The sequence below is a fragment of the Strongylocentrotus purpuratus genome, unplaced genomic scaffold (genome assembly GCF_000002235.5).
Source record: "Strongylocentrotus purpuratus isolate Spur 01 unplaced genomic scaffold, Spur_5.0 spur5_scaffold_18, whole genome shotgun sequence".
Classification (NCBI taxonomy): domain Eukaryota; kingdom Metazoa; phylum Echinodermata; class Echinoidea; order Camarodonta; family Strongylocentrotidae; genus Strongylocentrotus; species Strongylocentrotus purpuratus.
Window position 1 is genome coordinate 20194923 of NW_022145603.1, and position 60948 is coordinate 20255870.

Below are 60948 nucleotides of genomic sequence, written 5' to 3' on the forward strand. Positions count from 1 at the left end.
CTTCCAAAAACCTCTTCATATTAATATGTCATGTATTCCAATCGTAAATTGGCAGACCAGTATAGATAATACGGAGTTCATATACATCAGCTGATATTACTTTTTTTTCTGTGATACTCACATCCACTCCAAACGCTTTACTTTGGAGTGTGAATGTCCCTTCAAAACAGACTCGAATATTCATAGACCTTTAAAGACTCCCCTGCGCATGCGCATAATCATGATTACAATCTCCTATATCCAACACAGCTTATCAATCAAGTTTGTGTTTAGCAAATATAACGATACTAAACTCCTAACCTTTGATACATGGACATTGTTCAGTCACTTGGCAATAATTATTTTGAGATTGGGCCAAGTTACTTCAGTTTCGCTTCGATTCATGAGCACACGAGCTTTCATAATTGATACATGATCAGAATAACACCGTCGCTAGTCAAATTTTGTTGAGATTAATCAGTACACCACGGTACATGATATAAACAGGATAGTTCTGTATAACATATACGGATGCAGAGTTTCAAGAATATTTTGGAGTGAAAATTCATGGATTCAACATAGCAGGAAGAGGAAGGAACTTGGTCTCAGATTAATAAGCCCACCGCTGCCGCATACATGATGTTAGGAAAGCAAAGAGAATAATTTGGGGTAACAAACTGATCTGTTGAACGTATCCGTCACCTTGTGCAGGGTTTTTGAGGCGAGTACAGATTAGTATGATTAATCCATGGACCATGTTTAATCGCGCCTTGTATACTACTGTGGAATCGGATTATACATCAGTTTTACTTGTAACAGAAAGAGTTTCCTTGTAGAGAGGAATAGCCAATAATTAACCAAACATGTTTTTTTAATTTCATTTTTGCAAGAAATATTTACATTAAGGGAGAGGGAGGGAGAGGCGTAAGAAATCATGTAGCAAAGCCGTGGAAGGAAATAATTATAATATACTTGATGTGTTAAAAAAAAATTAATAAATCATTTACTATATTCATAAACATATAACAATGCCATTTATTTCATGACCGTAATAATACGTTCATTAATATTTGTTATAGCCTTATTTCTTTGACTCTCAGTGTAATTTAGTTCAGTGATAAGCCTCACACTCGTGATAAAGGAACTATATATATATATATATATATACACCGCCTCTCCTATATTTTTAATCAAAAACACTTCCCCTTCCTCCTCTTGGCACTGACTATAGAGTGTGTATTATATTACCTATTTATATCCTGTAAAAATGTTCACCTTTGTGCTGTATACGTTGATCAAGCAGCATGCCAGTCAAGTGACTGACGCATATTCCATTCGCCTTTGTGTCATATCGCTTTATAAGTTTCGTAATCCTTACGTGGTATTCCCCGTAGCAATATGCATGTTGATATTATCATACAGGATGTGAAGGTATTTAATGTTGCGCATTTTCATGACCAGCGTCTCCTTTCCAGTCTCGCAATGCAGAAAGGTACTACTAGCTGTTCTTCGTGGATTTAATTCGTAATGGAGAGAGAATCCGGCTTCGCTACCAAACGAATTTATCATCGATTTCGCTAAAGTTAGATATAATTTAAATCGACTCTATATTCCTACTGATTTTAACTAGAGTTAACGTACACTTGTGACTTTCAAGGTCTTCTGTTGTGACTTGGACAGTAGGGTGTAAAACCGTGCCAATTTTTTTCTGAAGAACCCGACACCGTTGTACGTATACGATGCCAATAAGTGAAGCCAATACATTTTTGTTCTTGTCATTTTAATAGGAGGGTCAAACTTCAGTTTGTATTTGTGTTTGTTTCTTCGTTCTTTTTTCACTTCGGTTTTATGCTTTGCTTTTATTGGTGTGTCTCCCCTTGTTATCTTTTATTACCTTTTCAACCTTTTCTCCAACCTGAATATATTGTTCACATTCTGTTTGAGTGGTTAAAAGGAGCAACACTGGACGAATGGTGAAGGACAAATTTTGAAAGAGGAAAGAAGAAGGTCTGTATATGGATTAACTGACGTCACAATGCAATGTGCTGCGGAGGAAAGTTTCTATCGTGATTTCTCCCTCTTCTTTTTTTGTCTTCTTCTTCTGTTTCTTCTTTTACTTTTGCCTTTTCAACTTTGATACTAAATAATAATGTTGTGTCAATTATTTACAGAGTTTTTCTGGACAGAGATCATAACTGGACAAATTTGTGAACAATTTTCTGAAGGATATTTTGATCGAACGATACAAGACGACGAGGAGGAGGAGGCCTCAGTATGGATAAACTGACGTCACAATACAACGCGTTAGCGAGGAAGGTTTTGATCGCGGCGGAGTCGGGTGAATCGGAGAAGTTTAAAGGGTTGTTCAAAGGACGACAACCCGAGGAGGTCACTGAGGCTTTGAATGATGTGTCACAGGAAAGATATAATGATGTCCTTGGGAATGTAAGTATTATACATTCCAAAACATTGTGATTTTTTTAAAATCTAGTAATATTGTTTCAGCTATTTCTAGTAAAACTGTCCCCACCTAATTAACGTGTAGTAGTACTAGTAGTAGTAGTAGAAGTAGTAGTAGTAGTAGTAGTAGTAGTAGTAGTAGTAGTAGTAGTAGTAGTAGTACTAGTAGTAGTAGTAGTAGTAGTAGTAGTAGAAGTAGTAGGAGCAGTAGTAGACTTGTCAGCTAACTTGTTTAGCATAAGTACCCGGATCCAGTAACCAAATGTTAACTTGGGGGCAACTGGCTTAGGAGATAAACAGACAATAGCAATTCTAGAGTGCGCTTTGGGGCGTCCAGCCCCCAACCCCTAAAAATCAGTATTCTGAGTGAGTTTCAGCGAGGCGCATGAAGTCACTTAATCAAGAACCCCATAGCCCCCCCCCCCCCCATTATTCTTGTAGAACCACACTTTCCGACAGCCGACAGGAAGGTCCTGCCACGAGAACCACAATGGCAGTCTCGTCCTTATATTTCAGGAAAATGTGGTCGACGTGTTTGCTGGTATTATTTTCTTTGTTTTACATATAGTACACGGTGATCAACATCTTATCCTGAAAACAGACACAATGGCTATGATTATTAGCTGAAGCCTTACATTATACTGATATATGATTAATGGGTACATTTTCATGGCATTGTAATGTGAAAACAATCCCTGAAGAATCTGAAAACATATCTATAATGTAGCGAATATCAACAACAGTGACCATGTCTTTAATATAATTAAATTAATAATATTACAACTGCTCACCATGATTTGCTTTAATCTTACTACCATCAGCACTTTTCATTTTTCACAAGCCAATAGCAACATATTTTGGTCCGGAATACAAAAACGATGGGTTATTTAGTTGTTTTCATGAAACGGAAATAATCCTAATCAAATAGCCATGCTTCATTTGCCATCTAGGCCTGATCCTAATTTCCCCTTAAATCACTAGAACGGGATAAACAGGACAAACAAAATCACTCGGTTATGAGTAAATTGGTGTAGACGAGTAGTGTGAACAATCTGTTTTCTCTATAAGTATCAGAGTGAAGGTAAGAGCACCGAAATGTGACGTCATACTGGCCACGTTGTTACTGGTTCCAAAAAACTTTCTACTTAATGATGGTGTGTAAATCACACAATTGCAATTGCACCTGCTCCGGTCCGTTGCTTGAATGATTTCTCGGTGCACCTCATGCGCAGACTATGTCGTTTGGAGCCAGAAACCTCGACGACGAGTGAATACGACGTCAACACTTCGGTACTCTATAGACTTAACCTTATGTGTATAAACAATTTGGTCTCTGCATGCTAATAAGGCAATAGTGTCAATATACAACAATGCATTCGGAGTTACAAGGAGATGCCGAAATATTGTGGCATGTCTTTATATAAGCCTATATCTAATATAAGTGAACTTCTTTTTCATTATAATGTTTTATTATAGCCCATTTATCAAAATAATTATTAAGAAATCAAACGTAGGTATCAGTTTCAGGATAGGGCATCGACTCTATTATCATTAGCTGACCAACTTTTATGAACTGTTGAGTCTGCGCACAATTAGTGTTCGACAACGTAAACAAAAAGAAAATGGGCCATTTCGATCTGCCCCATTACAGGACACATTGACCCCTTATTTATGAACTTCTTTTGACTATAAAATAATGCATATATCTGTGAAAGGGAGAAAGACATATAGAGTCATAAAACTGTTATTGTGTATGAACCTCACTGACTTTTGTTCAAGTATTTGTTGTAAGAAATTATGAGCGATGGGTATGCAAAGATTACGAGTGTTTTGAGGTAGCCAAGATATGCCATGAGTTCAACTATTGTTCGGTGGCCGCGCGTTGACTCTTGAACGTTTGTGACTCAGTGGTTCCTTTATTCCTGAATCCTAACTAAAAGTTTGTGTTTTGACAACACGGACAATAATATCAAATAGAACAATCAGAGATGGAGCTATACGTGAGCAATACTCACCATATGAACCTGTGTACAAATGACTGAGATATATATTTTTTTTATTTGAAAGGGAGGTGACTCTTCGAACTTGATTTTGTTTCTTGTTTATTTGAGAAACAGAGGGGGATGGGAGCGAGAGAGATGGCGAGAGAGAGAGAGAGAGAGAGAGCGTTTATCGGTTCTAGCGTCCATTTACTTACAGTAGGCAAGGAAAATCTGAAATAATGTCAAAGTACATTCGATGAGAAAAAAGTCATCTGAAAACAGTCAGAGTTGGTTTTCGAATTTCCGAGTACTATAAGTAATCATTTTCGACGTCGGTTCGGAATCGGTTTGGCAGAGTGACTGCGGTATGAGCAAAAGTGTGTATATCCTTGTGATTGTGTGCATAGTATGTGGATATAGCGGTTACATAAGAATGGTTAATCATTGATAGATGTGGTATAAAAAAGGAAGGCGATTAGACTTCAGTTCGTTGTCTACTGGCACATAACCAAAGTGGTACGTCGTAAATCCTTTGACATGGAAATACCACAGCGTGATGACGTTCCATCCTGTGTCATAATAATAAACCTCTTCCATGAAATGATTGTCAAATATTGTTTGTTCTTGATAGGTATAGAGTTCATATCTTGTCAGAACTGTATTTATCAAACTCTCTGACTCTAAAAATAGATCACTAAAGTTCTGAGAAGATATAAACTTATATAAATATTGTATATACAATATGCAGGCGACTGTTTACTTCAATTAAGTTAACTTCCTCAATAAGCAATTACACAAAATGTAGAGATAATCCGATATTAAATTGAGTATGGATACGGTGTAGAACAAAAAAACACGCTGGTAAAATAAAGGACCTGCGGCTAAAAAGTATAAATATTTATAATAAGGGGCATGTGGAGAAATGAAAGAGAAATCAAGCGAGGGGAAAATAAAGATTAACAGAGAGAGAGAAAGGGATAGGGAAGAAAGAATAGAAAAAAATAAATATATGTCGACATTATTTACGTGTCAATCAGTACTAAACAAAAATATTGCCTTTTTTAACAGGTAACAAGGAGCTCCATATGAACCTATTATATATGAGTCTATTAGACCTTTGCCCTTCGCGCGGCTTCGTTATAGATTCAAGGGCAAAATTATATGCCATTCGTTGTGTGTAACAAGGTCTGCATTATGAGACTACAGTAGGCTCTTTACTTGAGTTGCTCATAGTTTGACCATCGACGCAGCCAGGAACTGATAGATCTATAGGTTCTACTGACTGTTCTAGGAATTGTGATAAAGTGTCAAATTAGAGTCTGTTCTTCCAGACTAGCATTGTTAGGGAACTCATACGAAACCATATTTTGTAATTATGGAATTTATCTCGCATTAAAGCTCTCTTTTGGATTGGTTTCTACGTAAAGTGATTTCCGAAGGAGGAAATAGAGCTTCTTAAAACCTTATATCCTGTCACGTTGGTATTTATGTCCAGCGGAAATCCCTCAATAACACATATCGAATGTCAACAATTATTTCCTCTTCTTTGCTCAAAGGTGTTTAAATACTCATTGTTTATTGAATGCATATGATAATACGTTTTAATACGTTTAATAATTTTCGTATCAACTTATAAATTTCCTTCTCTATAATGTGTGCATTTTCATATTAACTGATCACTCTTTATTTTTACCCAATATTATTTTAGAATACCTCTTGTTTATCCGTAGAAAAAAATATTGTCTTATTATTATTATCATCATTGTTATTGTTACTACTACTACTACTACTACTACTACTACTACTACTACTACAACAACTACTACTACTACTACTACTACTACTACTTCTACTAATACTACTATTACTACGACGACGACTACTACTACTACTACTACTACTACTACTACTACTACTACAACTACTACTACTACTACTACTACTAATAATAATAATAATAAGAATAATACTGTTACTACTACTACTACTTCTACTACTACTATTTTTATGACATCATAATCAGTATTGCCATTGCTACGAAGATATGATACAATATTTTAATCCATGTTGTTCTTTCTGTCTCTCTTTTTGTCAGGTTCGTTTCACCCCTCTCATCGCCGGTGCTTGGCATGGGCACAGCGATGTTATAGATGAACTCCTGGACGAGTACAAGGTAAATTTATTACAAATAAATCGTATCAGGATGGTTATCCTAGGGGGTAGTTTTGTGGGGGTACTTGTCCGGGGTTAGTTGTCCGGGGGAATTGTTCTAGAGGGTGGTTGTCCTAGAGGTAGTTGTCCGGGGGTAGTTGTCCGAGGGGAAGGTTGTTCTACCTGGTAGTAAGCTGGGGGGGGGGGGGGGAGTAATCATCCTAGGGGTTAGTTGCCCTAGGGGGGGTACTTGTCGTAGAGGGTGGTTATCTAGCTAGGGGTGGTTATCCGGAGGGTGGTTGGTCAGGAGGTAGGTGTCCTAGAACCAGTGGCGGATCCAGGGGGCCCGGACCTCCGGGTCTTCAGGCCTTTTCCCCTGGGAAAAAACCCAGATAAATCCACGTAAATTTCATCTTTCTTTGGAGACGGGCCCCCTCCTCTGGTGCTCGGGGGGGGGGGGGTGCGATTTTCCCATTTTCTAGGGCAAAAATAAATAAATAGTGTCAGAAGGGGGTCAAAGTCCTCAGTCTGACATCCCCAAAGAGAGAGAGAAACAAAATCGAACATTAAAGGGAAAGGGAACTGTAATTCGCCCTAAATCACGGACGTGCCAAAAGAAGATGGTTATCCGGACCTCGACCACCCCCCTCTCCCGCCCTATCAAATATATATACGCCCTTGGTCATCATCCCTCATCCTCCCTCATCTTCCATTCATTTCGCTTGTTTACTTTTGGTTATTAGTCAATAAGGTTTTCGTTTATTCTACCCCAGTATCTAAAAATGTTTCTATTGATAACATTCACTGATTTCAGGTTGACGTTAATCAGATTGGTAATATCTCTGTGGAAGGAAAGAAACATGAGATCACCGCTCTTTGTGCCGCCATCCGACAAGAGAACTTTGAGATGGCTACCCACCTGCTCGAGCGGGGCGCCAACATCAACCACTGTTCACCTCTATCCGTGGCCTGCTACCGCGGTGATTTCACAGCGATGCGGTTCTTGGTGAAGAAGGGCGCGAACGTCAACGCCCCGGTCAACAAAGAGGGCGTCACACCCTTAATGGTGGCGTGTGAGCGCTATTCGCTGTACGTTGTACGCCTGTTGTTAAACAACACGGCCGATCCGAGGTTAGAGGACATGGATGGGAACTCCGCACTGCATAGGCTAGCGTTGAAGCAACGGATGTATGTCCTTAAGAACGGACCGCTTCCTCAGATCATCGACACGCTTGTAGAGTCGGGAGCCAAGATGTCACTCAACCAGGCGGGGCAGACACCGCTCGCCGCTGCCTGCGCATCGGGAAATGTTGAAGTTGCGCGGGCTATCATGTGCCTGCCAGAGGTACGTCCCGAGGAACAACTCACAGCGCAGGAAAAACTGAGGAAGAAGCTTGAAAGTGATGTCATAGAACGAACCGGTTCGGATGAGGCTTCTGATGGAGACAAAACGCGGAAGAAAACGTCTTGGACCCAAAAGTTCACAAATCCAAACGAAATTAGGAAGCTGAAATGGTCTCTGAAGAAATCTAAGAAAACAGTTGCGGACAAAATTGAGGAGATTGCAGAGAATGACACCTTGGAAACCGTTGAAGAGATCGCAAGCCCGTGATGACCTCTTTTAGAATTTCTTTGAAAGGTAAATGATTTGGCTGGTCTTTCCTAGTTTGCGTAAACGCTAATACGATGTGAAAGCCTTTTGTACTTACCCCAAAGCTCTTCCGCGAAGCACACAGGGTATGAAGTTCTTCCGAGTGCAGCTTCATAAATGAGCTGGTGATGGGAATATTTCTACGAGATACAGTACAACGGACGTCATATCATAACTACCCATGTGCTTTGTACTAGAAAAAGATGTAATTATTTTGAAATAATATATACTCGAGAATTCATCCAATACCATGAAAGTTTCACCTTTGGTACATGTTTAATTTCATTATTCGGACCAGGCGCGTACGCAGGGGGGAGGGAGGAGGGGGGGGGGGTTAACCCCCCCCCCCCTCCCCCTTGGTATTTAAATGTGTGTATTTTTGAGGAAAACCCTTCTACCCCCCCCCCCCCCCCCCCTTTGAGTTTTTTTTTTTGTTTAATTTAAAAAAAAATAAAGAAATAAAAAAATTATTCCCATGGCTGACCTAAAGTGTCCTCTTACCCCCCCCCCCCACCCCTCCTGCGGCTGGCTGAGTCGTTGCGAAATTTTAGGGACCAAAAAAGAAAAGAAAATGTCCTCTTACCCCCCCCCCCCCCCCCCCCCCCACCCTCTTATTTAGCGGCTGGCTGAGTCGTTGCGAAATTTTCGGCCCGATTTCAAAATGTTAACCCCCTCCCCCCCTTGAAAAAAATCCTGCGTACGCCACTGATTTGGACATATGCATCAAGTTTCATACAGATCTTCTTTTAACATCCTTTGCCATCCAGAACTTTATATAAAGCGAAGGCGTCGAATTTGTTATAGTTTGTTTTACTCGTTTAGAAGTTTTGGTGGATATGGTCGCAAATTCATAATGTGGTATTTGTTTTATATGCATGCCATATTTTCAATATTAACTCAATATAATCATGACTTTAAAATTGATTTTGTTAGTATTTTGTTATTATGTTAGTTCCATTTACCGATGTCTCTACCGATCCGTCCTAAATTCACCATAATCCTTGTGATAGCATTATTTTCTGTCTTAAAAAAACATATCGTGTCATAAATCTTCACTGTAGATATATGATTTGTCCTATGTATTCACATAAACCACTGTATCCCATTTACTTTTTACACATCAATCTCACCTTTTCTCACTTTTTCTAAGCTTATTTGCAGGCAAAAGTTTAAACCTTTGAACGTTTTATGTTTTTGCTTGATGGAAAACGTGTTTCCTCCGAGCATATATGGGTCCATTATACAACACTCCACCCACACTCAAAATGATCCAGCGGGACATGTTTCTATTTTATTTCGTAATCATAAACTGGGATATTCAGCCACCGTGGTCAAATCCATGGACATATCCTTTCTGTCAAAATAACCGTGAACACTTGGGCCTTGTCTTATAAACAATTGCGATTGCCCACAACTAATTTGCGATTGATATAAAAACTTTTTTTGTGTGATACTATAATATTTCTTAATAATAAATTATATTTTTATTATAATAAAGGCGAAGCCCCATAAAAAGAGTCGAGAAAATGGTTTATAGTTCATTCTTTGGCCCTTGTTTTAATTTGTCGTAGATTACGTTAGCGCATCAACAATTATTTACATTCATATGGCAAACAAACAAAATAAAATCAATTTTTAGCTACGAGTTATCATTATGCTTATACCTTGCATTACATATCTATTAAATGAAAACAAGTTTAGGTGACAGATTTAATTTTTTCGTCATAATCCTGTCTGGAGCGAGGAGGGTGTTAACTTATTAGCTTTAACACAGAGTTAACGCCCTTCTGGCTCTAAAACTCAAATGATATTCCTAAGAATTACCACTTCTTGCACCACATTGGTAGTTGAGTGATTGCAATAGTATATTTTACCGAAAGATTTAGTGTTTGATTATGAAGAGTGCATGGTTTATTAACAATAATAGTAAAATATTATAATGATAATACTACTAATAAAAAAAATGAATAAATAATAATGACAATAATAATAAATACAATTGTTTACTAATATTGAGAAGAAAAGCAATAATGACGTTATTATCAATAATAATAATAAAAATAATATTAATAATAATAATAATAATAATAATAATAATAATAATAATAAAAATCATGACAATAATAATAATAATAATCATAAAAAACAAAGAAATAAACAGAATTGATATTAGTCTCCACAATTTTCGTCCCATACAAATGGTCGTTCAAAGCCGGAAAGAAGTAATTATTTATTTTCATGCCACTTTGATGAAACACTAAATGGCAAAGACTAGAAATTTGAGCTCTGAAGAAGACAAAAAAAAGATAGCATTATTATGTGTTCATAACTTCATTTCAACAGAATTTGGCGCATGATCTTGACATGTTAAAATCTGACAAATATCTCCCCATTACATCTACCATATTCATGTTTGATATAAGTTCATGTGCTTTAATCTGGGAATTTTTAGAGCCAGAATCGCACTCATTATAATAAGCAAAGAAACAATAATCAGTTTTTATATTCAGTCAATATGCAATTTTCATTTGTTTTTGGTATCTCATTGACAAAAGCATGACGGTGGGAGACGAGAGATTGCATAGCATATACCAATATATTCGTGCAGAGCATAACTATAGATATATATTTATGACACTACAGAATAGCCCACCTATCATATATTTTGCACAAGCTATAATACTACAACATCATCTTATTTAGATCATTACATATTGTACTTGGTGCAAACTCAACTCTTTTTGTTTCTGTACAGTCGCAATCACACAATGCTTTACGTTTCTTGTACAGACATGAGACGTTTTTGCAACAAGAGTATAGACTGAACATATGATAAAATTATGAAATATTAGTAACAATAAAGGCCATTCACATATTATTATCAATCTTGAATACACTTTGCCATTGATCATTGACGGTGAAAAGCTTACTTCTTCAAGACACAGTAGCTATTTAGAAGGATTGTTACATTTACCTACTACTAAACGACATGGCACTATAATATTTACCGGTTGGTTCCTTTCAGGTATGACGCGGTAAAGCCGCTGCGGTTTTTTATGATGACGTAAACACCATCACATTTCTGTATCCTTTAACGCAAAGCTCCATGAATACGCGCAGGAACTTCATTATGCAGTTGTCATTAATTGCCATGAACAGCACACACACAAAAAGCGGTTATTTCCCTGTGCCGCGGATTACCGCGTCGAATCTGAACGAACCTTGAATCATCGGGTGTATTTCACAAAATTGTAAGTGAGCTCAATACCTAAATGGCAATTGCTAGCATACATTTATTCAATGAAATACATTGTGTATGTCATTATACAATTTCTGTCAGTTATGATTCTTAAGTCCACGACATTATCACTGAATAGCAGCAATCAATATTCAGTATAGTTCCAAAGCAATATTAAGCATCATATAAAGTTTACTGTTGATAAACCATCACATTCTGAAATACGATACTAGGATATTTTATATTGAACATCATTTTACGGGGCATGTTCATGCAAAACTGGCATAATGTAAATCAGGCTACATGCCGCATTCACATTTGAATTCACATTTTATCAATATTTGAATGTCACTAACGTTACGTCAAGTCGCAACACGGAATTCAATACAAAATGTTAGGCCTACACTTGCAGTACCACTTCAGCCGTGTTCACAAGCGTCTACAGTACCTGACTTAGCATGGCAGACTGGTGACAAATCTATCTCCCAACCCATATGCGTGTGACACACACACTTCTAAGCGTAAGGGGTCGGATACCAGTCTGAAGGCATGGAAAGGTTACGGTAGATGAGTTTGAACACAGCCCAATACATCATACATTAACAATACAAGCCTTAGGCTCAGCGCAGGCGGAAAACACTAAACCACCAAAACACATGAAAAATAAACATTAACAATGAAAATGTACAGGATAATTATATATCTTTTCTCTTTAAAATACAATTCCCCTCTCTTCAATGCAACTTCGAGAGAAGTACGAACAATATAACTAGTACATATTAGTGCATGACTTAAATATAATTTGAAGGTACTGAATAACTATCATTGGCACATAAAGAAAAATACGTTCTCAATATTTGACATTAAGTCGGTCAAGTAATCTTCATCTGCGATAGTTTCACACATAATAAAGTCTTTTTATGTACTACCTCTGCTTTTCGATTTTCACTCTCATGTCTCGTAAATGACTAGGACTTAATAACTTTTTATGGAAAACAAAACACACGTCATTCCCTCCATAACATGAATAAATATGATGATACACGGACGATATTGTCACGGAAAATCAATAATTTAGTGACGAAACCGTCATACTTGTTCAACATGCAGATATACAGACGAGTAACACATTACATGTCATTTAGACGTGCCCTCGATCATAAAAGTGGACACAAGGGAGTGGTTTAGAAATGGGTATTCTGGGTAACAAAAGAGGGTAGATCTGGGTTTCCAAGGGTAAAAGAGGCGATATCTTATATAACACGATCACAAATATATTGGAAAATCAACTTAAGGCAATTACAATAGCCACTCTCATCACCCTTTATAGCCCCACTGTCCTAGTTGTAGCTACTTGCTCCCTCTATATAGCAAACCTCCCAAATCGGTGCCTGTTGGTCCCCATGATCCTCTTTTTCTTATGTTAGTTGAGAGCTGAGTTAATGAGATAGCCACCTGTCAGTGACCTCGCTGTGTGGTCTAATTCCTTCTGGCCCATTAGTATTGACGGTCTTTAAAACGTGCAAACATTAAAATGTCAGATTACGTAAACCGAACATGATTCCTACGAGATATACAATTGGGTATTGAAATTGCCTTTGAGTTGATTTTTCGAAGGTAGTTGCGATTGTGTTTACTGGTGATATTCGCTATAAAAGCAAAGTTTATTATTATAACAGAAAGAGATACATCTAGTGAGTTCCAGTATTTGGCGAGAGAATTATACAACTGTATATTGTGCAGGGACATGATTGTTAGCCCGACAGGGACAATAAGGTAGAAAATGAATTGGAGCTGCTAAAAGTAACAGATCTTCATCCAAAAACGTAAGAAGAGAAAAGGGATTTGTTCAAAGAAGGGGTACTAGATAGGGGAGAAACCTAGCTAACGTTTTTTTAAAGATAAGTTGAGTTCTGTTCATGCTATTGCATTGTGACAGAAACGGTGTTGAAGCGATTGCAGGCATGGATAAAAGTGGTCGATTCTGTAACGGGCGTCTTGGTTCTACGAATGGGTACAACGAAGCTACTCGTGAAGTACAAGGGATGGCAGGACAGGAACAGAGGGGTGACAAGTTAATCCCATGTGCTAGCAGTAACTAGAGGATCCTTGTAGCCGTTAGGATACATTTCTTCGGGGTAAAGGAACCGGGCCACCTTGTTCCGTAGGAGTTTGATGAAGGAACGCGGTAGGATGGACCTCGATTCTTCTAGTCTGTAATTGTCGTATATCTCAGGATGTGCTATAATTTCTAGTAACGCTGCTAGGACCTCTTTATTCTACAAAGCAAAACAAAAATGAAAGAGTAAAATAATTTTGATTGAGATGTAAACTGTAATGACTTGTGACCAATGAGCATAGGAAAGCTTAGGGCAGATGTGCGACTGCGGGGAGGAGGAACAGACGTTGAAAGACCTCTCCTCCCACAACCACGTACCCTCACATACCTAGAGTGTTTCAAGGCCATGGCCAGTTGCATAAATCTTACCATTGATGGTCACTTTGCCATCAATGGCAACTACAATGGTAACAGGACTGAACAGCCAATCCAAACCAAGGTTTCCATGGTAGTTACTATTGATGGCAAAGTTACCATCAATGGTAAATTTTGTGCAACGGGGCCCTGATCCTGCGTCCTGACCCGGGCTTGTGTAGTGACTCAAGAAAAAGATGAATGTGCACAACGCCTAAAAATGTACTATTCAACATTTTTATAGTAAAATTTCTCATATCTAAAATTTATGAAAAGTGTTTTTAATGAATCAGGTGATTTCACGTTCAAGGACTTTAAAAGAGACAAAATCGAACCTAACGTTTAATTCCGTTCCAAAAGAATCACCTACATAATATTGTAAATTCACGTTTTCTGTTAAATATTGGGTCATTAGGTTATCAGAACATGTACCCTTCAAAGCAACATAAAGATTTGTTGTTTTTAGTTAGGCTTAGAGTTTTTTTATTCTCCAAGTTTAAACATTATTATTTGGCATGAAGGCCATTGTAATCATAAGCTAGACGTATTGCTCAAATTAAATACTATCTTTCACCAAATGCAATAACAAAATGGAAAAATTAGTCACATACAAATTACAAAGATAGTCATATCACAATGATACAAACCTTCAGAATTTCTTGATGGTACTCGGATTCGTATAGTCTTCCATCACCTACAATGTCTTTCATTAGATCTTCATATGTTTCTAAAACAAAAGGACAATGATAGTTATTAATACTAATAACAGGGAGTTGTGCGTGTAGAAAGGATGCACGAATTAGTACTAAGCATTATACATATTTGGCTGCGTTCATGCTTAAATTTTGAAGGCAGAATGAGCGATCTGAAACGCTCATCGTAAACGCTCATCGTGATCGCAGTTCCACGATGTACTGTTCATGCTTACTTCTCTGGCTCCCCCAGGCAATTCTCCGTGTGTGGCCTTAATTGGTCTTCCAGCTGGATTCGCAAACCTTCACTGTGCATGCTAGTAGACCCACTAGAGGTCAGTGCGTTGACCCCATTTAAACGCGTTTACAAATTGTAAACGCATCTTTTTGTGAGTTTACGATCGGCGATCGTGATCGCCGTTTTTCGGTGATTCTACAAAAGTGAGCATGAACGCAATCGTGTTTTAAACTAAACGCGTAACAGATGCCTGATTCTGGCCGTCAAAATCAAGCATGAACGCGCCCTTTGTCTTGTACAATATTTTCAATCAGAAGTCTGGAGGTATTTATGAAATTTTGGCGGCAAACTTCCTAACATTACTGTTTTAATTCAACTGTCCGGATACATAACCTGTCGGAATTCACAAAGGAGATTTGTCGCCAAACCTAGGATTATGTGCGTCATATGACGCGTTTTGATGCGTTTCAGACCAGGGTTTGTCTGAACCTTGTCTGAACCTTGGTCTGAAACGCATCGAAACGCGTCATATGACGCACATAAAGCTAGGTTTGTCGACAAACCTTCTTTGTGAATTCGGGTCACAACGTCTTGGTATATAACTTACCATCATACATTGAGTAGTGTATTCTAAAGCCTTTAGCTGCATGTGCAGCATCTGTTGTGAACCGTATCCACACTCTCTTTGACTGTGCAAGGAACGCTATGGGCCGCGTCACGTTCTCACATGTTTCAAAAGACGTTGTGGAGTACGGCGACGCTGTAAAAAAAAGAAGATGAGTTTATAGGCATTGGTACTAATACATTGGGTAATGCTTGTTTAGCTATGTTGCGGTAAAACTTCTCGCCAATCAGATCGTTTGGAGCATGCGCGCAGCCAAAATTAAATCTTACTCGACTTAAAAATTAATTCCAGTAGACTTAAATTTGAAGTATTTCTTTTTTGGGGATTATAAGTTTGAAGAGTTATGATAGCCATGTCTTAAAGTTTTAAAAATATCTCGGACTTAAAATATAAATCCGACGGACTAACAATTAAAAAGACAGTAGCCATTTTCATTTTACAATCCCCTTTTAGTCCAATGTCACTCTCGCATTGCGCATCGATTAAGACCTCGCATTCAAAGGGCATGATTGATTCACACGAAAGCTTAAAAATGCCGATGAGACGACGAGATGATTTAGGACAAGTAGACGAAAAGAATAGTTTAAAAAACAGGTTGTTTGGCACTTATTTCAGAAGAGAAGACGAGGTGACGTATTTTTCTACCTCTGCGGGTCGACTTGTTTGAGACAAGAAGACGAGAAGACGAGCTCTTGGAACTCGGAACATCAATTTTGTGGGGACAAGAGGATGGGATGGATTATTAAAACTCACAAGTCGTCTTGTTTAGGACGAAGAACACGAAATGGCGGAATGTTCAAACTCAGCAAGTATTCTCGTCTTTTAATTCATTTTCTTGTCTCAAATCATCTCGTCATCTCGTAGGAAACTATAAGCTTCCGTAGATTCATAAGACAATGGCACACACATTTCAAAACTTTTACCTGTTTTTCTAATGACCACGATGTCCCCACATTGATCCTCCTTGCGCAGAAAGATCTCTGAAACTACAAAGATGACCTTCCGACCTCTGGGTGGTTTGATATGCCATGTGCAGTCCACATTAGCGGGATAATCACCGGGAAAGTTCGGCGTTTCGATGTACCCTACGTACTGACCGATCTGAGCTCTGCATGTTGTGTCTGGATAAAGGAAAAGACAGGGATGAATTTCATCTTCGAAGTGGTCCTACGTTTCGATAGTTCACCACGATGCGGTCAAAAATTAGTAAACATCATATCCCACATTCTATGAATCTTGCAACATGATTGGCCGAAAGTGAGGTCACATGACGAATGATAGAGTGCATACCTTTGCGGTCGTTGTGATAGTAAATACAATCACACATTTGTGATATACTTTCTGCTTTATTATTTGTGAGAATACCATATTTGTGTATGTCTCTTATGCATTTACCTCGGGCTGCGTTTAAATGTCGGAGTTTGAGTGCAAGATATCTTTGGGTTCTAGGCCATTTGCGATAAAATAGTTTTTTCTGCTGGCGGGCGGGTATAATAATAATAATAATTTATTTTTAAAGGGCTTGACACTGGAAAGTCTCTATGCGCTTCAAAAATATGATACTTTATAAAGAAAGTTTATTGTTCTGCTGTAAAAAATCATTATACTAGTAAAGAAAAGAGAAACTTAACGGCAAAGCAGTTAATTACAAAAAGTGATTATGGTACAAATTACAGTATATTGCATTGTTTTACTTAAGAAGCAAGAACATTTGTTAAGAATGAATAGAAAACTACATTATGTTTAGCATACAATTGCTACAAATAATAGTTCAAACGTCTTACTCATTTAAAGTACATCAAAATGAAAAGACTTACAATATCAAACTATATACAGCGAATCAATATAACTAAGTAAATTCTTAGATAAGTAGGTTTCGGGTGCAGACTTGAAGGTATGTCAGGTTGGTTGCAGTACAGATGGCGGGACATGGAGGGGGAGAGCAGTGTCATTGATTGGGAGAGTTTGACCAACCCGGTTCGAGTTGGACACAATATTGCGACTTCTGCTTTGTTGGGCAAGCACAAAACAAGAGAATATACGCCACGTTGTGACGCAGTGAACCGGAGTTGGCCAAACTCTGTGTATAGATGGCTCTGGGGGAGAGAGTTCCAGAGGATGGGGATCGATTTCGTCAGGTGTGACTGGAGTCCCGAACGTACCTTTGCATTGATCTCCGTCTGCTACTCCATTTTCATCTGTGGTGGTGTTGCCAGGACAACGGATGCAGTAGTTCATAGCAGGGTGTGGCTGATACCAGCCCCTTGGGCATCTCTCGCAGGAGTGGGTGGTGACGTTATAATACGTGCCGGGTCCACAATGTTCTGCGGAAAATAAATATGGTTTGGAGTGATTTTCTTGACACGTAGAGGGTAGTCACATCTTTATTTGATATCTTTAAGCAATAATGATAATAATGATAATAATCATATTAAGGCATTTATATTGCGCTTTCTACCTTGAACTTCTATTCAGAGACGCACAAAGAAAAATAGGTAAGGAATAAGAGTCCAAAATCTCTGAAATTTTGTCTGCCATGAGTAAAGTGTGTTACTCGTCACATTTATGTATGTTACTACATATAGAGTTCAGCAAATACGTGCAGGACGCATTTTCCATTTATTAACAAGTTAAAAGAACAGCGGTGGGGTTTTCTTCTTTTTTGGCGGTTTACCCCATGTTTGTCTTCATCTGCTCGAGTTTGCCAAATAACCCTCTATTTTCAGACTCTTTTCAGACTCGGGATATTATCCCGAAGCTCGAAACTGCGTCTTCACCAGACCGATATACGCTCATCACAAACTAGCTCGGACGGGCGCAAATTAGCCTACTATTTCCCAAATAGCGGGATATTTAGGAAACAAGACCGAGATATCTCGGGATATATTTATATCAACTGTAGGCTGATGAAGACACAAATTAGATGGATAAGTTGCGATAGGGATAGTTAAAATAGCGGGTTATTTGGCAAACTCGAGCTGATATGACCTTCATGGTTAATTTTCTTACCTTTCGCTAGGCAGTCTGCGAATGAAGTCGAACCATGTGATCTAGTGAGCAAGCCACCTTTGCATGGTAGACAGTGTGTGCGGCCAGACTCGGGCTGGTAGGACCCGACCGGACAGGAATCACATGGTTGAAAACCATCTACAGAGTATTCACCGGGACGACATTGTCCTAAGATGTGAAGATGTGCGGATTCGAAGATAAAAAAAAAAGATTTGAAGAGTTCAGGTGTGTAGATTTAAAGGTTTAACATTGTGAAGATTGGGAGATTGGAAAGTTTGAAGGCTTGAAGATTTCAAGTTTTCAGGATCGGAAGAACGGAGGGTTTAAAGATTGAAAGATTTTTCGATTTCAGATTTTCGGATGTATGGACAGAAGATTTCCACAATTTCAATTTTTTTTCTCCATTTTCATTCAAACATACTAAACATACATCATTAATGTCTTACTTAAGAAGTGAAATGCGAATTGATACTAACGGATCATATAAAGACGGTGATATATATACGATGAAAATAGATGGAGGCGTTAAAAGGGAAAGGCGAATGGTAGACAATTTTACAGCATACTACGATTCATCTTACCTCCGCATTCTGTTATATGACGTGCCCCAGTCACGTCATACTGTTGATCCTGTTGTGGGCACCTTCGGCATTCTAACTGCCCCTCTTCATCCTGGTAAGAGCCCGCTTCACAGGGGAGGCAGCCCCCACTGCTAGCATGGTAGTAGGTACCCATGCTGCACGCCACTGTATGAAAACAGTATAATAATATTATTAATAATAATAACAATACTAATACTAATAACATGTCTTCGTTACCCAGGGAAGCCTTATCCGCATTTAATGCCGTTCTCCCTTAAGGCCCTGTAACCATATGACCATAGTAGTAAAGATTGTGGGGTAAATAATTGTGACTTTATACTTTGTATAAAGAGGGGAATGTCTGGTTCAGGTATGAGGCTTGCAAATACCTTAGAAAGTCGCTTTTATTATTTTTAGTTCGCTTACTTGATGTGAAGTTCATTTTCAAATGCGATTGCAAATTCTTCCAAAATCGAATCGCGGTCATACCGTATAGTGTGCGACGGATTTTAGAGTTTAAATTTTGAATTCCTTTTGCACAAGATTAAAAACGAACGTTCTTTGTGAAAGTATCTTTGGGGCTGCGTCTCACGAAACCGTCATAAGTACAAGTTTACCGACATCCGATTGAAACGCGTGTTAAACTTAATGCAAGCATTTCAATGGGATTTCGGTGAACTTGTACTTATGACGGTTTCGTGAGACGCTGCCCTGTTTCTTCCACTCACTTACCGCATCGTCCAGCATCTATCATGACATGGCCGAGTGGACAGCTTGCTTCGGAGACGTCAGTCACGTTGAGGTTCCGGCTCATCTCGTACTCGTTGCCGTCGATCTGGACGACGAAGTGGTCTCTCTCGATGGCCTTCCGCAACTTCGTGATCAGCCGTTTCATCTTCCGCTCCGACTTCTTCCGCACGCATTCCAGATCACATCGAGCTGGAAGAGTCACAATAAAATTCGTAAGTATTACAAGATGATGAAGCGAATCATAATCAAATGATTGGTTGAGAGCGTAGACGTGAAAAGGCATTCATTTTGCCCAACACGTAATTTCACTAATGACCGGTCATTAACACATCATCTTATAAAACATCATCCTATAAAACAAATAATACACATCATTTTGTTCAGGCATTTAATAGTAATATTACCTACACTCCGTGCCTTCGAAACGGTCCAAGCACCCTCGGCTATCGCATCGAGCCTGTTAGACTGTTCCAAAGGTACCTTGTGTGGGAAGTCTTACTAATGCCCTCCACTTTCGTTTATTATTTGTTTAAGAGTGGGTTCTTGTATAGCGCTCATGTCTGTCAGGATTGCCACTCCTGGCGCTCCACAATCATACACACGAATAATGTGATATTAATCAAAGTAACAGTAGTCCCGATTTCTACCTCAGTCACACCGCCAAACGATTCCCAACTCGACTCCAAACTGACCGAGTTTTCACCAATAGCGGTAGTTAATAATGTTGGCAGGTTTGTTGACGGTCTGGTGTCGATCTTGTCAGTGTGACCTGGTTGATATATTAATGCTGAACTGGCGAATATGAAGGGGGTATGGCATAATTTGACCCCAAGTATCTGGACTAAAATTATATCTGAATAATAACTGTTTTTTTCTATGAAGTTTCTCTCTCTCTCTCACTCTCACGAGCTTTACTCCCAACTACAATGTTTTAACTTAGATCAACTTTGACGCCAGGTTTGATGTTATTCCTTCTATATCTCTGCACCTAGGAACCAAACTTATGCCACCACTTCATCCCTCGCCATTTCTCTTTCTCACACCCACACCAACCAACACTACATTCTCTCATCCTCTCTCCGCCATCCCTTCTGAACTCCTAAATAAGCCTTATGAAAGTGAAAATGATCCTTACATGTCACTCCATTGAGTCGGGCTTTAATGACGATCTCGACATAAGCCGTGATCAATGATCCGCTTCCCGCAACATCTGTGATCGAAGACGACGACGACGACAACCGACCCGCCTGTCGTTTTCTCCTGGCGACGGGTTGTTGGTCACAGCTTAGATTGAGGAAACTCACCTCGCAATCTCGTCGACATCCTCCGGCTATAGGAGGTCAAAGGTCATAGGTTATATTAAACTAACAATACCGTCAAGAAAATTAAGTTATTCGTATTTCAGTCACAACGCCAGATCGATTACAAACCGACTCCAAATCAACCGATTTTTGTCCTTTCGTTTTTGCTTGGTCTGTTGTCTTGTTCGTGTGTGACTGGGGCATTTAATACACGTTTAAACCATTCCAGCGGGGAAGCCAAACGATGCCTAAAGTGCGTGCCCCATCCCAATATCTGGAGCCCTTACAGAATATATTTGAATTAGTGCAAACAAATAATACTATTCTTAATCTGGATATGTTTCGTAATGCATGAAATTATCGAGGTTCAATATTCCAAAAACAGTTTTATCTTTTTTATCAGTCCCTTTGCTCTGTCTCACAGTACAATGTTCATGTATATCCGAAAAGTCCAGGGCCCTCTCCCCCTCCTCCCCCGAATCAGAATCAGTGCTACGCTTCTTTTTCATTCATACCAATAGTCTTAACTAAAGAATGATTCTCAAACAGTGACAACACTATTCATCTATAACGTGGTAGAAAAAAAAGAAACAGAACGATGGCTGATATAATTTGTATACATGTGAATTATTGAAACATAATATACCCTTCTCCAGAAAAACAGAGATTAGGGAGACTGATTTGTTTTTACAAATTGGAATTAAACAATACAAATATATATTTATAGCTAGTTAGTAATAGAATATGCAGTACGGTTGCATTCGGAAGGAGAAAGTGCATGAGGAATATACTTATTTGAAATTTTAAAAGGCACACACTTTATAGTGAATATCTAAGCAGCTACTACTATTACTGGTGTAGAAAACAGATGAAGGCAAATTTACGACAGCATACTTTCAAATACAAGATTTTAGTTTAGAACATCTATGCTCACCAATTTCAATGCTTTGTAGGAAACAACAAGACATGCCTAATGGTAATGAATAAAAAGAGTTCTCATAGAAACAATAGAAATGTACTTGAAATAAACTTCTTAAAAAAATAGATGCAAGCCGTATCACCATAGCATAAGAATACCTTTTGGAACTAAGACAAACAAATATTTGATAGAAAAATCTTGTCACATTCTGTTTTCATGCAAGAGAGGACATTACAGGTCGGGGATGATATTTGAATTTTGACATGTAAGAGTGGAGAAAGTTAGAGCGGTATTAGTGCATTGCAGCGAGTGTTATAAAGCAACATGCACATACTTATTGAGGGAAAAGAGGAGATTGTAAAGAACAACATTCTATTACAAGGGCGCTTTTGGAGTATATTTTCTTTTATATCCCCATTATTTTTTTTAAATCTAATTCCATTTAATACTTTGATTGCATTTTGTTGGTTTGATAACTGATGTAATAGCTTTACTCCCATAACTGTGGTATCACGAGAGTTCAGGTTTTAGATCGGCCACATGTTCAAAACGCTACTATAAATCACTCAATGTTCCCTAGCAAAAACCTTTAAAAGCGCCCTCTCTTGAAAGGGAAGGGATAGGGACGGTGCTTTAACCAGGTGTCAAGAAATAGGACAATAATATTCGGGGGGAAATCAGGTCACAAACGTTCACGTTACAGGGAAAACAATAAACATGGAACTCACGGTATGGCGTTTGACCCGACCCGACCCTGTTGACACACCACTTCCGGGGCATGGGAGGGAGGTGTCATGGTACTTCTTGGAATAAGGGCGCATTAATAAGGGCTTTAAATCCTATTTAACTGTGACCATAGGTTCCCTGAAGAAAGGATTTGTCAGAACTTTATCTGATCGTGGGAGCTATGGTGCAAGGCCTTTAACTTTCAACGTGCACTTAAAAAAAAGTAATTCAAGAAGCATGATGTTGTGGCGAATTTCATTGAATTGTCTTTCAACAGCGAAAAAGCTTCAAATAAAATTGGCGGTTAACCTATGAATGCATCACCAATAATGTGCCAAGCCAAGTTTCATTCACAAATGTAAATGTGTGTGTGTTTGGTGAAGATGTGCGCATTACAAAATGTTTCGTGAATGAGTGATGCGTTGCATTCTATTTATTTCTGGTGCCAATGTATTTGTGAATGTCATAGGTAAAGAAAAAAAGATGGAAGCGTTTTAGGTGGAGCTTTGGCTGGCAGTGGTTGCGGTGCAGAAACGGTCTTTTACCGTCACTGGCGAGGGATGTAGAATTGAAGCCGCGGCTCTCCCATGCCGCCGATGAGGGAGCTGGTGGGTCAGCAGGGTCAAAGGTCGACTCAGTGTTAGACTCTTCGGACAGCCCATCCGTACCTGATAACTTCTGATTGATGGTCTTGGAGAGTTGGCGTGTGACCCGCCTCTGAAGTTCGCAACGGCTGGTGGAGAAGAATAAGCGTGCCTTCCGACTTACCATTGGAACATCGACAGAAGCTGAAACGGAAGAAAACACAAATATGTAAATTACAATTACAGAACAATTCCATGCAGAGTTTGGTTCAGAGAGACTGCGTTAAGTAATAGTTCTTAATAAGTAACCCTCGGCAGGAATCGTATTGAAGTTGTCCAATGATAGTAACAATATTTAAAATTTCATTTAACAAATCACTGAATCATGGAATGCGTTAAAAGTAAAGTATTTTAAAGTTTCATCAGCGCCTTCGACTCAGAATCTACATAATGGCCCTTGATAAACTTCCTATATAACTTTCCATAATTGATAGGATTTTATTAAGGATGATAGAATGGGCTAAAGTGTGCCCAGTCCCCGAAAGGAGTCCCCTATCTTACCAGAACAGCTGGGAAGTGTATCGTTAGTGGCGCCATGCGTCCATTCGAAATGCGTACTCTCGCCGCACTGGTAGTTGAAGGTTCCCTGTCCCGAAGCCGTGAAGTGCGAGTTGGACTCGCATAGGAGAGAACACACCTCGTCCGTACCTTCCGTTTCGCACTGGAGGATGGCACGGGCAGGTGTCCGTAGCGGAAGACATCTTATGGCTGCTTGAGCGATGATAAAGGCAGATTAAGATACAAAAAGTCATAGGGTGGTATTCTCGAAAGTGGACTAACTTTAGTTCATGGTTTATCCTCCGACTAAGTATGGAATGCCAAGTGTCTATATGAATATGTTTTTAAATAATTTAATCTGTCACTAAATTAAAACAAAATGTAATAACATAATTAATGAACAACAATATAACTAAGAAATAATTATGTTATCATGGTAATTTAGGGACATATCAAATTATTCAAAAATATATTAATATGGACACTTGGCATTCCATACTTAGTCGAGGATTAAACCGTGGACTAAAGTTAGTCCGCTTTCGGGAATACCACCAACAGATATTGGAACAGAAGTGGAAGGCACAGGCAGATAGTGGTCATACCGAAATACAGACTAGGAGTATCTTTTAATTTTACAAGGGGCCATAGCTCATTCGAAATCTTCCAAGAAATTTTCTAAGAATTGCAAGTCCCATTATCCCTCTTTGTCACCTCTCGCAACAAAATTCTAAGTCATTACATAACGTATTATTCCTCTCTACTTAACCCTAGATATCTCAAGATCTAAATCGGATAGGAATAGTTCTTTCCGTAATTTTGTACTTGAGCTATACAAAAAAAAACAGTATACAAGTCTAAATAAATTCTTGGTGAACTGTTTCTCAACATAACATTTACGGTTTAGTATCACTTCTACTTTTACTCTAACACTTTATTAACTGGTATAAATGACTGTATCCCATACAATTTGGCAAAACAGGATCAGGAGAAGAAAAGGAGAGGGCAAGCGATACCTATGCAATCCTTTTTGTTTGGATGGAGCTTGAAACCTTCTCTGCAGTAGCATTCATAGCTCCCCTGTGTGTTATGGCAGCCATGTTGGCATCCACCGTTGTTGATGGAGCATTCGTCAACGTCTACATGAAGAGGTCAATGAAAATAATAGTAAGAAATATTGTTTTCAAATGACGCAATATGATAATAAAAACAAGTTCAACTACGCCCGAGCGTGACGATTAACATTGGCTGTCATCGTGGCTATAGACTATTAATCCACCCTTGTGTCCAGAAGAAAGAACGTGTGGTTTCGGCTGTATTAAAACAGACGGTAATAACACCACCCCAGAGGTTGCAAACGGTCTCCACCATCTCAGATCGAGACGCAAACAATAGGTACTGACACAACCCTTTGACGCAAAAGAGTCACATCTTTGTGTCCGAAAACATTGAAACTTAATCAAGCAAGGAATATATATAGAATGTTTGTGCGACTCCTAGGCCCTGTTTTCAAAAACAAATGCTAAATTTCTATGACACATTTGCTCTCAACCAATCAAATGCCATGAATTTAGAAGTTTATAACCGTTAATGTAACTGGTTATTGATAACAAAAGTTTTGTGAAACACAGCCGTAGTGACAGTGTGTAGCCATCATCATATTTATTGATCGCTGAATACTTTGACAGGACTTCCTTTGAATGTTATGAATCAACTGGCTTAATGCGTAAAAGAATCACAATATCGTGTGTAACTGGCGTATTGGGTGTATTTCATCTGATCGATGTTGGCCATGGATTTAGAGGGTGAACAATCTTACAGGAATAACTTAAGGGACACCATGACGTGGATACCTACCTCCGCAATGCGTTATGCCATAGGCTTGGAATCCAGCATCGCAAAGACACCTGAAGCTCCCGGGCAGGTTAACGCATGTATGATCACAGGTATCATTCATCGCACATTCATTTACATCTAGAAGACACGTCAGAGAAAAAGAAATCAATCGTTCATTATGTCAAGAAAAAAACCTTCAATGTACAGTCAAACCTGTCTACAGCGACAGCCGACCACCCAAGGGAAACACAAGTGGCCTTTGTAGACAGGTTCATTTAGTACATGATTCAATGAGAAAACATTTTCAAAGGAAAAAACAAATATGGCCTTTGTAGACAGGTGGTCTTTGTAGACAGGTGGTCACTAAAGCAGGTTTTACTGTATTTGAAAGAAGCCATCCTCGATTTCATTTGATTAATTTCTTATTCATTCCATAAAATATCAACAATTTTAAGTAACATAACAAAAATAAAATACTAAAATGTACTTTCTAACAATTAATCATATAAAGGCAAATATACATAGAAATTATTATCAAAGAAAAAAGTGTCAGGTATCAAATTTCGCCGACCGATTGTCAAAGATTACTTGTTATACTTGAAGAAGTTGTTCTTCGCAATTGCTCAGTATACATAAACAAATAATAACATGTTAGGGTCTATGATTTAACTTTACCTTCACATGTATGTCCTTCTGATGTCAGCTTGTAGCCTCTGGGGCAGGTACATTCGTAGGTTCCTAATCGATTCGTACACATATGAGAGCAACCGCCATTATCCACTATGCACTCGTCTCGATCTAAAAAGAAAGCAATATTTCCGTTTTTAAAAAAATTGGAAATTAACGATTTCTGAATAAGAATCACAGAAAGGCGTATCGTTCTAAGAGAAATAAAAGTTCGGATTGAAGAACTGTGGAAATTCGTCTCGATCTATGAATAAATTAAAGTCATGAGCTCAAAGATTTTGAACTGTGGTGAGGGATACCTACAAGGGTTGAACTCAGGAGAGGCATTCTCACAGTGGAAACTGTTGCAAAGTACACTACTTGCAGTAATTTGAAACCGGCAAGGCATATTAAAAGTGGGGCATATTAAAAGTGGGGCACGATGGGGAACTGTTGTATTTGAGGCATACTCACAGTCATTGGCAGCGAGTTTTACTACTCATAGTGGACTAGCTGCTGCTAGGTACTGTGATGATGGACTCATAGTTCAATGGACACTGTGGCGAAGCCTACTTACCATTGCATGTCCGCCCATCTGCCAGCAGATCGAACCCTTCCGGACAGCTGCACTGGACACCTGTAGGAGTGTCCTCACACTCTCTGTCGCACCCACCGTTATTCAGCCCACACGTCTCTGCGAACAAAATGGCATTCATTGAATCGTAGCTGGAGATACTCCCCAGTCTGAGACAGGGCCATCTATACACAGAGTTTGGCCAACCCTGTTCGAGTTGGACACAATATGACGGCCACTGCTTTGTTGGGCAAGCACAAAACAAAAGAATGTACGCCATGTTGTGACCCAGTGAAACCAAGTTGGCCAAACTCGGTGTATAAATGGCTCTGGTCTGAGGCATTATCCTCTTCAAGCGATGGCAATCAGAGGTGAATATTTTCTTGCCAATAACAAAAATCCTTCAATCTTTTTAAACTTAAATGCATTTTTCATTCGATTATTAATCGATGTTTTACCGCACTTACCCTACTTTACCCATAACCCTTTTGGGGATAGGATTTATTTTTATAGCTAAATTGATCACATGTTGTTTTTCAAAGTAATGTCTCACTGTTATTGCAAAATTGATAAAATGAAATGAGGTGTCTCCGAAAAGAATATACATGGGCGAAAATGTCATCGAAATTTTGAAACCGAAGCCAATTTTCATCAAAAATCTGAGATTTCTTATCTTTCAACGTGTTGCAATGTAATGATTTTCAAGTTTATTTTCCTTTTTAAATTCCTGATATGAAACGAAATGTAGTCATGAAACAAAAGTGAATGCAATCGGCGCAGAAATGTTTGCTATTTCTCTTTTCTACGCAGGCATCTGACATATGTTATGGGGCTCTGAATCAAAAGTTATTGAGTCAAATAACAAAATGAGGAATGATTGCCCCCCAAAAAAATTGAAGAAACTTCGAGAGTAATCGCAGCTCTCATTTGGTCTGTGTTTGAAAGATTGCATTACTGGAATTGGCTCGTATGAAATAATGACAGAATATTTCTTATTTGCAATAAAGCATGTAAATGTTTAATCTGCAGATCAGTTGACTGTGGAAATCATCATTCAATAAATGCAAACGTAAAACATAAATTAACTTCGACCATGCATTCTTCTCTTTGGACAAATATAACTTTAAAGACTCACATATAAATTAAATATTTGAGTAACTTTTACTTCCAAAACATCTTCCTTGTTTGTTGTGAAAGTATCAAGAAGTTTTGAAAGTTATATTTCAATGGCGGGACACCCAACAAAATGAGCAATGTCAAATCAGGGAGACGCCCAAACTTATGAATGACATTAAATAAACTAGCTGTAAAGGGCTATAATTCCTCGACTCTAAGGCCCGTATTCTAATAACATTTAAACCCGACAGTGGGCTTAAGCTAATCTTCAACAACAGGCTCGACAAAGTCTGATGTCTAAGTTTCCCTTCCGTTCAACGCGACTCCAGACCTAGCGTCGGGTTTAAATGAACTACCGGAATACGGACGCAAGAGTACAAAAAGGCAAAGATAACATAATGATACAAGTTTTACAACTTAACATTGAACATACACATAAATCAATGTGTCAAAGCAAAGTTCTACACATTTAAGCTCTCGTACCTATCCCTGATAATGATGCCCCATTGTGCCTCGGACCGAGAACCTCATCTGCGCGAAGCGCTGAAAAAGACCGGTTTTTAATCACGTCATTTGCATATGAAAGTTTAGCTCTATTCCAACCCACAACACAAAATCCCGACGCACAGGCTTTCGAACTATTTTAAGGATCGCGCTACCTGAAATTGTTTTTCTTAAATGGCTCTGCTATGTATGTACCATAATAACTCGGCCTGTGGTTGTTTTGCGGAGTTTTACGACTTTAGTCATAGGTTAGTTATGGAGATGCACCTGGCGTCGATATTTTGTGCAAAGGGTTTGGATGAATTTACAAAATATGTATGAAAACAGAACATTCCAAAATCTAGGCAAATTATTATCAGGAAATAGTTTTTGTAGACATAAAGTTTTGAACATTTCAGCAAGAACACCTTTCGTTCCATACTTTTCACAAGCATTTGGAATGTTCTTAGAAGTGAAAATGGAATAAATTTCATATGCATAATGTCACATGATTTGCAAATCAATGTTTTCACGTGACTTCCACGTGACTGCCGCGTGGAAATCACGTGAAAACCATGTGACAAACGCGTGATATGTACCTGAAGTGGAGGAATAGTCGTCCGGATCGTCGTACGCCTCTCCATGCGATAGCATTAGGTTGAGAAAGATACGAGAAAGTGTCGGTAAACATCTTCATCATGGACGTTGTTTGGATTTTGACGAATCAGAATAGAGTTACGTCATGGATGCGCGCGCATCTGAAAGTTAAACCTCCGCTATCCAACTTCGCAAACATATCCCTTTGCAAATATCATTTTATCATAGCTGAATTTGAAACGACACTTCATATCTATATGAATATTTTTATCATTTTCAAAGTTGGTACGAAATTTTCTCCCATTCCACACTTACTGTGGTCACTACCAACTAAAACACGTATAATAACATATAATTACAGGTTATTTGCTATGGGGCTCTATCAAATATTTATCATTTAAGTATCGTCTATCTACTGAAGCAAACTAAACTAGGCCCTATGCGACAAAATAGCAAAATAATAACTAGCATTGGGAGATTTTTAACTTTGCAGATGCACGCACATCCAACATGGATCTACGTCTAACAGATACGAAGCAAAATCTGATAAATTTTGGTGTTAGTTTTTATCTCAAATAAAAAAGAATGTCTGCATTAATACTCAGACATTCCGAAAACGAAAGGTACAGTTTCTGATCAATTTTCATATTTTAGACATTCGGAAAAGAGTAATGCATATTTTCTCAGCGATGTCCATTGTCTTTTTCACATATTTCAAAAGACATATTGGACATTTTCCTGTGCATTTTTAAGAACATGTTTGCGATCTAAATCATCATGAAGTTGGTTATAAATGATCAAATACGGATACTTTAACAAATCAAACATGGTTTTCATATAAGGGGTAAACTGGGGCATGATGTGGCTCTATTGTAATCGCTAAAAGAGTATCTGATGCTAAAAGAAATAAAATATTAATCATGCAGTAGACTAAGGTTATTGGCTAGATATGAATTGACCTGCATGCAGATAGACTGTGAATAAGTAGGATTGCCATCAGAATGTGTAAGATTAATTTTAGAAATTAGAATTCCAACTGAACAGTTGTTAAAAACCGTTCAATAAGCCTTTGTATATAATATTAACATGTGTCCATAGCCTACATTTATGCTGAATCGTATGGGAATCGTTGAGAAGGGTGTATGAGGAGAAGATCGTTTTGTACATTCAACAGGGCGAATTGTGGGATGCATCTTGATTGAAGGGTCTGACATAGCAAGGAGATTAGACGGTGAATTTAAATGAGCTTTAAATGCAAAACTAGTCATTAACGGAATGAACGAAACGAATTATCCATTTTGAAAAATATGATGGTGTGAATAAGTTACTGCAAGCAAAAATGGTGTGAATAGCTTAAATGTGTGAACAGATGAGTTAGTTTCCCTACTCGAAAGATGGTTTGAATACATTATTTTTTGAAAGGGAAAGTGTGAATGGTTCATCCATGCGAATGATTGGTTTGAACGAATAATAAGTTAAACAGGATTTGTAAATGACATTTCTTCGAGAAATGGATGGCGAATTTTTTTAACAATGTTTCCAGTTTTACGAATCGGAGATGCATGACTGCTCCACGTGTTATCAGTGTATGTGATATGATGAAGTTTTGAAAAATCCCTAAAAGCCCAAAACAAATGGTGCTTCAGTTTGATCATAAAGTGCTTCAAAAAAGTAAAAACTGGTTTACCATGCTCATTTTCCCCAATGGACTGTAGTGTTATAAAAACAGTTGGGGAAACGGGTTTTTTGAAATTTCGAGTTTCAGTCATAAAAATCTTGGTAATCAAACATGCGGTTGGCTTGTAACAGTCATGAGATTCATTTCTGACCTAAAGGTTTATAACTATGATTGCAGCATGAGCTAAATCCGGGATTTTATTTAGATTCAGAGGCAAAATTCGTTTTTATCGTGTTGGAAGTTAATTTAAGCTGATGGTGGGAATAGGAAGTTACCTAATACATTTAAGTAGTTGCTATCGTGTTGTTAGTTTATTTAAGCTGATGGTGTGAATGGGTTATTCCATTGAATAGATGATGGGAATGGGATTGGCATCCAAAAGGGGTGTGAATAAAGAACTAATGACGGCCTGGGCCTACCTACACACGTTCTCCCATCAGTATGGAGGTTGTACTTTTCATGGCAGCTACAGAGGGGACCAATGGGTGAATCTGTACACACGTGCTGACATCCACCATTCCCTAGTAAACACGTGGCTGAAAAGAAATATCATAAAGAATTTAAATCACAATCATGTCATCCTCATGAGGAAGTTTACAACATTATTTCATCTTTTGTTTAAAGTATTTGTGGCTCACACCCAGTAAAGTCCGGCAAGCATTAGATGGCAGGTTCAAAACCCGCTGGTTCAAGATTTGTTCTTACTTGTTTTTCAATTACAGGTCGATCGATCTTATTTACTGGGTGTAATCCACAAATATGTTTAAACAATTGAAATTTCTCCCAGGCAGCATTACATTTATTAAAATAATATTGAATCTGTTGAATAACAAGTGTATAAATATACATCACAGGAAATTAACTTTACTTTTACGAACGATCGGTGTCACATAATGCGCATATTCTTCAACAACTTCAGGAACGACCCGTAAGAAAAGTAATCATTACAAATATTGTTTTCCTGAAGAAAACAATTGTATATTATTTATTGTAGGTCATGATCCAAGTAATTAAATATACACTGGTTAGGTTTATGTTTCACCATGTGTACGTGTAGTCCTGATAAGGAATGTTGGCTTGAATGTAATGAAGATAGATAAGTCAAGTGAGAAGAAGCAGTATTCTTTCTTGATGATCCGTCCTACAGATGAGCAAACCCCTACCTTCAAAGAACATATAATTCCAAATATAACAGAAACTTTCGCCATAATGTCGGACATTCATTTTTTCGGCAAAAGTCGGAGTGGTCAGTAACGTGTACCTCGTACAAACATAAAAGTCGAGAACTGGCTAAGACGGAAATATATTTTGAACTTCCCACTTGTTTATATGTTGTTGGCATGCATGTTGGAAAATGGTAGTGGTAGTGGTAGCAACTTCTGTGAATTTGTTTCAATCGTTTACATTTACCTGTCATCCTTGATGAAATTATGATAGTATCAACTCCTAATTACTTGACTACTGAATAATCTTATACCCATAGGCTTAACACAGAGACCACCAGGTTCCAGTAAGCAATGGGTTAATTACTTACGTATACAATTCTTGCTGCCAGATAGAAGATAGCCAGGTCTACATTGACATATAGACTGACCATTGGCTACATCGACACAATAGTGGGCACAATCTAGGTCAGGATTTAAGCAGCCGGCATCGTCTAGAAAACACACAAGTACAATAAAGAATGTTCAGATATTACAAAACTTCTTTGGTTTCGATGAGTTACCTCATGAACCTTGCACTAGTCCAGGAGGATGCTTCACAAAGAAAAGGAAGTAGAACTTAACTCTAAGTTAGACTTAAACATTATGGAGAGCCATTTGTAGCCTTCCAAAAAAATCATTCAAAAGTGAAATTCAAGTATTTTGATTTTTAAAAAAAATATAAATTCTACGTCAAGAACATGAAATCTCCCTGAAAATAGAAAATATGAATAATTTGAATCAACATTTTATGACTTTTAAAATAACTTTTACAAAATATTTTCAAAGATGCTAACGGCATTCCATGACTGTTAAGTCCAACTTAGAGATACGTTTACCTTTGGATCTTTGTGAACCCCCCCCCCCCCCCACATCTAGTATGAATAATTAACACACACAAATATTGACTTTTAAATAATCTTAAAACCATTTAGTAATTTTTCTTTGATTTATTCCTTTTTTCTGTTTTCAGTTCCCATGAAAGAAAAGAATGCGTGTGTCGAAAACGATTGATTTTTACCCTCAAATTTTTCAAATATTTGCATTGGTCAGAAAATAGGAATCGGGTGAATAAAGTTATGCTTATGCATATTTGGACATGTACTAATGACGGAAACAAACTACGGAATATAATTATATGTGATTACGGGTTATTATTTCTCCCTGTAAATTGATATTAGTTAAAAACCTTGCGAAAGAACAATCAAGAATATATTATTGGTTTAAATATTGTTATGCCGTTTATTCGTCTTGTATACTCACTTGAACATGTTCTTCCGTCTTCATTTAAATACATTCCTTTTGGACATGCGCACTCGTAGCTGCCTATTGTGTTAATACATTCATGTTGACAACGATGCTCGCCAGATGCACATTCGTCTTTATCTGAAAGAAAACAGGCGACTTCGTTACTCTTTATTACACGTACCTCAGCTACACCGCAAGAAACGATTCCAAAACCGATTAATTCATCGCTATTCAAATTCATGTCGGTGTTCCGTTGATCTAGTGTTGGTTCGGTTTTGATCTCTTTTGTGTGACTGAGTTAGCATGGCAATACGAGAAGTAATTATAACTAATACCAAATGAGTTTTCCTAATGTATGAGGCATTTAAAATATTATCAGAAAAACAGATGAATGTATTTGCAACATATACAGCATTAAAATTACCATAAAATGCATTATATTAAAAAACTATCGATTTAAAATGTAAATAAGAAATAAAAGCGAAGTGATTCAAAAGGGGGAAAAGAAAATAACATGGACAAATATAGCAATAAAGACAAAAAACGTAACTGGTGATGTACATTCTTGGATTTTCTGACGTTGGTTCTTATTCCCTTGACTAACATACACACAACATGCACACCCACAAAAACATACACACACACACTAACATTTACCTAAGCAATCTTTTCCTTCGCCGTCTAAGGTAAACCCGAAATAGCACCCACACTGGTAACTTCCAAATGTATTAACACAACACGCACGCACACAAAAGCATACACACACACACACACTTACCTAAGCAATCTTTTCCTTCGCTGTCTAAGGTAAACCTGAAACAGCACCCACACTGGTAACTTCCTAATGTATTGACACAACACGCACGCACAAAAAATCATACACACACACTTACCTAAGCAATCTTTTCCTTCACTGTGTAAGGTAAACCCGAAATAGCACCCACACTGGTAACTTCCAAATGTATTAACACAACACGCACGCACACAAAAGCATACACACACACACACACTTACCTAAGCAATCTTTTCCTTCGCTGTCTAAGGTAAACCCGAAATAGCACCCACACTGGTAACTTCCAAATGTATTAACACAACACGCACGCACACAAAAGCATACACACACACACACTAACATTTACCTAAGCAATCTTTTCCTTCGCTGTCTAAGGTAAACCTGAAATAGCACCCACACTGGTAACTTCCTAATGTATTGACACAACACGCACGCACACAAAATCATACACACATACTTACCTAAGCAATCTTTTCCTTCGCTGTCTAAGGTAAACCCGAAATAGCACCCACACTGGTAACTTCCTAATGTATTGACACAACACGCACGCACACAAAAGCATACACACACACACACACACTTACCTAAGTAATCTTTTCCTTCGCCGTGTAAGGTAAACCCGAAATAGCACCCACACTTACTTTAAGTAACTTCCAAATGTATTGATACAACACGCACGCACGCACACAAAAGCATATACACACACTTACCTAAGCAATCTTTTCCTTCGATGTGTAAGGTAAACCCGAAATAGCACCCACATTGGTAACTTCCTAATGTATTGATACAAGTGTGAACACAGCCACCGCTTTTTACTTGACATTCGTCTACATCTGTATGAATAATGTTGAATATCATAAAAGAATATTATACAATCAGAAAGTATTACTATATATTAATAATAATATATTACTGTTAAGCAACCATATCATAAAAGTAATTGCATACTATGAACATTTGAAGGCCTTCCTGAGTCACCGTGAAGGAACCGGCAGAGACTAGCGTTAAAGTTCCCCTTTTTCATTCACATGTAGCATTTTCAAAGTATACTTAAACATAGATTAGTTAAATTAAACTTTGTTGTTATTCTTTACTTTGATATATGATTCACGTATTTTTCAGTATATACATGTTCATCGAAATGAACCATTATACCCTAATTCATTATAATGTCACGTTCTACACTGGGAACAAAATATCTGCTGACAATTTTCAAGGATACATGAAATACTATCTATCAATTCACTACAAAATAAATATGCTGTAATACAGTAATTGCATGTAATTCACAAATAAAATACAAAATTGCAAATGAAGTCATAGTTCATATTGAAGTTCACAAGATAAGTATGGCAACATGTATAACTCACACAGTTACGTTCATGAATACAATATGTATGATGGTAAATATTTTGAATTATAAGGAAAAAAGAATAAAAAGAAACATAATTAAAGTGACAACAGTTTCCTGTAAGCTGCTCTTGCGTCGCTAGCCGAATTGTTTTCTTTTGTAGTGCGTGCGAGGAACAAAAACAAACTTTGTGCGCTGCAAAAAACATGACTGGTTCTGATAATTTCCCAATGTCAAAATTACAATCGCGATATCAACTTAACACCTTGATTCATGTATCTTCCGATGGGGTGTCGAACCCTAGACCTTTTTTCATGGTGCTTTACGCAACTTACCTCGACATGTGATTCCTTGCCGGTTGTAGCCGTGAATACACGAGCACCTGAATGACTTTCTGGTTTGCGTACAGGCCTCGTTCTCTCTACAATTATGTCTCCCATCATTACACTGGTTAATCTCGGTGTTGCCTGAAAAAAGGTACACCTCTAACGTTCACAGCCATATTCCGATAACACACATATGCTTAAAGGGTACGACTCACAATTAATTTTCATACTCTGTTACATTTAATACTCAAGCAGTTGTTTTGCCAAAGGCTTCAGGATGATTTTATGCGAATGAAATAAATGTTTTCTTGAAGGAAATAAACATCACAAATTAATTGACGTTTAACCTCAGCTTTGTAATATACAGTGAAATATTTCTTTTTTTACTGGTGTTTATTGTTTGTGTTAATCATCACTCGTAGTATCCCAGCGGATTCATTCGTACCTTACAAACTGTTAGCATATTTACCAAGTCTAACTTACTGAGACGCTTCTCTGCCATATCTGTTCATATTTGAGTGGTAAGCGAAACGAAAAGTGCACATTTTGGTCTATTTATTGGTATGAGCTGAACGCGTTCAATTATATCGGTCTACATTAATTTCCAATGCTTATGTAATGATTACAATGACACTACAATAGACCGATGAGCGACGATATGTTTTAAGGAATAATTGTTAGAATTCGGCCGCTAGCTTATTTTACAGAATAGTAAAAATATATATATATTAATAAAATGGTAAAATGATTTAATTCTGTTTCTATCATTCGTAGACGTAGTGTCGTTTTTTTTCTTCAGATAGTTTGTATGCCGTTTATTGTTTGTTTGATTTGGTAGGCCATTCGTTTACGTTCAAGCAATTTCGATCAAACTTTTTCAGCGTATACATGGCAAGGTCTAGGACAACGAGCCATGCATTTCCTGAAGGAACAAGACTGAACTGACGTGACCCATTAAACGGGGATACCCTGGCCGTCACGTTTGGCAAACCACACGTGTCAACTCAATAGCATCATGGCTAACCTTCCCTGCAGGGGGTTCACGCACCCCCACCAGGTCGATCAATGAGATGTGTCAAGATCAATTTCGATTATCATTTTGCGGTAGTTATGGAATTTCCTTCCTTATGCCCCAGTCACATCACCCAATCGACTCCACTCCGGCTTCACATTGACAGATTCTTGGCTTTTGGGGGTATCGTGATCTTTTGCTTGGTCTGTTATTGGTTATGGTTCGGTCTGGTGTGACTTAGGTATCAGCTACGGATTATGTGTTTCCCAGTATATAGCTATCCAGAGCAGGACTTTCCTACGGCAGAGTCTACCATACTATCATGACATAAGGTACTATATCATATCGTCAAAAGCTTGAAAGATAGGAAAGATGAAAGATACATGTAGCTGTTTTATTTGTTTCAATTTCAGCATGGGCCCTTGCACTCTAAGTATCGCAAGCTAGAATGAAATATGATGATATCTTTTAACATTCAAAACAAACCTAAATGATGCTATCAGAATGGTTGATGTAAATCTCCTTGAAAATAACATAGCCCTTTATCCTTTTATTTTATTCCTGCGAGTATGAATTTTACTGTTGGTTTTAATTGTTAAGAATACAAACTAGATACACATTTCTTTCCGCCTCCAGCTCCCTATTGGATCGACTAGTGTGCATAAACACACACACACACGCACACTCGTACTAAACGCACTTCCACTTGCACGCTAACAAACATAGCAACTACATTACTTTTAATTCCTATTTCTCATTTCCGCTCTTTAATTACACTTCATGTTGAAATTCAAATGATATACTGATGTAGCAGGTAACGATTACAGTTTTAGGTCAACCTTGTCCGTCTCAAGTCAAAATAATATAGATTCAACCAACAGAAACATGGCAAAATCCAATCATGCAATGCTCGAATCGAGAGACATCTTCACTGCATGATGAGTTATTTCCTTTTAGCATCAGTACACAAATAAAAGAGAATGAGCGGTGGCGGAATGATTATATTGTTTCCCAAAGGGATGTACCCGCCGCTTCCTCTTCCGGTATTAATAGTATTCACTAACACCTCGCCAGACGAAGCCTCGACTGCCCGCCAAATGACTCTTTCTCTCGTCATCGGAGTTGCGTGAAAACGGGGTTTTCTCAAACCATGTGGAATGTTGAATACTCTTTAAAAGTTTGGTCTGAATATGGATACACCCTAGGAAATCATGACCCATATAAAGCTGTCTTGATTGTTTTGCAAATCTATTTTCTAATTTGTTGCCAACTGTAACATGAAATATAAATTAACTTGATATTTACTTTACTGTGGGCAATTGGATGATATGAGGCTCTATCCAGCCCTTCCAAGTGAATATCGAATGGCCAAAACTATCGTCACGAAACCTTTCGTGCATGACTTTTGAGAGAAAGGCTGACTGATTGTAAAGGTTAATGTCTGAACAACTCCAGTCATCAATCCCATGCATTTGTAAGCCATATCTTGAAAATAAAGGCAAGGGGTTCCGTAAGTTCACCATCATACCACAGAAGATTCAGCATATTCTTTGATACATCAATGATTTTTTTAAATATTTTCTCTCATGACGTAAAGTCCATGCACATCTTTCCGAACATTGTAATACGTATTCTAATTTTTTCCAATCCGCCAATTCAATATAGCTGGGGATAAAATCAACTACAGTCAGACCTGCCTTACTGGCTACCTCTTTATAAACGCCACCTGTCTATAGTGGCCGTGTATCTTGTCTTTCTAGAGAAAGAATTGTGTGCTGTAGAACTAATCTATGAAGGTCACCTGTCTCAGGCTGTCTGCAGTGGCCACTCGTTCTGTTTCCCTTTTCATGGCCTCAATAAACAGGTTTGAATGTATTTTAGGTACCGTGGACGCCATTTTGTTTTTAATACACCGAAAGCATTGTAATTTGTTTATTAACATAATTCCATATTCAATGATCATGTTGTTTTCATCCTCGAATACGTTTCACCCCTCATAGAAATAGGTTATGCCCGAGGCTATACAAACTTTTAAGCAAGTACTAAGGCATTTATTAAATCATAATTTCGGAAGTCCCGATTCCAAGTGTTGCATCATCGTGATCATGCCCCTTATCAAGAAGCGACGCTCCTGGAAAAAGGATGTTTTCTTACGATCAAAAAATCTTTCCTCTGGCTTAAGTAACGTACTTCATTCATCCTGAACAATTCATCTACGTCTACTGCCGAGCTGATTCACCCATTGATCAAATGGATGTTACCTGGAGCTATATGCGAAGTAACACGTACGAATGTGAAATGAGAAGTACCGAGGTGTAGCTAAATAAAATAGTTTTGATGACATCTAACCTTGGACCTCGAAGACAGTAAGGAATAGTTAAAACAGATCCCGAAGACTCTCCAGAAATCAATGTAAGGGCGATTTTTCTTTTGTAACTGCCTGGAGAAACCAAGATTAATTAAATCGCACTAGATCGTTTATTCTTTATGTATTAAAAGAACAGTAAAACAACACATACAAAATTACATGCCAAATTATCACCTTTCTAAACAATAATTGGTTGGATCCTAAAAAGCACAAATGCCTTAAAGGGATCGTTTAACAATGTTAAATCTGAGATACACGGTCCTAAGTGTTATCAGTGTCTGTGATATGGTGTAATATTGAAGCCCTAAAAAAATTGCGCTTCAAAATGATCAAGAAGTGCCTCAAAAAAGTAAAAATCTTTGAGTGACCGGTTTTACCATACTCGTTTTCCCCAATAGACTGTAGTGTTATGAAAACCGTCAGGCGAACGGTTTTCAAAATTTGTAATTCCAATCATAAATATCTTGATAATCAGACAGGCGATCGGCTTGTAAAAGTCATGGGGCTCCTGACTGACCTAAAGGTTTATAATTATCATTGCATCATGAGCTAAATCCAGAATTTTGTTTCAGAATCTGAGACAAAGTTACCGGATCCCTTTAATAGAAATGAACTTTTAACAGAAATATAAAATCAAAATAATACGAGAAGTTTTTAGCAAATTCTGATCAAAAATAGGAAAGTTATAATTTTTTTTAGTTGCGACCAATCAAACGCAAATTGGCAATTCTGTGACGCATCCTGCGAGCTCCCCTCCCATTCGTTTCGTACATATATTTCATAAAATTTAATTGTCATTGTTATTGCAGAAGGAATATTTCTTGTCCATACGTGGGTTGTATGGAAACATCTTTGCAATTATCATATCTAAGCTGCTTGTATGACCGAATCATTTCTAGAAGGAAAATTTAAAAAAAATTATATTATACCAATTTGCCAATTGGTGTTTGATTAATCGCAACTTCAAAAATTCAAATCTTTCTTATTGGTAATTAGAATTCGCTCAAACTTTCATTGACATGTTCATCTTATTTTTCTGCTTCTGTTAAAACCAAATTAATATCATGGTGGGCTTCCCCCTTCAAATAATATTTTCGTGAGGAAACGAGGATAAATGGGCAACAACCTGCTGTCTATATTTTCAAAAGCTCCTCTTACCCTGTCCTTGATATATACGACGAGATAACAAGGCTTCTCAAGAACCTATTTGAATTGGAAAATTTTAAATTTGTAATCAATATGTGTGTGCGTGTGTGTGTGTGTGTGTGTATAGTTAACTTAATTATTGATATTCCAAGTTTTCAAATTTGTAAAGGATGTGAGAAATTGATTTGTCCCGATGAGGTGTCTTGAGAATGTGATATATCAAAGCTTCAACAAAGATCCTAATTCAAACATTCCACCTTTCAATCTGGAGTTATGAAGAAGAAAGAAAAAACCCAATTAAGGGGGAATTCATAATTTAATTGTTTAAAAATTAGTATTAGTAGCCAATCAGTATATTAAATGGAACTACTGTACATGTAGAAGTATTTGTAGAAGGAGTTCATAAACTATTTATTTTTGATACAGGAGGAGAATGGGCAACAACCTCCTGTTACTATTTTCGAAATAGAATCCTCACCCTGTCCTTGACATATATGACAAGATGAGGTTGTTCCTGAAGAACCTTTTTGAAATGGAAACATTTCATGATCTAATGATTTCCTAGCACCAACAGTGCATGTAAATAGATTCTGTATTCCCAAGGGCACCGAAGAAGCTTCTTTGCACGTCGTGTGAACTCCAGTGAACTTCGGTACATGAGACTAGGCGACGGGCAGACGGCGAGCTCTCCAGCAATGTCTTACTCAAGTGACAAAGAGTTGAATATTAATAGGCTTGAGCAGTAGAAGTCGGTTGTTGCACGAGAAAGAGGGGCGAAGAGAGCTTGTGCGACCTCATTAAACGCCGGTGTATACGATCAGCTGAAACAGGCTTTCGTCGGGGTATCACGTGGTCACGAGCGCCTGACTAGTCTGCAGGCTCAGACTCTAATTTGACATTTAAACACATTTCCATGAAGTCTTGAGCTGAGCCTGCCTCTGTCTGTCTCTGGCTGTGCCAGGAGTGGCTAACGTAGAGAGCCTGTTAGGTGCAGTAGACCGTGCAGTCGGTACAGTCTCGTAATTCAGACACTCTGTTGTGCGATACGATTGACAAGGCTGTGTGCCTGAAAACTAGCACTGGACATGATAAGATGGGAGAAGCGACGATAGCGAGATCGCGGTAATGTTCGGGCAATTCAACTCCGCAAGCTGAGGGGCGATTATTTGACACAGAAAGATGACAGAGAAGGTTCAAACACCGCTTTCGGTGTCAATAGAATCGCTCTCATGACTATTGACCGACGGGAAAGGCTCAGTAGTTAGACATCTGGCTAAAGCTTGTCTACAGGACGCCAACCGAGTTTCATCGAGCCCTTGAGAGCAACATGGCGGTCGTGATAAAAGCAAAGAGTAAAATAGACAGTAATCAACCACTGCGGACATTCACTCTGGAATCTAGAACATGTAGCTTTTGTCTTTCTTTGTCTGCAGCATCCAATCGTTTAAACTACATAGCCAAATCAGCTGCCATCAAAGGGGCTCAAACAACACTTGAAGTGAAATTTCGTAGTAGTAATACCTCGTACATTCGTTCGGTCATGCAACCTAGAAGAGATACGATCGATTTTGAAAGCATGTTTTCTTAAGTCTTTTGACATTGGCACTGAGAGGACTGACCTGTCTGTACCGATTCTTAAGATGGCGTTGAACTCCAGCATTTCTTCTAATTTGTCTTTTTTTTGCTCGGTCGGGAGCTCTGGGATTTCACAGAACTTATCCATTATGTAAACTTTCTGTCCCAGTTTCAAATTTTGAAAAAGCGTACGCAGAAGAACTTGTGTAGCTTTTCATGAACTTGATACTTGTTTGAATGTCAAGGTGTCACTACTTCGAATAGTGGCAAACAAAATAGATTTTGCTTTAAAAGCTGTTACCCACATTTAGACGGGTTTTAATTTCAGTCAGAGCTTCGAAAATAAGCGATAAAAAAGAATTTAATACACCAAATTACCTGCAGGGTATGGGTTGTCTTTTCGTAATGGTGTTCAATGATGTCCGGGCATCAGCGTGACATCCGATATTACAAAAAGTGAGGATGATATCACAGTACAGTTCATTTGTCTCTTAATCCAGATTCTCTCCGAAAACGCAAGAACACCTTTCAGTCAAGGACTTTGGTTTCTGTAAAAGGGCAGTTCTGTTACAAACCAACTTTTAAAACAACGAATTTGGTCCTCCCAAATACATTTCCATCATCCTAACTCAAGGCTCTACTAAAAGAGAAGGTTGAGTTCTGGGGAGGGGTGAACAATAATTTGTGAGCGTTATCATTGTTATTATGCAAGTGTAGAAGAATATCAGAGTAACAATGTCCCCTGAAAGACATTAACAAAGAGGCCCGATTTTTATGCCACATGTTAGTGTAGTCCCATATCCATCTTTCTGTGTACAGTGCTTGTTACTTTATCAAGACTGGGCTAATTTCCTTATCATTATGATGACTCCAGAACCTTCCAGTACACACCAATGCTTATAAGCTATATTATTAACTTTCCTTAACGATTCCATGCCGTTGCTTATGCAATGCAATCGCATGACAAGAACTCAACTTTCTCTTTATATCAAGAATCTTTGGTTATTCGGATAAAGCAGTTCCAAGAGGTCAAGAAACCTTCTTTCGAAATGCAGTCCAATCACCAGAGGTGAAGACCATCAAACAGCAGTTAAATTTCAAAAACTACAGTTGGGAAAGGACTCAGTGAAGTGAACAGACACTTTGTTTTATCTGGAACTGGCTGAAAGTACATTTTTTTCCTTCAAAATGCAGTTTTATCACCAGAAATTGCGGCAACCTTATTAAAATGCAAAACTTTTTGGTTTTGCTAGAATGGTCACTACAAATGGAGTTCTATTAAAAAGCTTAAAACAACCTTTAAGCAAAACTGTTCGGTTTCTCCTAAATTGCAGTCCAAAACTCAAATCTACCTCTCTTTATAAATGCAGTTTAATCACAAGAACTAGTGACTACCTTTAAAGTACAACCTTCCAGTGTAGCTGGATGGAATGGGGTCGCGTCTGCTGGAAAGGCCGACGGCAGAGGGTGATGAGCTGGTCCATTTGAACCCACAAAAACAGGAAATCTATGCGCAAAGACATCCGCGGGGTATATCGACAAGGACATGACGAAGTGAAAATAGGAAACGGAACCCGAGCCACTCTTTTTCCTGCTCATTCTATCACGTCGCTCCATGAGAAGTGTGCTTTTATAATATATAAATTCCGACGTTCTCGCTGGCTTAAAGTCGAAAATAATTATGATAATTATTATAGTCCACAATCGCATAGCGCTTAACACATTATTTGCGCTTCCAAAGACATTTGTAAATTTTTACCCCTGCTTTAGTTCCAGCAATCATAGCGCTCAGTACAATGCAGGAATGCATCCTACCTGATCGTGATACTCACTCGCTCTGCTGGGATCAAGAGTGGCAAATATAGATTAATTTACTGTCACATGACGTTATACATCGGTAGGGAATTCGAATCCCGTACCTTGCGTGTAGGAGTCCGGCTCCGGTTAATTATCCACTAGGTAATAACGTGTCTGTTTTGTTGGGATTTATAATAATCATTGCTGTTGTGTTTTAAAAAAACATTGAATTTTCATCGCCCGTGACTTTGAAGATAGGTTGGTATATTGACTTGGCGATGAGCTCAGGCCAGTTAAGTTTGTTTAAATGTCTGGCAGAACATCAACAGTTAGCTCACTGCCATCCGTTGAAAGATTGAAGAGATCTCTGCTGATAAGTCGAGTCCTCGATTTGACCATGGACCCTACTGATTTGACTGTACGGTATTGCACATTTTGAGCTGAATCCATATTTCTAGAGGGGTATTCCACACTGGCCCGGAGACACTACCGGATATCTCGGAAAGACAGGGGTTGTATTCTGAAAATCTTTTATCTTAGTACAAAGATGTTAACTGTCATAACTTATAAATCAAAAGAAGAAAAAGTCATTGGTAAAGGTCGGCGCAAAGCTGGCGGCGTTCGCGAACACTTAAAAAGGGATATCAGCGCAAGTACCAGTCTTAAGGGTGATTCTGGGCAATTTGACTTTGTTATTTTACATTTTCCCTTACATGTACTATAACATCGTTTTGAGAGTACAGCCGCAAATCTTTAAAGGCTATCAGTGGCAACCAGTGCGTTCTAATTCCTAAATGTATAATTGAGTATGTATATGTCTATTTGTACCTCTTTTTTTGTCGACATAACAAGATTCTGTCTGTACATAACTGCCAGAACAATTACCGGAAACGGGTAAGTTGTTAGTAGTAGAAAAGTGTTTATTTATTGAATTTGTGACATTTTTGGAATCTTGACCTTGTTTTTCACGAAAAGTGGGTTTGGATTTCACACGAAATAGATCGGTACCGGGTACTTTAGAGTGGTGTTTTTCTTCGGCTCACTCACGTCCGCAGTGGGGAGTGAGCTGCTAGCAGGCAATACCGACACATCAGGCCGCTAGAGCCCGGGGCTCGTCGTCGGCTCAAACTCCGATCAAATTCATTCCTGTTTGTTCTAGCGATAGAGTTAACCTAGTATCACCTGTTCCAAAACAAAAACATCGAATTCCTTAAACGTCTGTGGAACAAGCATGACAAGAGAGATTTGTTTTGGAGCAACAAACTCCTCGGAAGATTTTAGGATTGTGAAGGTGAATCTAAGGGAAAGAGACCTATTTATATTATAACCCCTGTGTGTGTTTCTCATTCTCTTTAGCTATGCCCACTTTATCGTTGCCTCCACCTCCCCCTATTACTATCATATCCATTTGTTTCCCTTTCTCATGATTTCCTTTAATTCATTTCATTATCTTATTTGAATTATTCCTTGTCTCTTAATGTCATGTCGGCAATAATTTGGGATAATTAAATATGTTAAAGAAGATGAAATATAGCAATTCTCGCCGAAGCTGCACAGCTTTCTCTCATAAGGACTGTCTGACCATGAAAACCACAGCACTTGAAGTCGAGGATCTTCTGGGTTAAACTAAAAATAGTATTTGCAAGATGTGTGGATCTATGTTCGAGAGCTGCACAGCCTGTTCTAATATGGACTGCTTTATCATTAATACCACAGCACTTGAATATCTTCTGGGTTAAAATCGACAATGGCATTGGCAAGATCTTTGGGGTTCTATGTTTAGACGAAGGTGAAGAGGAATTCTGGAAGCCTCGACAGAGCTTGAGGTCTTCGCCGGGAGATATGTCTCACATCGATTGATCCAAAACAAAAGAATAGACAGGAATAACCCTGGGAAAGTGATTAGGATGTTGACGGGTTTTGGAATATTTGATCACCTTGGATTCATTGATAAGGACGTCATGTCACAGAGGATACCCTGAGCCTCGATGATCCAGGTTTGTTTGATTTCTAGAATTGTCTAGCACTGTATTCGCAATATCAATAACGTGCAAAGCTTTCTTACTTTCCATAAGAAAATTACAGGTATGAAAAAAGCCTGGATGTGGGTGGAATAAAAGGTAGAAGCCTGCAACAATCATTTGACAAAATTACATTGCTTTAAAGGTCTAAAAAATAAAAATTAATTAGCAAAATAGAACATTTTATCTCAAGAGTTGAAAAGGTAAACCTATCGTACTGAGGTAGAAAAGCTAGTGTAGGTTATTTCAATAAGAAGTTAACATTTTCAAGAGGAAAAACGTTGTCTATATTCCATTATCTCTCTAATACTCTGTAACTAATCATCCCGAGTGTAATATTGGCAAGTCGAAAAGGAGCAATTCCACAATCAAAACAGAAACCAAAGCAAAAATAAGGGTAAGCCTTAATTAATACTAGTTAATACAGTATCAATATCATATATTTGGAGCTATAAGGGTGCTAGCTTGATGTTCAGATGTATAGTCTAGATTCTACCAAAATTTGAACCCATCTCTGTCGGAGCTCTTGTTGAAACTCAGGTTTAACAAACGAATTTAGTCAGAGGTCTAGGTTTCCTCTGCTAAACGTTAATTTAAATCCAAGCTCGGGTTTTTACTTAATTCCGGGGAAATGGATATATGCGTTTACGCCCTTTTAACTCTAAGCAGACGATATTACAAGCCTTAAAGACATTAATTACATCTACTTATCGCCTCTCTGTCACGGCAGAACTCCTCTTTAAGTAGTATTCGAAGACCCTATGGTGAACCCTGTAAGTACTCGGTTCGTACGTGCTCTGATTCGGTAAGGGCATCGATTGAGGCGACTTACACGAGGAAAACCGTCTCGACTTCTAGACGACGGGGGACGTAGAAGCTCCGAAACCCCTTACACATTCAAAAGATAATCCGGGATTAAGTTACTGTACTTTCAGATAAACGTGTTTTTAGAGACCCATAGGAGATCCCAAACAAAGAAAATGGTAAGAGTAAAATTCCTTGTTTTGTAGAAATAAAGCCTTATATTGATTGGTAAAGGACTTTCGACGAATGAAATCGTGACAGGGAAATGATCCATCAAAGCATCATCCATTATACAAAATACAAAATTACAAAAATTACAAAAATCTGATTACTTGTCCGTTTCAGTATGAACGAGATTCCCACTGTCCCTATCTACTATCTAGCGAAACCACAGCCAAGGGAACGGGCTTGGCAGACTACACACTAGATTAGCAAAGACCATGCTCAGAGTAAACATCCATACCCTTTTTCATGACCCAAGTACCTGTTTTAATCCGTCACTCAAGTACACAAAACCCATTGGCATAATTACTATTCCAGACAAGTAAGATTGATCTTTGTTAGATGTGAAGGTATTACTTGGTAGTGTATAAGGTTGGACTGGAGATGGGCGTTGTGGCGTGCGCCTGTAATCCAACTAACAATGGAAGTTACAAACTGAATCAGCCGAGGACCCAGGTTCGAGTCTGAGTCACGTCTTTCGGATGGTGACATTAAAGGTAAGTCCCCATCAGACGTGAACAATCATATCTGATTGATACACGTCTGTAAATACCCATTGAATACACTCGAGGTCAACGGGGCTCGCTTGCCCTCTTCCCCCAGGTTTTCAAACAAACGTACGTCTATCCATTACCTCAATAGAAGTTTGGGCAACACTCACTTTGAGCATTTCCCACCTAAAAAAATGTACCCACGAACACTCTCACAAATAGTTCAGTAAATCTGTTCTCTTAAACACAAAAGGTAAGTGGTGGAAAATGTTTGCTAATTTCAACGAATTTTTGAAAGGATTTCATTAGGCCTTTAAAAGGAAGAAGTAAAAATCATCAGAAAACATACCACACACGTACGAACACACATAATACACAAAATCAATACTTATTTGCACATTTTCATGTCCATACACATGTAAATGTTTATTTGTGGGTGTGTGTGGGTATTTTTATCAAAGATAATCAGTGCACATGTAAATGTATATATATAAATATATATATGTGTTTGTGTATTAAGTATTTAAGTATTTTTAAGCATTTATGTACTTTAAGTTTACTTTGTTGTTCAGCTATAAATACTGCAAATGAATTTTTATGTAATAATGTTTATGTATAAGCAATTGATATTGAAAACGTTTATTCATATATTTGAATTGTATGTTTTTGTTTGTATGACACATCTGGAGGAATAAAACAAAATTACTATAATTTTGTATTAAATCAAAGGTAATCAGTTTACCTCAGACTGTGTCTTTCTAACTTTCTTTCTTCGCTTTAGTTTTCTTCAACAACGTAATTTGTCGTACGTGTGAAAGATCCTTTGTTTCTACTACCTCAGAAACCCGAGGAGATCAAGGAACTGTTCAAACTTGACACGTTTTAACCTCATAAACACGGCTTCTATTCAACGAGTACACGAAACACGTCACAGAAAGAAAGAAGATCCGCATTATGGTGGCTAGTGTCATAAATGGCTATCCATTACCACTTTTTGTTCAATATTGTCTCCGGCCTTCATCCGCCAAGCTCTAACCTTCCACATGATTGAAACGAAAGATGAGGAGGCGGGAGGAGACGAACTTCATATTGGACTGTAATTGGAGATTGTGGCCCATTTCTTGTCGCATTGCAATAAATAGTGGATAATTTCCTTACCAACAGGAGGTTACCGACTTGAAATTGGGGCATTCGTCTGGCCGGTCTGTCCAGAACACCCGACCAAGCACTCTTTCCCTCATCGATGAAGATTACCACATTTTACTGCCCTAATAGTCAACTTATTAAAATAAGTTCAGATCCCCTTCAATGTCTACAATAGTTTTATGATCACAACTCCATTAGCAGAGAAAAAAAAATCAATACAAAATCTCGAACTGTTGGCACCACCTCTCTTTATTTTCGAATTATATACAAGCTTATGAAAGAAAAAGTTCTGCTTTATATTTTTTGGGAAAAGAAAGAGACAGCCTATGTTCTGATGATTCAAAGTATGATTTGGTTGGCCTATTTCCCGGCTAGAAACAGTATGTCAAAGACCTACCCACAAAGAATTCGGATGCATGTCGCTCTGTTCATAAAGCGTTAACGCTTATTGTTAAAAAGAAGCATCTCTTTGACGAATGGAAAAAGTTAAGAAACTGACTGAAAGGAGACACGCCCCCTTTTTTAAGTGCATGCACCTGCACACGCACCCACATCGACAACACGCACACACATAGGAAAGGAAAGAAAATGAGAGAATAATGGCACGTAGCATAATCTGGACGGTAGCCTACCGTAGGCGAGTGTCATTAACCTACCATTCTCTGTCATTCCCTTTCTCGATTTTCTCTATCGTAACTTATACGTTATAGATTCATTTCAATATTATACAGATCAACACAAAATAAACTTGAACACACACACTCAAACGCATCCCTCCCCCCTCCCTCCCCCCCCCCCAAAAAACACACACACACACATAATTATGTACAAACGTCTACTGTAAATTAGAAAGGTTATATTGATGAACAACAGGGCGTAGCGAGGACGTTAATGGTCTAATGCCACATTAAGTTATACAAAATGTCACCATATATTGTAGAATCAATTTAAGTGTACTAATCCATTAAAATTTTTAGAAAAAAATACATCATTAAGATTATGGGTAAAGATTTGACGTAAACTTGACCATTCTAATAGAAACATCATTTAAATGGCATGTATTTAAACTTGTTCAGGCTACTGGTGTTAATAATAATAATATTCCATTTTCATATAGCGCTTATACAAATGTCTCTAAGCTAAGTTAAGATTAATTGACATTTTGTCGAGGTACGCTTGCTAGAAAAGGCATTAACCCTTCCCAGTTTCGCAAACAGTTCATCACGTACACAATCTATCAAAGGTCGTTCATAACGCCATATTGTAAGATAGGAATAAATACCCCCTCAGCCTTATGTGTATTGTTTCGACGTGATGCTCTCGAAAAGAAAATATTTCTCGGTGACTCATTACACAGAGGGCATGCCATACGTAATGAAGAATACCATCTCCACCATACGTGCACGCGCGTGTTATTCACCCAAAATATTCCACTGACGTCATAAAACTTCGCAAAAAGGTATTTTAAAAAAAAGCACTCACAGATGGATGAAAGAAGAAATCTCTGACAATTATAATAAGCTCATTTAAATATTCAGCTTACGATGGATGCGAACGAGATCTCTCCCTCCCTTTTATTTTTTGGAAATTCCATAAACATCGGCCTTTTAAAGTGTGCCTTTGTAGGGTTCGGATACGATCGTAGACAATACTTGTTTTGTCCTTCAACCACAAGACTGCAATAAAACATCGCCAAAATTTATTTTAAAACAACATCCCTAATAGATGGGTTGAAGTAGTAAATCTCTGACAATTACGATATGCTCATTTAAATATTCTGTTTAAAATCGATGCGGACGAGATCTCCGTCACTATTCTTATTTTTAGAAATTCCATAAACATCATTCTTTCAAATATTCTTTGTTAGGGTTTGGGAAATCTCTAAGACAATTCCCGTTTTGTCCTTGAACTTCAAGACTGCAATCTCGGTTTTCGTGGTGCTCAGATCATCTCAAGTATCGTTTCAGGCACTTCCCACTTCCCTGTGACGCAAACACTAATTAGCCATCCTCCATTATCATACAAACCATGTATGAACTTTCAGCTTTAATGGAAGCAAGTATAGGCATTGCAAGAAAAATTCGTGCGTGGGTGTAAGGACTAAAGTTTCCGGAAAATTTTAAAGGAAAGGTCCACCATGATATGGAGTTGATTTTAATAGAAGTAAAAAAAGAGAAAGAAACAGGTGAGTGAAAGTTTGAGCAAAAACCGATTAACAATAAAATATTTTTGAATGTTTGAAGGTGCGATTAATCAAACTAATTTTTTTCTATCATTTTTCTGCTTTTATTAAAACCATATTAGTATCAGGGTGTGCTAAATCCTCTTTAGAATGCCAAGAAAAAGAATTAATTTGAATTTACTAATTTAATATTTGACCCCAATAATTAAGAATAAGAAGACATTTTCATTTGTAAAACCACGTAAAACAATGTAAAACCATGAAAAACAATGTAGGACCACGTAAAACATTTCTATAATGACTTAACATTTGGTTGGCCTCCTTTTTCTATTCACAAAAGTTAACTCAATATTAGAATATCATTTGTAACAAAAGGCTACTACCAAAAGAGACTTAATAATTTTACAAGTTACATATTTTGTTGGCGATTCACGATAAATGAGTAATCTAGCTAACTTCGACTTGTCTATGTGATATATTCACAACGTTTTATTTTTAGGTAAAATACCCTTAACATAATACACCTGATCCTTTGAAATTTATGAAATAACTAATCATGGTAAATGTGGAGCTCTACTATTAATGTAATACTTAAACAACTGAAAGCACCAAAATATCAACTGTAAACGATAGGATAACGACATTATTTTAATAACGAATTTTCATTACCATTGTAGGCTTTTATTATAGCCAAATATTTCCAATTTATGACACAAAACAGACAAGAAGGCTAGACGGCTCAGTGGTCAACCACTGGTCTGGTAACTGGGAGGACCTCGCTTCGAAACCGCGTAGATCCGCCTGTATCTTTTAGTAAGAAACTCATCCTCGTTACAAAGTCCCTCGGAGAAGGCTTTATCTGTTGGTCCCATGGATGCTTACTTACAGGCTTATATATGCTTTTTTCTAGCAGCTAAGTAATATAAACTATCAAAAACACGATCGCAACTCCTTTCGAAAAAAATACTGGAGTAATTTCAAAAACCTTGTGCGAACATGACAATGATGTCATACGTAATCTGAACATTTATATGGGACGTACAATAGGGTTGCCATTGAATTTTATCTATACATAATATAGAAATATAGAAAATAGAAATCACAAAAAGTTTCCGAAACCCAGGATTCCTCTTTAAAGCAATGTTTATCATTACGAAATACCAAAAGCTAATTGCAAGTTTTTAAGGCCGGTCACATCCTAAACGATTGAAGGATAAACAGAACTGAACAGAGGAGGCATTATTTAGGTTCACACTAGAGTCTATAAAGTTAAAGGTTTTAATCGTGGTTTTAACCCTCGGTGCTATGTTGTAGTTGCAAACCGTTACGACTGTGTATTCGTGGTATGAAATGTTATGCATAATTTAAATTTTAACCAATCTTATAATTACCGCGATAACTACGAGCCGCGTGAGGAGGGGGCGGAGAGGCGGAGGGGGCGGAGGGGGCGGAGGGGCAGTCCTTACTCGACAGTATGTGCCGTACGCATTTACCCTTAAGGCTTGCAAAAACACTCAATGGTTGTTCGGCTTGTTTTTAAAACTTTGGAACACTCACGAGTGAACCCTCGTAAATAGTGAATCATTGTTTAAAACTTTGACGTGTGTAAAGTTCCGCGAAGTTACAGTTTAAAACGTCGACGCTCTCGTGTGGACATTGCTCTAATGGAAAGAGATACCAAAGGGGAAGATAAATCCTTCAAGTCAACAAGCTCTTAGCTTCCATTATGAGTCATGTCAATTCAATGCTGTCCCTTAGGACGAGGCTTACCTCATTTTCTGGCAAACCCTTGACAGAAGGAAGCAACTGGAATTAAAAATTTCGGTCAGAATTAATTGCGAAATGGGAGGTGTTCAACGATATTGTATATTTTTAATATGTCCTGGATCTATTAAAAGGCCTGTCTATATTTGACATTGTAAGATCGCATGGGGTTTGTAAAATGCTCGTGTATACGTGTAAGAAGGAAAATATTGAACTTGTGCGATCAGGAGTTGCTTCCTTTTGCCGGCGTCTTTCCCAGACGATCACTGGCCCTTACCACCTTGTCACGTGATAGGCTAGGCCCTCACCCGCCAAAACAAACACCCCGACTATCAATTACTCCTCTAATCGACTTCGCAACAAAACAGATTGTCATCGAATAGAGTTAGGGCATGGATTCAGTTGCGGTACTTCATGAAGAAAAGCTCAAGATGTTTATAGACTACAGTGAAAGCAGTTCTTCGTCATCTTGTTTATGAAGTATATCATATTGCCAGTAATGATTGTCTATACATATTTAGAGCAAGACATAAACCATTTTAGAGAAAGATTTATAAAAACAATTTTTATTAAAAAAAAAAACAGTATATGGAACACGGTAGCAACTGCTTAAAAATATGCCTTGTGCGTCCCCTATTGGAATGTACGAATCCAAACACGATTTATATGGGGCATACATTAGGGTATTAACATTTTCCTTGACTAGATCTTTCGACAATAATTGCCAACATTTTACAGGTTTTTCAATGACATAACTACATAAAGATTACAAAACTTCAGATCGACGGAGTTTGATCAAGAGACTTAAACTGGTTTTGTGTAGCCTTTATTCCCTACACAAATATCTACAGTCGTCATACTCACATGAGAAATAAGGAAATATCAATAATTTTGCTTTGGGCTGTTTTCTTATCCCGTTGATGGTTCTCCCAGGGTTAGTGCCTTCTTGAAACAGGGAATAACTTGAATTAAATGTATTTACAATGCAGGGTCAGCTGCGCGAAAATTCGCTAAAATTTATCTCCAAATTTTAGGTGAGCCCTTTGGGTGAGTCAGTGAAAGTGCCCTTAAACGATTATGAGGTATGTTGTTTGTTTATGGGCGGGGGTCAAGTATGTAACCTATTGATACTACATCACTGGAAGAAAATTGACATTGTGAATGGACGTTTCGAAAGAAAACGGTCTAGACATGCCTGATGGAAGAATTTCTAAGAATGCAACACTAGTTACCAAATGTATAGACCTATACGTAAAATAATCTGCTTCACTTTCTTGAATTTCATGCATTTTCCCCCCTTTCCGGCATTTTGGACCTCAATTTTCAATACGTATTAGCCATGTAGCGACAAAAACAGGGTCACATTTTCTAGTTATTTAGCTTTTTAGCTTTCTTATTCCTGAATAAAAACAAAAACGACAAAACAGATAAAAAGAATATATCACAAGGTTTCTTATCTTCTTTTTCCTTTCTTTTTGAAAAAAATATGACTTTGGCATCTACAATAATATTAAGCTATAGATTGATTTTTACCGAGGTTTGTTTGTTCTCGATATTTATAGATGTGTCTATTTCATAGGTGTTTATACAAAGAGAGGGAGTGGGATAGAGAGGTGTGAAAAGGGCAACGGCTATTCCGGGAAAAGCACTCGGTTCAAGGAGATACTATCCTCATCGGAGAAGCCTTCTTTGGTAATACCATACATGAAAAGAGTTGTAAAGGGTACATGAGCATTTGTCTACATCAATAACCCACTTCTTGTGATGGCCAAGATTAAACTGATTGAATCTTTGCGCAGCATAAAACGTATGACCATTCGGTACAATTGTCTGAAAATCAAGACTATTACTTTTGGGCTCTATAGCCCTAAAGTCGATTTGACAACTAATAGTCGTTTTTTCCCCACTTGAAGACATTTTCAAGCCCCACCTTTTTTAGGGAAGTTCTAAATTAATATTATCTTTCAAATGCAGTTGGAATTTAACTTTTTTCATTTTCTTGGCCTGCAAATGGGACATAGTACCTTTAACGCAAAATTTACTGGCCATTTCTTTTCAAATTGTTTGTGAAATTTAAACATAATAACATATTATATGCTATCATAACTAACATTTTACACAGTGTAGGCCTACATTTATTTATATATTGATAAATATTTATATTCAATATAAATTAGACATATGATTCTTATATTTATATTCAAAATATATAAATATTCAACTCCGCATTCTCCGCATATTACTTAATTATATGCTATATTTGTTATAGATTTGTACATAGAATCTTCCATGTTTACTCAAATGACACAGGTTAGAGACAGCGTGTATGACCGTAAGGCCATTGGTGCCTATTCGACATAAGGAAACTCTGAGAAACGCCTTAGGATAGAGGCCACGTTCAGCTTAGATTTCAACTCCGCATTCTCATCTCTCTCTCTCTCTCTCATACACACACTCTCTGCATACAGCATCAGTTATTTGTTTGTTTATTTTCAGAGGTTGTTTGTGCGTACGAAGAGGAAGAGTAGATCCTTTTAGTTTAGCGAATACGCGATACATATTAGAGAAGCCAATTAATAAACAAGAGCAATGTACATTAAATGTATATATGATTTATACATGTATATTTATCTGTACCCTATCCCACGCCCAACTGGTTTTCATTTTGTAAACGCATAATAATCGTCAGTAAGCGTACACAAAAGTAGTACCAGTTGTAATAAATTTGCTCTTTGCCGTTTCTGGCAGAAAATATTATTGTAGACATACGACATTTCTAGAGACGACTTGAGCTTTGGTCGAAGAGGTAAAATATGACTGTATAGTTTTCAAATACGACCATGTTTTATGGAAAGAGGAGTAGAAGTTAAATGTCCTTTCGGAAGTTATTCAAAGTCGAGTCTGCTTCGAGGGTTCTCGTAATCTTCTATTACGAAAACCCATCTCCACTATGAACATAATAACGTGAACAACCAAACAACGCGTTCTAAAAAATACTTGTCGACCTGTTTGTTAATATTCTACAAATCCTCTTAAAGGTTACTTGACAACACCCAATACAAAAATAGTGTTGGCGTTCATTTCTAAGGATTCCAAGGACTCAGAAATGATGTCCGAATACATATATGCATATACATGAGAGTAGTTTGGAGGGAGTGCCCTTTAATCGCGCAGGGTAAACTCCATAATAAGATAGTTAATTTTACAGTTGGGTAAGGTTTGACCAGAGATGTCTCGGGTTTGACAACACTCAATGCTCAAATGGTATTCGATAGTTTCCTAGGGACCGAGCAACGATTTCCGAAAACATATACATACACGTAAGAGTTTTGGAGGAGTCCCTAAAACCGTTCCTAAATTCCTAAATATAAGGGAGACAATTTGGCGTTGGGTAAGGTTTGACCCGATATGTGCCTGGTATCACAACACGCAATGCACAAAAGTGGTGTCGGTTTGCTAAAATGGACCTTAGTCACATCGATAAGACCGACACCAGACCGACACCGTACCGACACCATACCGACAGCAGACCGACACCCGACCGACACCATACCGACAACAGACCGACAACAGACTGAACGAAAATATTGCATCACGTCTATGGCCAAGAATCAGTAAGGACCGAGCAATAATTTCCGAATACATATAAACGTATGAGTTTGGAGGGGTCCCCTTTAATCGTACAGGGTGAATTCCATAATAAGGAAGACAATTTTACCGTTGGGTAGGGTTTCCCCAAGGGGTGGGGTAATCCATACCGGTGATTATGATAATGGCTGGCTGTGTTTGTATAACGGCCAAGACACGTCCAATGTCTTACGTTGGGCATTATCCTGGCACAGTTCCTTGGCAGGAGGGGTGTCGGAGAAGGAGAGGAGGGCACATCATGACACAATTACCAGGCCAGACAGAGACGATGGGGTGAATTAGGGAGTAGATGGGGTAACAGAGGGGTAAACGAGGGGTGCGTGAGCAGGGAGCTGGTATAATGGGGGTGGTGATGAAAGATTCTTTTGTTTGCTGTCAATAGTTATGAAGTGTTTTCAAAAGGGTTCATGCTTTGTACACTTTGCACAACATTTTAGTGAAGACATCAAGATCTTCATCTTCATTTCATATATTCACTCATTTGCATTTACTTATTTGGAACAAATAATCAATTAACCTTATTTCTATAGATGTTATAGGAAGCACCTACTCACTAAAACTTTTATTACCAAGTATTTATCGCATTCTACTTTTCAGTAACTTTTGTCAATTATAATTGACTCGATGACGGATAATGAAAAGATAGTTTCTATTTCCGCGATCTCATTTCTCGTATGATTTAGTTTATAAGTCCACGGATGAAGATAAGCAGACGTTCACGAATGACGTTGATGGTATTTTCAAAGTATACAAAAATAATTGACTGCTTTCCATGAAGTTGGATGTCTGCCATAATTCATTGAATCTATATGGGTTTCGAGAACAGCAATCGAGCTCCTTTACCAAAAGGTCCTTTCTTGTGTAGAATATTTTTGCAATTCCTTTTCCTTTTTACATCATCATTAACATACTCTTTGATTCGTATCACTACTCCCTTATCCGTCTCTCTCTATCTCTATCTCTCTCTCTCTCTCTCTCCCTCTCTCTTTCCAATTCTTTCTCCTAATCTTTCAATTATCTGATTTATTTATTTATTTCTGTGTCGCGTATGGCATTTTTATGGCAATAAAATGTTTATTCCGTTTTTCTAATTTCCTCTTTTAAAGTCACACAATTAATTATTGCCAGCGAAAAAAAATTCGAAGACGTTTTCCGAACCCCTATTCTAAAACGTTTAGTTATTTCCTGAGATTTAGCACTTTACTGCATGCACGTCACGAAACTTTACGTCAAAACATACCAATAATATAGACCAAAATGTGCACATAATCATATGACAGTACAGAAATGTGATTGACATTGGAGAAGTTTGTAAAATCAAAGAAAGGTGAAATTCCTTTTTTTTAAATTTTCATCTGCACATCTTTAAGAACATTTAAGCCACATACATTTAAGTATTCGATTACTATCTTATCTATTTATGAAGTTGTTAAATAGTCACTTTTTACTAACTGATACATATTTTCACTAAAGATTAGAAACATAACAAATTCTCCTTTTCACATCTTATCCATATGCATTTCCGTTTAGACACCAGTATTCTATCGATCTATATGTATACATGTTAATCTTCGTTGAAATTTTAGGTTGAAATGGTAACAAATATTTGACTTATTTAATCGTTTATAACTATGTAATAATATCAGTAATAATAGACTTGAGGAATGACAGGCGTACAAAGTTTCGACTTACCGGTGCTGACAACGGGTTCTTGTGCACGGCTTACTAGAAGGAGGGAAGCTAATAAATAAAGGGAAAGTAATAAATAAATAGAGCTCATCGTGAGGCCGCGGGATCGGTTTACAGTGTCAACAAGAAAGATGACTGTTGATGTTGTGATGGCGAGGAAAGAGGGGACGAAGGTCGCAAACCTCTTCTTTGGGACTTCAGCGTAGGAGATGGTGTTCTGAGATGTCAGCGCTGGTCAGTACGTCCCTTTGTTTAATAATTAATCGCACTTGGCAGATGGTTGAATCGAAGTTTTGATTTCGGCTGTACTCTTCCTCGAGCTTGTGAAGTTTTCTTTCAAGCAGGATGGAAGAAACTGTTGCTGGTCTGCGGGAAGATAGTCGAGATGATTCTGGAAATTATGAGGATTTGGCGAGCTAGTCGCCTGCAGCAGCCGGTTTCGATGAGATAGCGATGAGAAGTGAAGTGTTGGGAAACCACGTTGCTATTTATCCCCCTACCACTTTTTTCCCGTGCTCTAGATTAATAAAGAGCTTTTAAAAGATGATGCGAACTGTGGCACTCTGCTCTGCCTAAACTTCAGGGCCTCTCTCTGACAGAGTCCCGTTCGTCCGGAGCCTCCACATACACCATGCCTGACTGGAGCGCTATAGGATGACACGAGGGGTGAATAACCACCATTCAAGCACGACAATCTTTCCTCATCTTACTCTCGTTTTACGGGAGAAAACAAAGTGGAGAAATGGGGACTCGTATCTCCATCAGACAACCTTTTCCTCCGTCATTCCCTTTCTCTTCCTCCTTCGACCCGTCTTGTCCCCTCTGTCTCCGCTCACGACGTATAAGAGAGAGAGAGAGAAAGATTGAGAGCACCGCTTTGAACTTAAGACATCCAAGTGATATACTTGGCCCTATGTGTAAATGGACGCCAGACGCGTGCATCTAATTTTGGCTTGCCCCTGGACGCGGGAAGGTCGTTGAATCGAGAATAAGAGTCCGGGAGAAGACGGCGGCAACTTTTTTTCTTCTTCTTCCTCCTTCAGGTTAATAATCAGGACAGTGCAAGAAGACACTTTGCATCTACTCCCCTTCGTTCTATTCTCCAAGAAGAAGTAGGAGAGAGAGAGAGAGAGAGAGAGTGGGAGATAGGGATAGGAAGGGAGAACAAAATTGAGAGATGATGTCCCCGCAATGTCGTAGTCCTGTTTTGGTCGCCTTCGTAAGAGCTAGTTTTCCAATTCGTTAGAGTCCTTTTGTAAACCCAAATAATTCCAGAATGTCTGATCACAGGCGTATGTAAACGAAGTGGTCCTCAAACATGCTTTTAAACGTCTCCTTGATTGTTTTGGCTGACGTCTGGAGGGGTATTCAAAGACCAGACATGAAGAGGAGGTTGATAGTGGGATACCATCACGATTTTTTAAACGTGAGATGAGATGAAACAGGAGAACCTGTCTGCGATGATACCAACACCACCTCATCAACACTACCTCTCCGCTACCGTATCAGTTAACCCCATCAACAACACGAAACAGGAGTCGAAGACTTCGCGTGGAGATCACAACACTTTATGACACTTCACTCATTAGACAAGTTGTTTGGCATGTTAAACATATTCAATCAACAAACACCGTTCAATTATTATCACCTCAGCATGCTGAAACGAGGAAAATATTGTCCGGCTTCCTTCTTCCCTCTTTATTATTGGAAAGTAACAAACTGCTTTCAATGGAACAGATCGAAACGATTTAAGGGTTGAATGCACTGTTAATACTATTAGCGCTATTGGATCCTACTGGTCTCAAATGTAAATGGAAAGGGGTACAATACCCTCCCCCCCCCCCCTCCATTGTATCAGCTGTTTCCCTTTGACTGGCTAGACTAGTCAGAGAATGATTTGCATACAGGTAACAGAACAATCATGATGATGTATTCAACAATAAAGTTATTTGATTCGCTAAATGAATCCTATCAAAGATATTCCATAGATAATAATCGTTTCGAAATACAAAAATTGAGGGTTGTAACTGTAAGAAGCTAATCCTTCGCAAATTTAGACATAGACCTAATAAATACAAGAATTTCGATTTCAAATAAACAATTATTACCGACGAAAATTCTTTAATTCGATTTCATCCGTATTGTTACAGTATTTCTATACCCATAATTCGATTATTAAATGATGTATATAGCCTCCCCTATAATTATGGGACATTAATAGTTATTACGTGAAGGACATTTTGTTGGCCTTTCCAAATAAAGAAGGCAAAAGACATGTGTGTCTCCGCCCAGTCTAATGTTAATGGAAGAGAGGAAAACGGTATGTTAACAATGAAAAAACTTAAAGAAACCTTTGTAGGAACCCCGTCCGAGAAACGGCCGAGCTCTAGTAATCGATTCGGCCTAACTCAATTCAAGCACGAAATGACAGCTTGTTCAAAACAAGATTACCCTTCAAAGGCTACGGGTTAATCTCCTTTGTCTTCTTTAAAGCGCAATTACCTTTCTTGGGGAAAGTAAGTCCATCCCCTGGGAACTTATATGGTAATTTGGCTAGCTCTTTAACGATCATTTGGCTAAACGTTGGTGTAATCCCTCTCATCATGTCAAGAATGGAAGAAAATATAACGCTCTCGAGTAGGTGGAAACGACTCCTGTAATGGTATCGTTGAAGATCAATTATCATAGAATAGAAGAATCTCAATTGTAAAAGCGGTATCATCATGAATCCGAAGTCGAATAGCTTTATTATAGTCAGCTAAGCCAGTCTAGGCATCAAATAAACTATTTTGAAAAGCGGAGAGATCGATTTATTTCGTTAGGTAGGAAAGAAAAGGGGTTAATAAAAAAAAATATGAGTATGGACATACGTAAAAATGTTTCCAACCAACATCCATCTTTGTAAATAAAGAAAGGAAAAACTTTAATCGCCGTCCCTATTTTTTCAACACAGTCGAAAATTAACGTCGCCATTACTTAGGTGGGATTGTTATAAAAGTTTTATCTAGTAGTACGTCCAAAAAAGATTTTTTTTGTTTCTTGTTTTATTATTAGATTTGGCGCAGGAAGAATGAGATTGTTATTTTACACATCTTATGGACTTATCTTTGAGTGTTAAATAGAAACTAAACAGGGATGTCGGCTCCAAGGCAACCTCGCCAAAAGAATATACAACAAATGGATATATAATATGTAGAGCAAATAACTCAAGTATTCAAACCCTTGTACATTTGATGTTTAGGTGTTTATCGTAACTGAAGAATAAATGGTGGACTGATTGAATTCGGGCCTTTGTTGAA

The 60948-nt window shown here is 38.0% G+C and overlaps 2 protein-coding genes across 10 annotated transcripts; one reads left to right on the forward strand and one right to left on the reverse strand.

Annotated features, from left to right (window-relative positions):
* Positions 1–1240: 1240 nt before the first annotated feature.
* On the forward strand, positions 1241–8533 carry LOC100889834 (protein fem-1 homolog CG6966). Of its 2 annotated transcripts, none has more exons than XM_030989408.1 (4): positions 1241–1707; positions 2151–2424; positions 6517–6594; positions 7387–8533. In XM_030989408.1, the coding sequence occupies exons 2-4, from the start codon at positions 2254–2256 to the stop codon at positions 8182–8184; spliced, it is 1047 nt and encodes a 348-aa protein (XP_030845268.1). In that variant the 5' UTR covers positions 1241–1707; positions 2151–2253; the 3' UTR covers positions 8185–8533. The 2 variants fall into 2 exon arrangements, with proteins under 2 accessions (XP_030845268.1, XP_030845269.1); XM_030989409.1 differs by having other exon boundaries at positions 1241–1471.
* Positions 8534–9753: 1220 nt separating this feature from the next.
* Positions 9754–59388, reverse strand: LOC577317 (signal peptide, CUB and EGF-like domain-containing protein 1). Of its 8 annotated transcripts, XM_030989416.1 has the most exons (24): positions 57653–59387; positions 35794–35925; positions 34818–34940; positions 33330–33452; positions 32399–32521; positions 31284–31400; positions 29189–29227; positions 28590–28649; positions 26994–27110; positions 26426–26548; positions 25772–25888; positions 24931–25053; positions 23921–24130; positions 23444–23563; positions 22065–22100; positions 20965–21159; positions 19812–20018; positions 19080–19244; positions 18499–18666; positions 17652–17813; positions 16413–16610; positions 15472–15624; positions 14582–14661; positions 9754–13740 (listed from the first exon to the last, which is right to left on the reverse strand). In XM_030989416.1, exons 1-24 carry the CDS (start codon positions 57738–57740, stop codon positions 13537–13539), a joined length of 3183 nt encoding a protein of 1060 aa, XP_030845276.1. In that variant the 5' UTR covers positions 57741–59387; the 3' UTR covers positions 9754–13536. The 8 variants fall into 8 exon arrangements, with proteins under 8 accessions (XP_030845276.1, XP_030845272.1, XP_030845270.1 ...); XM_030989412.1 differs by lacking the exon at positions 22065–22100 and having other exon boundaries at positions 23321–23563; positions 29189–29225; positions 31288–31400; positions 57653–59388; XM_030989410.1 differs by lacking the exon at positions 22065–22100 and having other exon boundaries at positions 23321–23563; positions 57653–59388.
* Between the last annotated feature and the right edge of the window lie 1560 nt (positions 59389–60948).

Coding starts and splice junctions, on each gene's coding strand:
- LOC100889834 (XM_030989408.1), top strand. CDS start 2,254: ATGGATAAACTGACGTCACAATACAACGCGTTAGCGAGGAAGGTTTTG. Junction 2,425..6,516: donor ATAATGATGTCCTTGGGAAT/GTAAGTATTATA, acceptor TCTTTTTGTCAG/GTTCGTTTCACCCCTCTCAT. Junction 6,595..7,386: donor AACTCCTGGACGAGTACAAG/GTAAATTTATTA, acceptor CACTGATTTCAG/GTTGACGTTAATCAGATTGG.
- LOC577317 (XM_030989410.1), bottom strand. CDS start 57,740: ATGAGCTCTATTTATTTATTACTTTCCCTTTATTTATTAGCTTCCCTC. Junction 25,054..25,771: donor TGGCATAACGCATTGCGGAG/GTAGGTATCCAC, acceptor CTCTTCATGTAG/ACGTTGACGAATGCTCCATC. Junction 19,245..19,811: donor GATAGATGCTGGACGATGCG/GTAAGTGAGTGG, acceptor GTTTTCATACAG/TGGCGTGCAGCATGGGTACC.